The sequence below is a fragment of the Tripterygium wilfordii genome, chromosome 22 (genome assembly GCF_013401445.1).
Source record: "Tripterygium wilfordii isolate XIE 37 chromosome 22, ASM1340144v1, whole genome shotgun sequence".
NCBI lineage: Eukaryota > Viridiplantae > Streptophyta > Magnoliopsida > Celastrales > Celastraceae > Tripterygium > Tripterygium wilfordii.
Window position 1 is genome coordinate 10,875,322 of NC_052253.1, and position 52,288 is coordinate 10,927,609.

The following is a 52,288-nucleotide window of genomic DNA, read 5'->3' on the forward strand; positions in this document are numbered from 1 at the left end:
ATTTTGGAGTGTTCGGCCAGTGTAGATTTTGCTCACTACAATAATATGTTTTGTTCAATATTATCTTAGTAATCAAAAGACACAGTTCACGAGGTAAATCAATGGCTTTACAAAGCATAAATGGCTCCAAGATCACCCTTTTATGTAGACAATTGGTCACCAACAAAGATCAATAAATCAGAACTTGAGAGACAGAGAGAGCCTAGTTTAAGCTGGCCAAAAGGTTTAGTGATTCCTTCTCATAAGGAAACCCAGCACTCTTGGAGTCATCTGCTGACCATATAAATATCCCATTAAGTTTGTTCAATTCTTTAAGCATATTGCAGGCATCAAAAAACCCTTTTTCTGGAGATAAGCCCCCACTTCCATCAGTTCCCAAGCTCACCAACACTTTACCACCTCCATAATTGGAGCTCTGTGTCTCAAAATATTTCATGAACTGAGGAACTGTTGTCCCTTTATCATAGGCATAAAACTGGAAGTTTACATAGTCGATTAGATGACTGTACTTTCTCCACAGAGTCGAGTAATGTAGCTGCACAGTACTATTTTCATATGGTGCTATTGATGCAAATGAGACGACGCGTCCTTGTTTGAGGTGGAAGAGAAGCTGCCCAATACATTCAGCAAATGTATCTTCATCTGCATTGAAGTGTTCGTAGTCGATGTCGATTCCATCCAAATCATACTCTTCTACAATCTTTGTTATGGATTTGATGGCATTTCTAACCCAAGACTTGACTGATATGGGCTGAAAATAAACTGGTTTGTCTTTGGATATTGTGTCTCCTCCAAGACTCATGGCTATCTTGACATTAGGATGGCGAGCTTTGATGAAAGAAACATGAGAAGGGGAGAGGTTTTCTGTGTCCCAATACACTTTGAAATTGCCATCCGTTGGAGATACAGAGGAAGATGAGGTTGTGTAGTCAATGGCAAAGGATAGAATGAAGTGAACTTCAACTTCAGGATTAATCGGTATGTCTGAGAACGTAACGCCCTTGTCTTCAGCTCCGATGTACTCTCTAAAGAGCTTCAGGTTTGCTGAGGCTGATTGAACTGATAAAGAAGTTATGAGGAGGGCTAGAAGGAGAAGGGTTTTGGAGGAATCCATGGTTACAGAACTTGAACTGCAAGTAATGGTCTGTGCAATGGTATTTATAAATGAATCATAGTTGTTATTCATAAAATAAAACAAAAAAGAATCATAGTTGTTGGTACTCTTTGTTTTTATTAGCAAATCACAGTTGTTGATGGAATAATTATGGTGGTAGGTGTCTAAGGAACAAGAAACAACAAGAGAAGCCCTGCCGGGAATTCGATGCTTTCCGCAAGCTAGTTGCTCATCAGAAGTTTGTATAATTATCATTGAGAGAATCGACATTTTCAGATTGCTTCCAGAATCTTATTAAGCCAAAAGGACGACAATTATCAAAGATGATTAACCCAGTAGCAAATGCTTAAAAATGGGTCAAAATTCAATAAAAAAAATGTTATTCTCTTCAAAGAAATGAAAACAAAACAAAACAATTTATGGTCAGAGTGACCAACAGAAGTAGCGCAGATGTCAACACTTGGGAAGATCAGCTGGTGGTGGAAGCAACTTCTGGTTGGGAAGATTTCCATCCAGAACAACCCAAGCCATCTTCAAACCCCAGCTAGTGTGGACTTCAAGATGGCAATGCATGAACCATACTCCTGTTTTTTCACCAACAATATCAGGAAAAGTTTCTTGCAATACACACAAATTGACAGAATCCTTAAAAAAATTTAAATTGTTACTTGAGCATAACAGTTTACACAAAGTGATACCAACCTGGATTGTCCGCTAGAAACCGAATGGCCACCCAACCACCGGAAGGCACACCAACAGTGTTCCTTTCCACTGGATCAACAAGATTGAAGTTTGCAGGGTCCTTTTTCGGATCAAAATTCCCAAAACCTTGACCAACGACGAAGAAATTGAATCCGTGGAGATGAAGAGGATGGCTCTCAGCACCAAGTATGCTAGTATCCTGCATAATTAACTCCACACTAGTGTTAAAAGGAATCACTAGTAGCTTTGTTCCATTTCCTACCATTGTATTATTTGGTGGTGTTCCGGTGTAGTTAAATGGCACGGGGCGAGTAGGAAAATTAGAGGAGTATACACTATTTGATAGCCCAAAATGGTGAGCTTGAAGCAGAGCAGTACTTGGCATTGCAAAAGAAACATTGTTAACTGAAGCTGCAAACATTGTTCCATTAGGTCCTTGGCAGGTTTGGTTACTTGGGCAGGGATTAGTTCCAAGGCTTACAGTGAAGAAAAACTGCTTATCTACCTTTTGGGGCACATTGGCAGGATATTGTGAACTCGCTAAGCTTCGAAGTCTGTTAGTGAAGTTTGTAGCAAAGGAAGTGTCATTTAGAGGAGGCAAAACAGGTTTAAAGAGTGGAAGTTTTTTGATAGAGAAGCTGGAGTGAAGGGTATGAGATGGGGCTTCATATTCTACAATGCCAGCAACAGTTGAATTGTCAAAAGTGCCAAGTCCTGTCGCATATGGTCTTGCTTCCATGAAGAAGGTGGCATTGGGGAAGTGAGGTTTGGTCTTAAGAAGCACATTTGTGGTCTGTCCAGGAGCAATTAGAAGTATTTCAGTTTCAAAAGGTTTGACATAAACAGCATCCGCATCAACGACTGTTAGGGTGTGGTTAGCTATGCTGAAGAAAAGCTCGTCGTTGAGTGCAGCGTTGATCAGGCGAAGAAGATAAGTCTTCCCTGGCTTCACCTTCAGCTTAAATGTGTCTGCCAAAGACATACATAACATAATTATACTCTGTCTTTGTTGCTCTTTCTTAGAACAATTTATACAAATGATTTGATACCTTTGGCAGAACAATTGTACAATGGCCCTGGAAGTCCATTGATGGTATAGGCATCAGAGACATTTGGGCCTCCACCAGTTTGGAGAGCCTGATTGACGACTGCCTCTGTATCTGCATTGAACCACTCTCCTGCAATTGTAAACATAACCAATTAAGTTAAAACAGTTTTGAATTTCAATAGCAAGTTAATGGTTAGCTTTATATAAATTTGTACCAAAGATGATGGGGACTTCTTTATAAGGTTTTTCAAACGGATAAGGAACTCCGCGCTTAGGAAGAATAATGATAGGACCATAGACAGTTGATCTTAGCCATGAAATGTGAGCATGCCACCAGAGAGTGCCTCTTTGGCCAACAATGGTGTAGTTGTACACATAGCTCTGCCCTGTTTGTATAGGGCATTGAGTTATATATGCTGGTCCATCAGCCCACCCGCTTTGAAGCTGTCGAATGCCATGCCTGTTTCATAGACACCATCAAAGTTTAGCCAAAAATTCCTCCTTCCAATTTGAATATCTAAAAATTGTTTTTCAAGTGAATGTGCAAGTATACCAATGGATGGAGATATTGTTCTGAACATGATTAATCACTCTGATAAGGAGTTGATCACCCTCTCTAGCTACAATGCGGGGACCTGGAAACTGCCCGTTCACCGTCACCATGCTCTTAGTGTGACAAAGCCGCGTCACATTTTGCAACAAGATCTGCAAAATTTCACAGAAACCTTAATAAACAAACAAAACAACAGAATGCATTAAAGAAAACGCAACGTAGTCTAACTGTATAATGACACTGCATGACAGTATGTGACATACATCAAACTTGTAGTGTCTGGTCATGGCAAGAGCAGGCTGAGGAAAGAGACATAATGTGACAAATGAGAAGAGAATCAGTCCCATAAACACTGGAGATTGAAAATGCAAAGCACCCATTTTTCTTTTCTGTCTCTCTGCCTTCTTTTTGTTTTCAGAGAAGACCAAGAGATATTGCAAGTTAAAATGGGTGAAGCTGAGAGTACTTTCTTGTGTTCATAAAAGGTTGAGACTCAATTGGTATATATAAGGAGAGGTGGGTTGATTAGGTGACAGAAGTTGTCTAGTTCAAACTGAGTTTCAATAGTCATTTTTAAAACCAGTTGTTAGAACAACCATAGAGTGATGTCAAAGACAGTTTCCTTTGACCTCCTTTCTTCTCAAGTCAAGACACTTGAAATTAGATTTACCAAACAATCACTTGTCCGTTAAATCGAATTAAGAAACCGATTAGAACTAACTAACATAAATCAGAACCCCAGTAATTATCTTCAATAGTGGTGTTTTAAGTCTTTTTGAAAGTAGTTTTCATCACAGTTAACTTGAGATTATGGACCAAAATCAAAGTAGAAAAAAGAAGCTGATATGCATTTTCAAAGTTTTTCTGTGTTTGGTAGTAAAGCAATTCAGAGAGGTGTCTATCATTATCAAGAAGTCATTTTTAGAGTTAGATGATGTGTAGTGTCATGTTAGTGTGATAGTTTCTCTTCATTTCCCTGAAGATGAGATCTGATATTAATAGTTAAAGAAACCTCAATTGACGCAATTTTGTCTCAAGCAAACAAGCTGTCCACAAAAGCTTACTTACAAAGGAAATACTAAAACATCAACTACAAGACATGTTGAATTCACTATAGAAGAATACACATACATATATATATATATATATATATATATATATAATATCTTGTGTTTAAGGGTGAGATTAACACAGATGCTTTACTTCACCCTTGGTAAGAGAAAAATCAATGCTGATAAAGTAAATTGAGCATAATTAGTGAGATGTCAAGGAATAACATATAGGACAACATGAGTATTAAGAATATTTTTCCTTTTGAGCATGCGAAGGAAAGAATTTATGAGTTACCTAATATGCTATAAATGAAACAATGATCATATACACTTGGGATTGTCTCCATCTCTGTGTTTCCTTTTAAGGAAAAAAATGGCAACTAAGAAGTCTAAAGGGTTTATCTTCACATGCTGTGCGTTCTTGCTTGCCATAATTGCAGGAGGTGAAAGTCTCAGCCTTGCAGAAAATAAGGTAACCATGATTTTCTGTATTAGGCTTGTAATTGAGGGACCTTCCCAGATCTCACCCCCATCACACTCCTTTCGTAGCCGTAGATTTGAAAACTGATCATTAGGGGTGTTAGAGCTTGTCAAATCACGTACCCAATTTCTCCTATTTTAACAAAAAAACTTATTTTGGAGAATTTATATTCTAACATCATTCCAGCCTCATATCCTATTTTCGGTATCATTTGGAGTACCCGTTGGAGCACTTATATTGAAAAAGTGGTCCCTTCATCCATTTTAAAAGACTCGTTGGACATACTCTTAAGACATCAATACCCTTGTAAAGCACAAGGGTGGGTGGAATCCCATTCATTTTTTTGGTATGGGATTTGGAAAATGCCTTGTAATTGATCTTCTCGATCAATTTAGGAATTTATATGTTTTGGGGTGATGTTCTTCAAGAGATTGAAGCCAAATTCATTATTTTGTTCTTTTTCCCTGAACTCTCCTCTTCCATTTTCTGGGACAAGGAGACCTTTCAGATTGGGCCGTGCATTCCAGCTCTTTGCAGGCCCATTAATAAGAACTAGATCATAGAAAGAGCACACCGTCCAGGCCCAATTTATGTTGGACCAGCTTGCACCTCCATGGCTTCATGTAGTAACTAATAAGTTGGTAACCCGAAACCGCTTGAAGGCCCAAGAAAGTAAGCAAATGAATTACGGCCCACACCGAAGCCCATTTCTCATACCTAATTTACTTTCTTTTTTGAAATTTTTTTTTTCTGCAGAGAAATTGTAGCTACGCGGTCACCATAGAAACAACATGCACCAAAGGGGCAGATACCTCGAACCATGTCAGTCTCAGATTTGGAGACAAAAAATCTAACGACATTGTGGTGCACCACCTTGACTCAAAGCATGTAAGAAAACTAGACCCACTGCAGCCGGTGGTCCTAGACGATGTGTCTAGAAAGCCATTTCAAGCCTGTAATGTTGATCAATTCCAAGTGACTGGTCCATGTGTGGATTCACAAGTTTGCTACCTATACCTGAAGTTGGCCGGAAATGATGACTGGAGACCGGGTTTCGCGCAGGTTCGGGTATTAGAAGGACCTCGTCTCAGCTCGAATTATTTCTATTTTCGCCGGTACTTGCCCAGGCATGTTTGGCATGGACATGATGTGTGTGATAGAGAGCTCACCCCTTTTGGAGTCCAGCATAAGAGAAAGGTCTTTGTAAAGAAACCATCTACACATTTTTAAAAATTAAGATCCATGTGGAAATCTTCATTGAATCTTGACTAAGTAAACTCTCTCTGTATCTGAATTCAATATTGTTTGATTAATGTATACAAGTTAATGTAGGGTTGGTCTGTGTGTGTTTTTAGCTACTCTAAAAGTTCTCTTTGTAAAACTGGAACCGAGTCGTAGTATTCAAGCTAAATTCCTGGCAAAGACGCTTCAGTGGTTTGGTTAGTGTGGCACTTCCACAGTAGAAAACACCTGCAGAACACAAAAACAATTAGGCTTATTGTATACACTCTTATCAACATATTATTCATGGCTATTACAGTTTTATCACAATTAGGCTTAGTTACCGATCCGAGAAGACTGATGTGTCGTTGCCAAATTAGAGAACACCTTCTTCCAGTTTGGTCTTGCAAAATGTGTTCTTATCTGTCAGCATTACACATTACATTAGAAGATAATAACATGTTAAGAGTTTCAAATTTATGTTTGTTTGAACTCGGATTATAATGTTACCCTGCTATCTGACACAATGTCAACCCCATTCTTAGCATGTTGTAGTTTCTGCACCATGGCGATGAGCGCAGACCGAGCATCTCCTTCTTCATATACACTAGTTAAGTAGTTGTGCATTTCTATGATATGCTGGGACATTTATAATCCAACAAACGTAGTGCTTAGTTTGATAACAATGTTATTAGTTATATTTCCAGTCTTAAAATTGCTTACATTGTGATCGTACTCCGCGATTTCATCCATGACACCCTTGAACCATTCAAAGGAGCCTTGTTCCCTGGTTACCCAATAAAAGTATGCTCTTTCAGGACCCTTTGTGGGTTGCTCTGCTAACTGGCCCTGTCACAAAAACTCTGTTACTAAAACCATTAATTAAATTTGGTGCGCTTGAATGGCTTACCGTACTGGATTCGTTTGGTTTGATGTAGTTAAGAAGATCTTTTATGATGCTGATGAATGGAGTTGCTCCAATGCCTAGACCAACCAGCAGTAATATGTCAAACTTCTTGAAATTCTGAGCTGGAGCTCCGTATGGTCCCTTGACGAGGATCTTTGGAAATCTACAGCATTTCAATTAATAAAGCGATCAGATTTTACTTTACTCCATGTTGTTATGAATTCTGAGAAGCAGATGGACATGTAGATTTCACTTACTCTGCTTGTATTTTATCGAAATTTGGGCTCGAAATTGCTTTCGTTTCGAGTCTCACTAGATTTCCCCTTCTGGGTTTAGCTGCTGGAGGCTCACAAACCTGCAATTTTCTTTAATGGTTAGAAGAAAGTTTAGCAGAAAAGTTGAATTCAACAAATGAATAAGAACGACATAGGCCTAATGCATGATTTTTTCACCTTTTCAAATAAATTCTTGAGTTCTGTAGTCCAGTCTCCCAAGGTTCGTATATGGACACTCAAGTAATCATCTCCTGGTGCAGAAGTAATCGAGAACGGATGCCTATATTCAACAGAACAAATTAGAGTTCTTGAATTTGGATTTTTTTTTACAGTGTCAAGTTATTCATAGAGAACTCTTGTTCATTACCATTCAAAAGTTGACAAATCCGGGCACTTGACGAAAAGATACATGCCACTTTTATACTTGAATCCTGGAGGCTTGGTCATGTAAAGTGCAAGAACATTTCCAGTATATATTACTGCCTGAAATGTTCAAAGAAAATGATAAGTTTCCATACCTTGATTTAGGGATTGAATAGGAATGCAAGGAAAGTTAATACAGACCCTAATGACATTAACGCCATGCGAGTGTTCTTGAATCTTTGTGAGGATTAATCTTTCTGTAGCATAACATGTTACTGGTACTGCAAGGTACATCCATGTCTGCACAAAAAAAGAGAGTCAAAATGATATTTATTTTGTATTATACATAAAAATTACTGTAAATTGGCCCTTACCGTCTTCGTATACCATGGCTTCTCAATAATTAAGTAGTAGCCATGCATTAATAGCAGGAGATAGGCCACAGCAAGCAAATGATGCGCATACCAGAAGGAGTTAAACCCTGCCAAATTGTGAAAAATCCCTGGTAACTTGACTATGTTCCTTCTGAAATAGCTCGTCGCCAGCGTGAACGAAAAGGCCATTATAATGATCATAAAAATCCCAGTTGCACCTGGAACGGATTCTATAAAGGATATATATGTTGGCGGCTTGTAATGGAATGCGGGACCAACAAGTTCCATGAATTTATCTCTTGGGTATGAACTCATTCTCTGAAAATTACAAAGCATATGCGCTGCTGTGTGAATAACAGTTTCGATCACAATTCCTAGTGCAATCACCTTGTGGAAGTTTATATGGTCATCAAAAGGTACGAAGTTATTGAGAAATGTTGATCTAAGCATTGTTAGAGTTTTTCTACACACAGGTACTAAAATGAGAGCCATATTGAGCTTAAGCGCCTCAGCAGAACCTTTGGCAAGGCAGACACAGGAACCAGAGATTTGGAATGTCACCGATTTCTCAAACTCCTTAAACTTCCAAATGAAAAGGACCGCGTTTATCACTAACCACAATGCAACAACCCAAATTCTTCTCCAGTTCTCATGCAGTAATTCTATGGTTAAGGAAAAGAATCTGCTAACAGGAGTTCTGTATCTTTTCGGAATCATAGCTCTTGTGAGAGTATGTGTCTTGGTATTGAGCTTTTTACCATCTTCATTACCCACCATTCCTCTCATTAGAGCTTCAAGGTGGCACATCTGTCACAAAACATACAATATTAGAACAACAGAATAAAATTTGAAGCCGAAGTTGAAAAATTAATCGATCTCGAATGAAACTCCGACCTCTATATATCCATTGTGATCAGGGTCAAGCTCTTCCATGATTAAAGACGCGTATGTCTCCGCTTGCTGTTTCAGATTTGAGAGCTTGTTTGCAGATGCACTCAACAGTATAACCTTTTTTAATGCATTCCAAGTTATGAGAAATTGGTTTTGTCACCATAAAGAGAAAAGAAATAGTTTACAATGTCTGAATCCTCACCTCTTTCACTTCATCCTCTGACAACTTCCCATCCCCATTTTTGTCACACCTGAAAGGACAACAAATTCACCAATTCTTGAATCTTTGATTCATGAATGTGCACGTAAAAGAGAGCAGAAAAAATAAGGTTTCTTACATGTCGAAAAAAATTTGAAGTCGAGAATCAAGATCTCTTTTAGTCATATCTTCCCAAAACATTTTGACTTGATCCTTGTTTATACCTTGTGTCGCGTCTATTCCCTTCCGCCTAGCAATGGCATCAAAAATTTCCCCTGCAAATTCCTTGGAATCTCCCATTCCTAAAAAAAAAAGAAGAAAACCAAAACGTTTCAAAATGTAACTAGGCCATGAAAGAATGCAAACAACATGCATTATCTATAAGAAAAGTACAATGAAAGCATGATATTCACCAATGCAGACCCCGAATTTGTCCCTATAGAGCCTCCCATCAATTGCATATTGAAAAAACCGCCTCTCGATGGATCTCCACGCGTCCATTTCCTTCCCTGTGACTGTCCTATCGAGGAACCGCAAACTTTGAAGCCCCTTCGCAGCACAAGACGCCGTCCTATCCATCTTTGGTCGTGGAGGAAGAGGTCCACTTCTCTTCCTTACATTACTAATTGTCCTCCTGAAAGATGTCTCATTAGCGGTTTTGGATGCAATGCTGCTGCTTGAATCATCATCAATATTTACATCAACCATTTTGTCAATCTGAATGCTTTCTAGCATCCATTTATTTGAATCATCGCTGGTAGCCGACCCCATTAGAGAATCAATGTGATTCAATTTTTGTTGAAGGAATTTTCACATAGCAGATTTGGGGAGAAAGAGAGATTGTGAAATGGTCAAACTTGTGTGGAATCAGGAGGGAAGAATAATGAAGGAGAAAGATCATCTTATTAAGAGTTTGTTTCTCAACCATTGTTTTTTTTTCCTTGATTTAACCAATTAATTCTTACTTTTCTGTCCAAATAATCTTCAATTTTCGTTTCCAAATACCAATATAAATAAGTTCGAGAGCTCTTAGAGTAAGATTGATTATCAATAAATAAAAATTGATGCAAGAAAACCGACCATGTAAAGAGAAAGATTGATAATTTGGCACAGCAACATAAATACTAAAAATGTTTGAATAATTCTTACTACTGTAGGCTTAAATAAATGAAGCTTATATCAATAGCTAAAGTATTTATTTACCAACATTACTTTTAAATAAATGGATGTGTTAGACGTACGTGATCCATTCGTCTACTATGAATGACCGTACAAAACACTGAAATTGTCAATCTCCTCAAGACACTCATAGTAAACAAATGATCACGTACGTGTAACACATTCAATAAATAGTTAGGTTTTATCTAATTAAGAGTGTGTTTGGATTGAGGGATTTGGAGGGAAGGGAAAGGAAGGGAAATAGAGTTTCCTTCCAATTCCCTTGTTTGGATAGTTTATTAAAAATGAAGGGGAGGGATTTGAGGGGATTTGGGAGGAAGATTTCATTAAATTTTTGTTAAAATTCTCTCTCTCCAAAATGGAGTCATTTGGAGGGAAATGATTACTAATTAAGTCATTTGTAAGTTAAATATCTATTTTACCCTTGTACATAATATTTTAACATAAAAATAAGGATAAATTAGTAAATTAAACAAATTTTTTTTCCTTCTTTTTTTTATCTATCCAAACATGGGAGAGGGAAAAATAGTCTCCCTTCCCCTCTCTTCCCTTCCCTCCCCCTCCCCTCCCCCTCCCCTCCCTTCTCTTCCCTTCCCCCCAAATCCCTCAATCCAAACACACTCTAAGTGTATTAACTGTAGTCATCCATGTTCTTTGGACAAGGGAATTTCAAGATGAGTAACTGGCCCATGTCTGAAGGGAGCAGATAACTAGTGGTCACTGGTCAACCTCATCCGGTAAGATTGCATTTCAACCCTGTTGGAAAATGAAATTAAAGACAACTAAAAAATTATGAAAAAAGGATTTTTTTTTTTTAAAAAGTATTTCAATTACATTACCTTTGACCCATATACCTTAACAAGCGAGTAGTCTTTGAGAATCCAAATGGCGTGACTTCATGATTGCTCGTTGACAATCTCAATGTCATTTCGTCCCCACACTTCCCTCAAACGCTCACGTGCATATAACGCATTCAATAAATCGTTATGTTTTATCTTTCTGATTTTATTAACTGCATCACAAAAACAAAGTCATTTGCGGCCATCCATATTCTTTGGCGAATGGCACTCCAGTAGGGTCACCATTCCACATTGCTAATTGGAAGTGCTGGCAGAAATTGAATATTATCCAGGTTAACAAATGAGATACAAGGAACGTACATACTTAAACAACAATAAATTAATTATGAGTTGTGAAACTAACTAAATATGCCGTACGAATCATAACATGCTTTGGTGAAAGTTTAATTTATACGATCACACCATCTACGATAGCGGGATCTATTTTTTACCATTCACGCCATCAAATATGACGTCAAAAATAGGTAAAAGGATAATCACGCCTACACTGTCGGCGTGATTAACCATTTTTGCTCATTCACACCATCTTTGATGGCATGAATGAGCAAAATACACTAACAAAACGTTGATAAAATTGAAATCCACAAGACAAATAATTATAATCCAACAGCAACGGAAAATGAAAATAAACCATCAATGGCAACAATATATGTAATAGAGTGACCATTTGAGCCAATATAAACAGTTAAAATGAATACATAAAATGTCATATGGTCTTGTGCCTACTCCATGCAGCGGGAGTAGTGGATGGACCGATCTCATCCTGCGTCAACTGAGATGGATGCATAGTAAAGTTAGTTGCACGGGGAATGTGACTACGTCGGTATGATGGACCTACAGGATATCTACGACCATGCTGGGGCGTAGCTTCAACATCAAGGCCTATAATCTCTTCAAATTGGTGTTCCTCACCAACCTTGTCTAAAATGTCACGGCAATTTCCCAACCAATTATTTGCAATGGCTGTAGTAGAGTCATTAATTGCAGCAACAACTTTTTTTGCTCCCTCTAATGCCAAATAAACATGCATAAATATATATTAAATTATAAGTTCTATTATGTTCCATAAAAAAAAATGAAGTAATTGTTTTCGTATTTACCACTCGTCGTAATCGACTCCCCCGTGGTGCATACTCCAAAGCTGTTTGTGTCCTAACTGTCGATGGAGCACTAATAACCCGTCAAGTGATAGAGTTATTCTAGTGCATATACTCGTCAACGCTCATGTGAGGAATCGCTCTTGCGCGATTTGAGATAGTCTATCATCCCAATATGTCAACCATGTCACGTTCTTCGCCACCCAATCCACATTATCACGCCCTCTCCTAGTCAAATCATGTAATTCTGAGTTCGTATCCACTGGAGTTGGTATATGTTGGGATATACCAAATTGTCTCATAACACAATCTGGGAATTGGAACTCCACAATCTCAAAACAAATCAATGGATTACAGCTCTCCAGATTCTACTACCGTCAATACATACTACTGGTGCATCCGTCAATCTCCCAGCTGTATATGACATCCACTGTACCTGATTCGGTTCTTGCTGATCTAGCTTATCTCTAGCAAATGTAAGAACTTGTCTTGGATTCCTTCTATATGTGCATCGTCCACGCCAACTATAAAGATAAAACATACAAATAAAGTTAGTATTATTTAATTTATAGTCATGAATTAATACATATATTTATTCTCATGCTTATTACCTGCACCAAGTGGGCGGGGTTACTCATCCAGACCAAATGCAGATGAAGCCCCTGTATGCAACTGTGGTCGACATACGTGCAACCTCTCCCAGGACCACAACTAAAATGGACAAACATATATAAGTTTAGATAAATATGCAGTGCATGCTTATAAAGTTCAATTATTGTAATATTATAATTATGGTAGCAATAACTAACATTATCTATATTTGTACCTGAGTAATAGGTTACAACCACCTCTTGTACGAGTAGTACTCATATATCCTCGAAACAAGTTGTGATATAAGCATGCAAGTATTGCTCCGCCCCAACTGTACGAGCTAGTCTCCTGAAGGTTAGATAAAAGTGGTAGGTAAATGAATGGAATGCTATCACCTATAGTCAATGGGAATAGAATGCACCCAAACATGGCTAATATATAAGCTCTGGCATATTGTTGCAAAACCACCTCAGGAGCATCTTCTGCTGGAGGATTGTCTTCACCAAAGTTCACCGATAAACAGGATAAGGACAAAGAAGGCCTCATCCATCTCTTCAATATTCGCAACTCTACCAAGTAATTGCATCATCACATCATCCCAATCATAAATACTACCTCCAGTGACAGCTGGTCCATCGATCCTCAAACCCAATAAAACCGCAACATCCTCCAGTGTTATAGTCATCTCTCCAACATAGAAGTGAAAGGTATGCGTCTCACGTCTCCACCTCTCAACTAGTGCAGTTAGTACAAGGCTTCAAATGTCCCAAATAATTTCTCGATAACTTTTTGTTTAGCTCTCCATGCTTTCTTGTACGACACCAGGTACTGCAGCTGAGAACTAGCAAATGCCTGAATAGCTGTAATATTTAGCTTCAAATCAGCTCTAACAATAGGTAGCACTTCCTCTGCGATAAATTCTAAATCCAATTGACGATGCCCTTGGTGCAAAGACGTATTTGTACATGTATGTCGACCTTTAATTAATGTTATCTTCCACATATTGAGCTTTTCCTTCTTCATAGCTCGAAGATACCAATTGCAAACTGGCTCTTTCACACATTTCAATTGTATAGCATCTGAATTTGAGCGTTGTGTCTTGTACTGACAATTATTCTGAATGTGCCACATCTTCACAGCCCGCAATAACTGTTTCTTGTTATCAAGTACTTCATTTACTGCCATTGTATCAAATGTTTTATTCTCGTGCATATCCCAATCTCAACATACAACATAATCTGATTGGCTAACATCGTCAAATTCTGGTACCCGATCACGTAAATTTAGGTACATATGTTCATCCACGATGGTTGACTCAATATTTACCCCAGCGTTACCATCATCCTCCTCGTCGTCACTATTATCAAACTCCATTTCTTGCTCTTCTTCTACGAACTCAGAATCATTATTAGCAATTGCTCCCTCGAAGTGACTATCGTCTTCATTACTACACATTTCTGGGATTAGATTCACGGATGTTGATACTTGCTGATATGAACTACCAACATCTGTTTCAGGACCATGGCTCCATAAAATTGATGTATTACTATTTTCCTCATTATCAAATTGATCATGAAATCCAAAGTTTGTATTTTGATACCAATGTGACATCATTAGATTCTCCAATCTACATCATACCATAAGACAACCATATTATTTCCTCCATATTAGTAACACCTAAGACATCATTTGTTTACATGCTAATCTGAACATATACACTTACCACCAATTTTCATTGCTAACCATAAACATATAAACAATATGTAATCACTAAAATTACAAACAATACTATATCAATTAAACTACAAACAATCTCAAATAACAACACAAATACCATATTTTTCCTACAATAAAAGCAAACAAATTTAACAAACAATCTCAAATAACCTCATAAATACCATTTTTTTCTCTACATAAAAAATTTAAATAACATATGGTTTACCATCTATTTTAAACATTAAAAGCAAACAAATTTAACAAATAATACCATAAAACAACACCATATCCCTTTTGTGCAATCAATTAAACTGCAATAAAATAAAAAAATGAACCCACAATGTCTCTCTCTCCTCTTGCTACACGAGACTAGAAGGGAGTGATGTGGATGGGAAAGTCACAGATCGGTGACGCTGAAGACCGGTCGTGGTTGCTTCACCGGCGGGAGGGGCTTCAGTCGATGGATGGCGGTTGGTGTGTGCGTCGGTGTGGGTGGGGGAGAGAGTGGAGAGATAAGGTTGTTTGTGTTTTTATGGCTCGCGTTTGTTGATAGGAACATGTGACTAAGTCATGCCGTTAATAACGGCGTGACTTAATTTATTTTTTTTTAATTTAAAGTCACGACAAACTAGTTGGCGTGATTGTCATTTTTTAGATAGTCACGTCAACTAGGTTGGCGTGACTTTTTTTTTCCTTATATTCACTCCACAATGGGTGGCGTGAATGGTAAAAAATAGATCCCGTCATCGTAGATGGCATGATCGTATAAATTTTGTAAAAAACACATCACTCTAAATGACATGTAGTACTAGATTGAGAAATATTTTTGTCCGAGCGTTATATTGGGATATAATTTGTGTCGGATTGTTGGATTGACAAAAAAACTCTGGATGCCTCTATGACAGAAAGGGACTCAGAGGCTATATATTAGCTAGGATTTGACTAAACAGAACACGTGAACTCCAATCACTATACAACCTAAAAAGCTAACACTTCTTGATACGAGGTTGCAGGCTTGCAGCGGAGCGGCCAGTTGTTGTTCTAAACCCAGTTGTAGTGCTAAATGACGTACTGGATCAACACTTTGCCAAAAGGTTGCGGCTAGACATTAAGCAGCAACTTGGGCCCCCAATCCTTTACTTTCGAAGCCCAATTATAAAGAAAAAGGGCTCAAAAGGCCAGAACTTCGAAAAGGTTTCGGCCTTTATTCAGTTGCCAAAGAATAAGGTTCCAACAAAAAGCCTTCGGGATTTGGGCTTACTAAAGGAACCCCAAGCTTTAGACCCTGTTTGGACTTCATAAGGGCTTACTAAAGGAACCTCAGAAATTGGACTCTCCGTCCCTCCCTCTCCTAATTCCTAAATGGGTTCATGGGCTGGGCTCTAGAGTTGAGAGTTGAAGTGACAAACTACTACAAACGTACACAGTGGAGAATCTTGGCCCATCCAGGACAAGTATGTGCCAGATGTCCCATAATGGCATAATGTATTGTGAGCTCCAAAGTACAAAGTACAAACTACTTAAGAAGAAGTGTGGTAAGGATCCAACGGCCGGAACTGAACTTGTTAAAAAAAATTCAGAACCAAAAAACATGACTCGGAACGATTCCCAACATCCCGACTCACTGAGTCACCATCATCTCCTTCTCAACCCTTCTTTTCCATCCTCCCTCTCCCTCCATCTCTGTCTATCTCTACACGCTGGACATACGTTTTCTTCTCTTTCTATCTCCCTGTGCCCTTTTCCGTCTTTTTGTTCTCTCAACCTCTTCTCTCATCAGACGGACTACATAATTCCACGTCACCATCGTCTTCTTCACCACCCCTGTCAACTTCTTCTCTCATTACAGCCCCCTCTCACTTTCTTTCCTTGTTATATACAATAAGCGTCTCTCTCCTAGGGTTTCATAGATTCTAGGAAACAACGCGTCCTCTTGCTCCTCGCCATCGATGCCTTCGCCAAGTAATCTTCCATGCGTCGATTTCCGTGCTTCAATTTGATTAATATATTCGGAGAAGTCCAGTGAGGTATTCTCCGTTTAATCAATCGCATTTTTTTTTTGTTTTTCATATTGTAATTTTTGTTTGAAGTACACTGGATTTGGATTCTATGAGACGTTGTATTGGCGATTTTTGGTATTATTACTCGATAATTTTTTGAGAATCTAAATTTTCGTTCCTGCTAGGGTTTTCATTCCTTATTTGGTACGGAAGTTACTATTGGAGCTGTAGTTGTGATTGTCGTTGTGTGGAGGGTGATTTAGTTTGCTTATGAGTCATGGCAATTGAGAAGAATAATTTCAAGGTTTCAAGATTTGATTCGGAGTTCTCTGCTGGTAGTAGAGAGTCCATTTCCAGTGATGAGGATGAACTTCAAGGTCGAAGTTCTGCTATTGAATCAGATGACGACGATGATGATTTTGACGATGCTGATTCTGGGGCAGGGTCGGATGACTTTGATTTGTTAGAATTGGGTGAGACCGGGGCAGAATTTTGCCAAATTGGGAATTTGACTTGCAGTGTGCCCTTTGACCTGTATGATCTTCTGGGCCTGGAGGACATTTTGTCTGTTGATGTTTGGAATGAGTGCTTGAGTGAGGAGGAAAGATTTAGCCTTACCAAGTACTTACCTGACCTGGATCAGGAGATGTATATGTGTACCCTGAAGGAGCTTTTTACGGGTGGCAATTTTCACTTTGGAAGTCCTGTTAAGAAGTTGTTTGATATGTTGAAGGGAGGACTGTGCGAGCCAAGGGTCACCCTTTATAGGGAGGGTTTTAATTTCTTTCAGAAACGGCAACACTACCATCTTTTGAGGAACCATCAGAATAACATGGTTAGTTACTTGTGTCAGATGAGAGATGCCTGGCTTACTTGCAAGGGGTATAGTATTGATGAGAAGGTCCGTGTTTTGAATATTATGAGGAGTCAAAAGAGTTTGATGTATGAGAAAATGGAGTTTCTGGAGGCTGATTCTTCTGGAAAAGAGGAATCTGGTGCTGTGTTGTGGAGCAAGAGGGTTAAAGACAGGAGAGGTGGGCAGAAGTTGGGTCATCATCCTTCGTATGAGGGTTCAAATCTGGAATTCCCCTTGCGAGGACAGCCAGTGGCTCTTGAAGCCTCAAAACATGGAAAGCAGAATCCAAAAGGTACACCGAAGTTGGCCAGGTCAAAGACGACTTCAAGAAAGGAGCTCATGGACCACTATCCTCGTATTATCCCTGGATTGGATATTAATTCTGGGCCATATGGCTCAGCAGCTACCATTCCTGGACAGAATAAAGCATTAGGGTATAATTCAGGGTCAGCCCCTAGGATGAGGGAGCAGCTGGGGATTGATGATGATGCTCAAGACCCTTTGGGTGGAGGGAATGTCACACGAGATCGAGATGTTGCACGTGGTAGTTTGATAGATAGTTCAAAGTTTATGAGAGTGGGAAAGAAGCGTGATCTATTGAGAAGTGATGAATTAGCCACTGACAGCTTCATGGCTCTCCCTTTCTCTTCCAGGAATGATTCACATGCCCATGGTAGGAACAAGAATGCAAACCATCAGTCCGAGATGACATTGTTCTCAGGAAAGCAACCCCATATGAGATATTCTTATGATCTTGCCAAAAAGGCAAAGTATCCTGAGAAAGTTCAGCAATTTGCTGTTGGTGATCAAATGAGGAGTCTGAAAGGCCGATCTCCGCATCTTGCCGAACATTTTTTGCATGACCAAAACCAAGGAGAAACGTGTTCTGCTGATTCCTCATTCAAACTGGATGATTGGAATGTTAAAAGCAAGAAAGGGAAGATGGGAAGGGAGTCTCCTGATCTCAACTTTAAATCTTATTCTGAGTTCAGAGCAAAATCAGTTGAGGAGAAGATGAGAGGAAACCTTGTACAGAATGGCGGACCAGCATTGAGAGGTAACAGAATGTTTGTGGGTGAAGAGACAGAATCAGAGTCATCTGAGCAATTGAATGACGTTGATGATGATTTCATTAATCCTATGATGGGGAGCAGTTACCCTATGGAATGTTCTTTATCATCTATGTCAAAGTCTGTCTTTGATTCTAAAAAGGGTAAATTAACTAAAGCCAACTTGCAGGAGAATGCACAGCCTCTTGATGGGGCCACTCGCTTCACCAAAAAGAAGGTTGGCTTCAGTGAGCTTGGGCATATGTCGGGAACCAAAAACTACTTTTCAAAAGCAAAACAGAAGGGTAAGATTCGTGATAGCAGCACCAAGCATAATTCTGCTGCTAGAGTTCTGGAAGGCAACTTGGCTTCTAGCTTGGATAAATCCACGGATGATTTTGGTAGGAAATACAAGCACAAAGTGGGCAAGAATGGCCAGGTACGAGGGGATTCTGGTGCTGGTTTACACATGTCATCATTAAAGCCGTCTCCTCCGGAGAGAAGATCGAAAGGGGAGTTCTTTCATGGTCCTGTTGAGGAGGAGGATGATTCACTTGAACAGTTATTGACAGATGATAGAAAACTGAATAGAATGGGGAAGAAAGAGCATAGCATTCAAAGTCACGCAGATGATCGATTAGCAAAATCCGAGGCCTCATTACTGGGGTGCAACTCAGTGACCAAAAAACGAAAAGCAAAGGGGGAAATGGCAGAACTGGATGGAAGAGGCGGCGTTGGTAATATGCAGGCTAATCTTCATCCTCAATTTGATAACTTCACTTTGATGAAGAAAAAGGGGAAAAGGAAATCAGAGATTGAACTTGGTGCAATGGATATGACACCTTCTGAGGCCCCTCCTACAGAAATGGGAATGATGGAAGTTGAACTGGAAACCAAACCTCAGAAAAAACCTTATACTCCAATTACGCCCACATTTCATTCTGGCTTCTCATTCTCCATTATACATCTTCTTTCGGCAATCCGCTTGGCAATGATTACCCCACTTCCAGAAGATTCGTTAGAGGTTGGAAAAGTTGGGGATGAGCAGAACAGAAAACATGAAAGCAGTTCGAATGGGATTATTTCTCAAGAGAACCTGATTGTCGGTAAGTCAGACAGTACTGGGCAATCAAATGCCCCTTCTCTTATTATTCATGAGATTGAAAACCGTGTAAGATTAAACCCAGGAGATCCTTGTATTCTTGAAACACAAGAGCCTCTTCAGGATTTAGTTAGAGGAGTTCTGAAGATATTTTCATCCAAAACAGCACCCTTAGGAGCAAAGGGTTGGAAGGCACTTGTAGTCTATGAGAAATCTACAAAAAGTTGGTCTTGGATTGGTCCAGTTTTGCATAGTTCTTCTGATCATGACTCTGTTGAAGAGGTAACCTCTCCTGAAGCTTGGGGTCTTCCTCACAAAATGCTTGTAAAGTTGGTTGATACATCTGCTAATTGGCTCAAAAGCGGTCAAGAGACCCTTCAACAAATTGGGAGTCTTCCTGCTCCTCCATTATCATTAATGCAGTGTAACCTGGATGAGCAAGAAAGGTTTAGGGATGTAAGAGCTCAGAAGAGTCAAAACACAATCAGCCCAAGTTCTGAAGAAGTGAGGGCTTATTTCCGTAAAGAGGAATTTCTAAGGTACTCAATTCCTGACAGGGCTTTTTCTTACACTGCTGCTGATGGTAAGAAGTCTATTGTTGCTCCATTGAGAAGATGTGGTGGTAAGCCAACTTCAAAAGCCCGAGATCATTTTATGCTGAAACGAGATCGGCCACCACATGTTACCATTCTTTGTCTTGTGAGAGATGCGGCTGCCAGATTGCCTGGAAGTATTGGTACTAGGGCAGATGTTTGTACCTTGATAAGAGATTCTCAGTATATTGTTGAAGATGTTTCTGATGCACAAGTGAATCAAGTTGTTAGTGGGGCCTTGGATCGTTTGCATTATGAACGTGATCCTTGTGTGCAATATGATTCGGAAAGGAAATTATGGGTTTATTTGCACAGAGAAAGAGAAGAAGAAGATTTCGAAGATGATGGTACATCATCAACAAAGAAATGGAAGAGACAGAAAAAGGATCCTGCTGACCAACATGATCAGACAACAGTAACAGTTGCTTATCATGGTGCTGGTGATCAATCAGGATTCGACATGGGTTTTGATCACAATGTTGAGCCGTGCATCGATGATGATAAAGGAGTAGATGCTTTTAATGATGTGAGACAAATTGTTGAGGACAATGTTGATACTGGTCAAGGGTCTCAGCCAGGTAACCTGCATCAAGGCCAGCCAATAATCTGGGAGGGAATAAACTTAAATCCAACTCGTGAGGACAAATTACTATGTCAAGAAAATTCTACAAATGAAGATTTTGATGATGAAACTTTTGGAAGAGAAAGGCCAGTTGAACTTTTAAGTACCAGCTTATTGTGAGGATTCAGGTAGTTCTCGATTTTATACTTTTCTGCTTTTACATGTGGGTATTCTTTTTCTGCTTTTTTCTATAAGTTTTTTTTCTCTCCTTATTTTAAGAAAATTATAACATTTTATTGAGTGTTTACATGTGTCCCGATTCCTGTTGTTTTTCGTCTTTTTTCCTTTGTTATTTTTTTGAAGGCTATATTTTCAATGAAACAAATACATGACAGAGTCGGAACACTGTAGGAGGTTTCTGGAATTTTAAAGACAGCTGCATGAGCTTTTTCTTTGTCAAGCTTTTTGTAAGTTCAAATATTTTAGGTGCAAATGTTTTTATTCTGGGTGTTTAGCCTGGAACATAAGAATGCTTTACGTCTACACAGGAGTTGCAAGAACTATCCTTCATTGCCTGCAGGCCTCTTTGCAACCTCCTTGGACTCGAGCATTTCCACTTGCTGACTTGCCCTGTTGCCCATTCCTCTGCTCTTTATTGTTTTGTTTAGTTCTGGATATGATTCTCACGACCTAACCTGAATTCCTTCCCATTTTCTGAGATGTGGAACTTGAAAAATATATGAACTTAACAGTACTTACTGTCTTAAACTATAAGATAGTGGTTATGCAAAGCATTGATTAGATTTAGGGTCTTTTAATGCCATATCCTGATCAGGTTGAAAGTCAGCCAAGTCAATCTCGAGGGTTGTTGTCTTGCTGATGCTTCTTTTGGCCCACATGTACCTTTTTGGTGCAAATTGGCATCCCGAGCTTGGTGAAGCTGAGTTGTTGGGATTAGGTTGCGTGAGGATGATACGATGGTTGATGGTCAGTCAAGAAGAAAGTTATCCATGTTGTTGATCAAACAAAATGGCTTATGCCAAGTTCTTAATCAGACACACTCGAAGGAAAAAAATAATGTACTCGTTACAGGATGGGGATATATTTGATTATAGGGATGATAGGGATATAGTTAATTTAGTCATTAGATGATGGAAGTCATTCCATTGTGTTCAACAGCGCATTTGATTGAGCACCAACAAACTCCAGGATGATAGTGAAGATATAGTTAAACTTCCAACCATAATGTGGTTTTCAACCTAACATGTGTTTTATGAAATGTCTCTTAAAATATCATGTTTGCGAATGTCGTGTTTTTGTGTTTTTTTTTGTTCTTTCTTGGTGCAAATGTCTCTTGATGAAACCTGATGATTTTTGTTGAGTTGGATGTGTGGCAAAACATGAAGGGATAAGCAACTGGTATTTAGTGATATTTACGCATTTCCTTCACCATTTCTTGTACGCCTGTGATATGTGGAGATTTTCTGACGAGAACGGAATACTTCTATGTTGCAGGCGCAATGTCCAGCTACGTCAGAAAGCAGGAATTATTCTTCTTCAAGTTGTGTGCCACACAGAAAGGTTACTTGTACATTTGACTGAGTATAGGATGATATTAAAGGCCAAAATTTTGTGAGTCTAGCCAAATTGATGCTTCAAATTAGACAATAATTATTGACAATTATTTACTCAGTATTCACATATCTGATTGCTCCTGAGTCCTACTATATATGTATCTCTATATATATCACAGTAACGAAAGTTTGAAAACTACACAGAAGAGAAGATACAGTTGTATCCTTGCCTTGCCCGGTCAATTAGCTCCGAGGGTTGCCGGCAACCACCAACCCCCTTTATGGGACCCCACTTTTCATTCCAGAGACTAAGTAATACAAAAAAGTCTTAATGTCTGAAGCAGAGTCGCACAAGCAATCAAGCAAGAAAATCAACGCAAAACTGCCAGAATCCTCAATTTACGGTATCATTGCCTATTCAAATAGAAGGGCAAGTTATCCACTTTTGTCTTCAACAGAAACTTGAAAAGATCTTTGTCTTCTTTGGTACGTATAACGACAGCCATGGCAGACAAACAGTCATTCCTTTCCTCGACTCGAGAGTTTTGTACTTTTTACTATATATAAGAACCTTGCACATTCTAGCAATCAGAGCCAACCCAATAGATCAAGTAGCCCTCCACTAGCAATGGAGTTTTCCACGCTATTCATAGCCCTTCTGATCCTTCAAGCTCTTCTCCCATTCCATAGTTCAACTGACGCAGCTCCTACAAGCTCAAACCTCTTCAGAGAATACATAGGAGCAGAGTTCAACAACGTTAAGTTCACCGATGTCCCTATTAACCCAAATGTTGAATTCCACTTCATTCTCTCCTTTGCCATTGACTATGACACCTCCAGCTCTCCCTCTCCCACCAACGGAAAATTCAACGTGTTCTGGGACTCCGATAATCTGAGCCCCTCTCAAGTTTCTTGTATCAAGAGTCGCCATTCGAATGTCAAAGTGGCCTTAAGTTTAGGAGGGGATAGTGTGGCGGGTGGCTTTGCTTACTTCAAACCATCCTCAACAGATTCTTGGGTATCTAACGCTGTTTCTTCACTCACGCATATCATCAAACAGTTTAAGCTCGATGGAATTGACATCGATTACGAGCACTTCAATTCCACTCCAGGCGTCTTTTCTGAGTGTATTGGAAGGCTTATAACAACCCTCAAGAAAAATAAAGTAATCAAATTTGCTTCAATTGCTCCATTCGATGATGATGAAGTTCAGAGCCATTACCAAGCTTTGTGGAAGAGTTACGGGCACCTTATCGATTATGTGAACTTCCAATTTTATGCCTATGATGAAGGAACCACAGTATCTCAGTTTATGAGCTACTTCAAGACACAGACCTGTAACTATGAAGGCAGTAAGGTGTTAGTGAGCATTAGCAGTGATGGGAATGGTGGTGGTTTGTCACCATCTAATGGCTTCTTCACTGCCTGCAGAAGGCTCAAGAGTCAGAACCAACTTCATGGTATCTTTGTGTGGTCCGCTGATGACTCTAAGGATAATGGATTCCAGTATGAGAAGCAATCACAAGCACTACTAGCAGCAGTTCGTGGATAGCGTCTTTACAGATTCATTGAAGAATGCCTTCTGTTTGATTATTACGAAATGAAGAGTGTTGTATTATTTGTACCTTTTGAAATTTGAACTGTTCTTCTTCTTCCTCCTGTAATTTTTCTGTTCAGTTAAGATGTCATTCTCATTCTATGCTGTTGTTCTTCTTCCTCCTGTAATTTTTTTGTTCAGTTAAGATGTCATTCTCATTCTATGTTGTTGGACGGCCCATATGTTTGACTTTGATAATATTAAAACCATTTGTGTGCTATTTGAATTTAAATGAATATTGCATTGCCTTGTTACTTACCTGATGTGATCACGCGTGCTAAGTGAGGTTTATACCTAATCTAAGTGAATTTGACACTATTATGTATTTGAGTATGATGCTGGAAATTCAGTCTTGAAAACGACTTGATATGGCTCAATTAAGGTTTGAATCTATAGTTATCCAGAATTTAACCGATTTGAGTCCAAATGACTTAAAACTAGTGAGCATGAAATTAATCTATTATAAACCATTGAATCCGCAACGACGACAAACATTAGTCCTAAACTCAGAAACAAGAACCTCAATCGGAACATAATAGTAAGCCACTTACATTTGCAAGATGTCAAAAATAACATAGTATGCAAAGATGAATAAAATTAACAAAACAATTTAAAGACGAGCAAAAGTATTTTGCAGAAAAGATATACCTGAAAAGGAGCCTGATTACTATTGACCAAGAAAGTTTGTCGCAATAGCCAACAACCAACAGCCATCTAATGTCAGCCATCAAGTACTAAATTTGCAGGCAACAACCAACAACCCTAATTTTGTAGAACAAATCCAAAATTGTTTACACCGAGTACCCGTTTACCACTTAACATTTTAATTTTTTTTAAATTTTCTCTAAACTTTTAATAACATACTTAATATATATTTAAGAAGATTATATAGCAACACAAAGACAATTGACAGAGTGGTAAAATACTTAAGGTATTTTCTTGTACAAGTGAGGGTTCCAACCCTCGCACCAGCATTCTACTATTATTACTTTTAAGATTTAAGCATATAGAGTCGGTTCGGGTACCCTAAACCCAGTATTAAAAACTAAACCCGACATCACTAGCATTCTACTATTATTATTTTTAAGATTTAAGCATATAGGGTCGGTTCGGATATCTGTCAGGTGTCCTAACCGTTTATTATACAGTTTGGGTACCGTAAATCCAGCACCAAAAATCAAACCCGGCCCAAAATTATGACGGGTTTGAAAATTAAAACCAAAACCGTTTTCAAACCCTATAGAATCGATTTTTGGATTTTAAATGGATCGGATACCCTGTGGATAGTGCTCGGGTCGGTTTTCTTTTACCATCCCTAGTCTTTGCAATCTTTCCTGAATATCGTATAGGTCATGTTTGGTGTTTATCTCAAGTTGAAGCATATCCAAGATAAATTACTAAGCTGATCCTCTTATGAACAAATAATACCACATCGATTGGGTTGGGTAAGTCCCAACCGAGTAGTTTATATGGACAAAACTCACTCCTACATGTTATCTAGGCTTTTTAATGGGTTTAAGTAACTTGGGCCAAGGCTCAGTTGCTGGGCCTATGAGGAACAAATCCGTGAGAATAATCCGATATATCAGAACCCAAAAGCAGACAATATAGTTAACATGTGGATTTTTGATAGATCCAAACAAGGCATGCGTCCAACATAATTGTGGAGAGATTTTGAAGTCCAACGGGTTCAATCTTAAGGGACCAAATTTGTAGACAACTTTCAATATCCTACGGCTCAGTTTAGCTAGTATGTTCAAGGGACAAGCTTGAAGATTGATCTTGATCTAAAGGTTGAGCTTGTGACGGCCTTTTTAGTTGAAAAGATTTCTCAAAGATTCGAGGAGAGCATTGACACAAAAGAGGGGTCTTCTCTCACATTCAACTTGGAGAAGCTTTGTGAAAAATCAAGAGAAAATCCTTTCAACTTCATCATCAAGCACTCAAACTATTTTTTGCTAGTGTTAATTCAAGCTTCTACCTGAGATTCAACTATTGGAGGGGGCAATGGGCATAGGTTCTTTTGGACTGTAGGACCCCCAGTTGATAGTAGACTGGGCTCAAACAAATCAAATCAACTCAGACTGGGTAGCTAGGCCGACACACCGCCTAGGCCCATGGACTAAATTTAATGACTGGCCTAGATAGATGATGGGCCTTTTCTAAGTCTAAAATGGGCTATCGGTGACTGCAATGCTCACACCTCACAGGCTCTTTTAGGCAGTTGGACGGACCCAGCTGGATTCCGGGCTTAAACGGAAACAATTCGTGATTAAGTAGCTGGGCTTATTCAGCCTGGGCCCATGGACTAAATTAAACGACTGGCTTTATATAATAATTATTAATCCATGTAATAACTCAAATAAATAAATAAAAAAACAGAGCATATCTTCCTTTTTGGAATTAACTGCCCCGCCTTGTGATTATTATATAAAGTAAGCAAAGAAAATGAAACCTCATTACCACTGTAATAATGCTATGACAGGTCGTACGATGAAGTAGTGAAGAGGAATATTGACACTGGCAAAAAAGCTAGATTTCCAATTGCCAACAAAAAACTAGTTACTGTAAGGGGTACAAGTAAAAAACGACTGTAATAGATTTAAGGATATATGTGTTACATTAATAAAGGTTTTTACCGTCGCCAGCAGACGCAGACAACGTTCGAGGAACTTCCCAGAGTCATGCCCGGGGAGTGTGAGGATTTTTTTTAATATTTATTTAAATCAATAAAAGCAATAAAATTAATTATGTGACCTTTAAAATTTAAATTGTTCAGCACATACACTGTCGACACTCTCAAAATCTGTCCGAGTGATCTTTCTGGAACAAATTTGAAATTTAAGTTAATTAAATTAAAACATTTAAAAAATCATTCAGTGACGAAAAGTTTATATTTACCCGTCAAGCTTCTATCAAATGAAACGCGAAGTTGCAAACATTTGTCCCAAAATCTCCCTCGAATATTATTACCTCCCTAGTTATAGTTCAACTTGACTATTAGTGTTTTTCAACTCATTGAGGATCAATAATCGAACAAAAATTGGATTCTCATTTGTGTGCAGCGACTAGAAGCAGCAAATTGAGCTTACTTTCGGTGACAAAAGTAGACATTGATCGGCTTATAATTATTCTAGGGTGAGTTGTTCTTGATTTCTTCATTCACATAGGGGTAGAAAGTGAGTGATTGGAGTCTTCACACATGAAAAAGACTACAATATGCTTATCTTGGGGTGAGCACTTGGCCTCATGTATCCATCACTATTTGTCAACTTCCCACCAAAAGTTAGAGATAGGATAACTACTAACATCCTCAATGCTCTGTATATCGTATTGAAATGACCATTGATGTGGGAATTCTATTGATTGGAGTTCATTATGTTATAATCATAGACTCCTAGTTACGAAAATATGATGACATTAATAATGTTATTGATGATAACATGTTGAGAGGGGTAGGTATTGCAAGCATTCTGAAAAAAAAAATTCGGGTTTTGTTTAATGTCCTGTTGCTGAGATGTTTAGCACTTCTATTCTGTTAGGGTCTGTTTGGTAGAGCGGTTGTCGGTTGGATTAATTTTCAATGCTAGCGGAAAAACTGTGGGAAAAAAAAAACAGAGCTTAAAACTGTTAAATATGTTGTGAGGTGTTTAGTGAACTAAAAGATGACGCTAGTGGAAAATTTGTTGAGTAAAAGTATTATCTTAAATTTAATAATAACTTTTTATAATTTTTCAATCATTTTGTTATTAAAATTAAACTAATAAATATAATTTATTATTAAAAATAATTATAAATTGTTTTTATATCAAAACTAAAAATGTTAATTAGTAAAAGAAATAAAATAATAAAATATAATGTTGTAAATATTAATAAAAAAATTTTAAAAAAATTGTTAAGTAAAATAATAATGTAAATATTTTTTAAAATAAAATTAATAAAGAAATTTTAAGCCAAACAAATGTTAAGTAAAAAATAATACAGTATCAATTGTTTTTCAGGTAATGTTAATATGCATGTGGATCCAACCCTTATTAAAAAAGTAACAAATTGCAATCATTACTGTGAGACCCACAAAAAAATTTTAAAAAAATAAAACCATAAACGCCATCCTAGAAGCTCCTATCCGGAGTTTATGGGATGTCAACAGATCCGTTGGCATGATGTCAACGGATTCGTTGTCCACTGCAACTAATAAGGTGACAGCGGATCTATTGTCCACTGTACCTAACGAGGTACAGCGGAACCTAACGAGGTACAGCGGAAGCCGAAAGCGGCACCTTCAGCTGATCTGTTTTGGGTTTCGTCGTACCGAATAGGCGGTTAATAATTTCATGATGGAGGGGGAAAAAAGAGAGAGAAGAAGTAACCAAAACAAGGGAAGCCCGGGGCCTGCTGTAATAAAATTACAGCAGGTCCCGCTGTAATGTATTTTTAAGGTAATAAAAAATTTTATTTTTATTTTTAAAAATCATAAATATGTAGTATTTTTCATAACGAATCCAACGATATATTTTTTATTTGAAACAAAAATCAAATTCATCGGGATCAAAACATTGAATATTTTGAGTTTATATCCGATGGTGTAGAATTGTCGTGCCTTTTTCATGTTGAATTTGATTTTTGTTTCTAACAAAAAATATATCGTTGTGTTCGTTACGATGAACACTACATATTTATGAATTTTAAAAATAAAAATAAAAATTTTTAATGTTAAAAAAGCTTATTACAGTGGGGCCTGCTGTAATTTTATTACAGCAGGCCCCGGGCTTCCCCAAAACAAGAGAGCAAATAGGTATGCTAATGATAAAACACTTTTGGCCCTTTTTTGTTTCAACACCACCATTAATGTTATAGTATTGGATGGGACGGAAATGGAACTAGATTTGACATTATATATATATATATATATATATATATAAAATATACATCAGATTTGACATTATATAGAACTACTTGCACATATTTCTTACATTTCTCTGCTTTATTATTTACTCTCGTGATGATTAGTTAACATGGTCACCACATACAGGCCAGATCTAGAAAATGATTTGAGGATAGATTTGGTTAGTGACGGTGTTCAAGAATTTATAGGAAGAGGGTGGGCTTATTTTGGCATTTGGGTAACCAAGTCTCTAAGACTCCAAATATTCATAAGAAAACTACTAAATAAAGAATTTACAAAAAAAAAAAAAAAACAACCTACTACTGAGGCTTGTGTTAAAAGTAAATGGGTTACTTTGGGGTTTTGGTATTTAGTAGCATACTTAATAATTTTTTGTCAAAAACTGGGAGTGGGCTCGACCTGGGTCTTCATTGGATCCGCCACTGACCAGTTGTAAGAGTTGTAGATCGATCCGTTAACCCTGCCTGACCCGAGTCTTATAAGGTTGGCCTGAACCTTTTTTATTGATATGGGCTCGAACTGGTCCGATAAATACTTAAAAGGATTGTGTCTCTGATATTTCTTTTATCATAGTTCAAAAATATTATTTAAAATAAAAACATCTCTTGTTAGTTTTATATTTTCAGACTTACTTTACATAAACATCTCTAAACCAAGTCAAGCTGGTCCCGGACCTATAACTCGAGAATGGCCCGATAACCCCCTTCTAAATTTGTGGAGTGGTCTTGTTAAGAGTTTCTGGGTGATTCGATAATCCTAAACAGGGCTAATTGATAGGGTTTAAAGACCTTTAAAAAAATTCGGATTGAAGCTAACCCGAACCAATAACCAAGGACCGACCCGGTGTACAGCCCTACCACACAATGAATAAAAAAGTGTTGTGGGAATCAAAGACTCCCTTTATGATCCAAAATAAGAGGAATATAAAAGGCTTTGTATGCGTACTCTGTTTAACCATAAATGGAAATTAAAGCCTTATAGTGCTCAATTTGCTTTCACCTTTTCTTTTTTTTTTGAAGTTTATTATTATTGCTGCTTCACATCCACGGGCTTGAAACTGATTGCACATTAACCACATGGTTCCCAAAATCACTCAATTGTAGTGGCGAAAACTGTGCCTTGTTGACCACATTTTTTGCAAACCCACAAGGCCTATATGCACATAATGTGTTGGGTCGCACCCTATTTCATTGTCAAAAGCTTTAACTTTTCATCCCAAGAAGATTACAAAACCCCCCACCTTCCTCTCACTATTTTTCCAATTAGATTCTTCTCCTCCCACACAAGAAAAAAAGGTCATGATTGCTTCCTATGTAGGATTATAGGGTCACATTTTCTCCTATATATATATATATATATAGCTAGAAAAGTTGGAAATTCAAGATGACGTTTTTGTACTTTAATATGGAATACAAAGCATAAAAATTGATAGACTTGGCTTCACAGTTAGGCTCACAATTTATTAAACCCATTATAGGTTTGATGTAATTGTAAGTTTTGAGTTACCAATTCAAAGAATTGAAAACAGGGGAATTAGGGTCTCTGTTTATCTCCGATCAGTTCTCTTTCTTTCTTTCTTTCTTTCTTTCTTTTTATGCCATTTACATCAACTATTAAATCAATCATCTCTGAAATTAGCTTCCGATAAAACAATTAAATCACTGTCATCAATTACATCAACTACAAGAAAAACAACAATAGAAACAGAACACTGTTACTCTGAAAACAGAGTACATCAAGTTGGGTAACAGAGCACTATTGATAACATAACGAAGTAGTGCTTTTCTTTTCCTTCCCTTGTGTGTCGAATTGTGGGTGGGAATCATTGTTGTCAAAGCTTAACATTGTATATTTGTATGTGCGTCTTGGTCCCGATTGGTTCCAACTATGTTCAACTTGGTTATTGACCAAACAACAACCGAAACGTTGAGGTTTGTGTATAGTTAGTTACTTTTGCGCATAAATGTGTGCACCATATATCAAGAGTAAAAAACTGATATGGGTCTTGCATAATCTAACCGAGTGGTTTAAAAGAAAAGTCTATCTTCTTTCACATTTTAGCTAGACACGTTTTAAATAAAAAATTTTGAGAGTAAAATCAATATATCTACAAAGAACCGGAGTCCAAAGATGACAATATCTAAGTTTAGTGCATCCACTGAGCCACTCTGATAAGGCACATTTTTTTGGTCTAAGTATCAATGTACCATTGATGATAGCCCATGAAGAATAAATACATGTGGCCCATGGCCCAGAGCAACAAATGCATGTATCGACTTAGAATTTAAACATTACAAGTCATAATACCCATCAATTTGGTTTCTCGACTGATAAAAAGATACCATTTTATTTTGAAATGATAGAGCATATGTGACTGAGGTCCCCCTGTTCGTGGTATAATTCACACATGACATGACACATGCATGGTGCCCATCTGTGTTTTGATATCTCTAATCATGGTGGATTTGAGCGCACTCAGTCTATCAAGCATGTTTTCATGCAAGCAAGAAACTCTCTAGCTAGACGATCAAACGTCAAGGTCAAACAAGTCGGTAAGTATCATGTATAAATTCTCCAAACATAATTCAAAAGTATGTACGTATATGTTATATGTATACAAAATATGTGTGTGGTCTTCACATGGGGGGGGCTCTGTTTAGTGTAAAAAACAGAGCAAGTGGTAGGGCATACTTTTACTCTATTGTCAGATGCAAGTTGAAGTTGGGAATGATCTTTGATATCAATGGGGAGTAGAGCAGCACTTTTGAAATAGTAAAATATTGTGTAACGATCCTACTCTGCCAAAATATGCAACTTATACATACCAATTGGGTCTCAAAATGATTGACCCATTAAACAAGCATTTTCTCAGTGCAAGCCTTGTCTCCTAAGCTAATTAGGCTCCAATAAAAAGCTAATTTTAATCACTAAATTGTGGAGCTTTTATGTATACTAATTGCTTAATTCTTCTCGACCCAACTCAACTATTCCAGTTGTACACATATAAATCAAAACTAATGAATATTATTGATAGGTTTTGTGGAGTTTGATCATGGGACATGTGAGGCAATTTCGATGTTGTAGCACGTGTTTATATGTGCTTGTTTGGTGCATAATTTTGCACCAGTATTAATGCTACCTAGTAGCTTTAATGCTGGTGATGCACCAAACAGTAATTTTGTGGTCCAAATTCCCAGACAATTTTGGTGTCCCAAAATTGTTGTTTTGCAATTGTTCAAGATTGAATAATTTTGAGATAATTTTATGGATATTTGATATAAATTTACTTCTTTAACCCTATTTGACTATTAATTTCAATATATTATAAGTTAAAAACATATATCCCTACACGTAAATTGCCACAATAATTTCAACAGCAAAAACGCTACCAACCAAATATTACCAGCATTTTAGGCACCATATCTGTAACCATTTTTAATCAGCATTTAAACGATCAGATTTAATGTTAACATTAATATTACTCTTAAAATTGTCCACCAAACGGACCATATATCTCTTTCTTGAAATAGGAAAAACTGTGGTGCATCTCGTGGACGTAGCCTATATTAATCGTTAATCGTGTAATTGCAATGTGATTAATGTATTACTACTCATTGATGAATAGAGAGGAAACAGGAAGGAGATAATCACCAAATTGTAGGTTTGGAGTTTTGGAGTGCAGAGGGGTCTCTGTCTGTCTTTTCCAATTAACTCAAGACCAAAGTTAAAGGGATGAACACAACGCCAAGGTCAACGCTTTTCTTTGAAATTACGTCATTGTCCACGTCATCTCCTCCTTCCTTCGCTGCTATAAGTAGTCCACACTCAACTCCTACGCTCTTCACTCAAAAACATTTTCACTTAAAATCTCCTAAAACCCTCTTTAAACCTCTTTGACTCCACGCGCCATGTATGGTAACAACTTCCCACGCGCCGACCTCGTCGACTTCACCGCGCCATCACAGTTTCCTCTTTCGCAACCACTTCCCACTCCGTTACTGGTTCCCGAGTACTCCGAGTTCGACCCACTGAGCGAGTCAGTGGCTCTCAAGGCGTTTAACTCGGAGATAGCTGGTAATACTAGTGGTAGTAGTAGCAGTACTCCTGGGTCTAGCGCCAGCTGCTACAACTCGCCGAGTTCGCTGGCGAATTACGGGACTCAGAGTCCGGGTTACATGCAGAGGAGTATCAGCAGCCATTCCCTCCAAAAGAATGGATTTCGTTGTCATTTCGAGTTCCTGGAAACAGAGGCCGGTCCAGTCAGGAGGGTTTTTAGTACTGGTGATTTGGAGGTGAAATTACTTAAATGCCCACATACAGTATTAATTTGTGATTAATTGAGTTAATTTTTTTTATATATTAAATTATACAGCATGGGCGGAGGTCAGAGAGTCCACTGACGAGCGAGAGTAATGCGATTATAGAATCAATGAGTAAGGCATATCCTTACAGTCCAGAGGAGAAGAAGGAGAGGATAGAGAGGTATAGAACCAAGAGGACCCAGAGAAACTTCAACAAGAAAATTAAGGTCTAAATCCAATCTTAGTTACACTCTAAATTGAGTACTAATTTTAGCAGATATAATTGCGCTACATTCTTAACATACTAAGGTGGCCGCGATTTATCATGTTTATGAACCATAGCCTGGTCGTACAGTGCTCAAGACCGGGAGTTCAAACCAATAAGGATATTCTTTATGAAATTCTAGTTTTGTGGGCTTATCCCACTTTTGGGTCTTTACTCGCATGGGCTTCGAATTTTGTCCATGCTTCATGATTTCTCGGTTAAAAAAAGAAAGAAAGATTTGTCATCTCATGACTATGGTACTATTAAATGGTTTTTTGTATCACATTTGCAATTACATCTTCTTCAATTGATTGATGATGAGAAAGAAGTGTCAAGTCCAATGTCATTTACCCAAGCATTGGTCACATAATTAACGCTTCAGCTTACTATCAGGTGCTAATGATCTCTTCTTCTCCCCTCTTAAAATACAGTACGAATGCAGGAAAACATTAGCAGATAGCAGGCCGCGCATCCGGGGACGATTTGCTAGGAACGAAGAAATTGAAAAGAACCCACAACTTCTTCAATGGAGCCACAACAGTGTTAGTACTGGAGAGGAAGAAGAAGACGAGGATTATGATAATTGGGTCAATTTTATTGATGCATTCTCGGCCAACTCAATCCCTTCAGATGACCTTATGTGAAACATTAAATAAATGAATTATTTGTTCAATTTGTTTCTCACTACTAATCATCATCTTGTGTAATTCAAGTGTGTTTTATAAGCATCTACCTAGTATTGTATTGTAAATATGGTTCCTTTTATTATTATTATGTCAATACCAGACATTTTTACAGACCAGGCAGCTCTGTTTCTTTCTTACATTTCTGATTCTTTATATCAAATTGGGTCCTACTCCAGTCCTACATGATTTCATTGCATGGTTTCTTGATTAAGAGAGTATAAGAAATTATAATTAATTAATTAATTATGATTTGTGAAAGAGAATATAGCTTGATTTTATGTTATTTTTCAGTGCTTGCTTGCATGAATGTGGAACAGAGCATTCCTTTTGAACGATAAAAAATTACAATAACGCATTGAGTAGTTAACGAATTTGCAATACACCATTCACTTGGCTACTGAGAAATAGAAAATATTGAAGGACATCCATCAGATGGCAGTATAGGACAGACAAAAGTCTGCTGGTATTGGTATACATAGCTCCAAGTGCACAGACCATTACAGAGAAAACAAAGAAGCTTTGGTTGGATGGGATGGTGTAGTTGACTGTAGTAGCTCATTTGCAAATGTGGGAGGAGTCAATTTCAACTCTCATGCCCAACATTTTAGACGTTATTTCCCGCACGAGTTTCGGCTAGGTCTTACCTGTTTTCAACGTGGAGCGGGTTGAGTTGGTGATCCGAGTTTAGAGCTGCCCAATTATCCAATGGACATGTTGGATTATTGTCAGCGTGGAGCGGGTTGGATTGAGACCCGAGTTTATAACTGGTCTAGCTATTCGATGAATATATTGGATTGGAGAATGCTTGATAATCAAAGAAAAAGTAAATAAGGTCAATATATGGGCCAAAACCATTTACAAGTGAAACTACATTACGAGGTTTACGAGAGCCCCAATCAACAGATACTAGACCAAGGAGAGTCTAAGTTGAGCATGCCCATGGCCTAAGATCCAGCCAACACTAGACTCACTAGAGTCTAAGTTAAGCTCAATAAACCCAAGGCCCGAGTCAATTGACAGCTAGACCCATGAGAGTTTAAAGCCCAATCTACAAGGAGGCCTATGAGAGTCAGCTCCAACAGGTCCATAAAAGCCCATCTATTCCTCAAAAGCTCAAAGCTCAAGCTGCTAGAAAGCTCCCACAAAGGCCTTTGGTCCCAATCAAAGCTCAAGGCTCATCCGTATTGTCGACACATGTCAACCATTTGACTCAGGACACTATAAATACATGAAATCTCAATCTCATTAACTCTATCACCATCTAAAAACATTTTACTTCTCTCACTACAAATTACCCTACCGATAACTGATTTGACTATCGGAACTTCCTTGACCTGCATCACACCGATGCCTAAGCTTAATGCTCTACATTTAGTGTGATATTGCAGGGTTGTCAAAAGTCTAGATCGACTTATCATAATTTTCTATCAATGAGACTATATCACTTGATGGAGTCTTTAAAAGTGTTTCCTTTGACAGTGACAATTCTTTATCAGAAGTAATTACCGAAGTTAATTAACCATCTTTTCGCTAATCATTGCATAACTCATGCATGTTACTCAATCATGAACTAAAATGTTATCATATTAGGAGAGACAATGCGTAAAACAGCAAGTACAATCTGAATCTAAACTTTTCCTTCTCCCTTTTTTTTATGAAAAAAAATGACTTTTAACGGAAAACCCATAGAGGTGGGATTAACTTATTAAGGACGGCTCCCTTTGATTTCTTCTTGGTCGGCGGTGTGTTTCCCACCAAGTTGTAAAAAGGCCTTTTTATAGAAGAAAGAAGGTTTAAATTAAATTGATGACCTTTAATGTCCTACTCAGTTAGGTTCTTGTAAATGCTTAAATCGACTTCAATATGATTAATTTTCACTTTTACTTCTTTGGACATGTTCGTCTCTCTGGTTGTAGGCGCTTCTAAGATAGAAAATTATGCTGCAAGTTGGTTACGACCTTTACATTATCGAAAAATATTGTGTATTGTAATGATAGGGATAATAACAACTTGTAATTCACCATTACCTTAGTTGAGATGTTTGAGACATATACTCGATTTGGGGTAGCAAAATACAAGATGATTAAAACATATACTCAATTTAGTATCAGAGTTGAAATCTTCCACCCCGCTTATTTACCCAAAAAAACACATTTACCTTATTCTACTGGGAGTTGAGATTAGCTATAGTTAGGACCCCAGACAAGATGCCATGATAGACAAACCCCCCATGCCACCCCTAGTAGTTTGGAAAAAGGAGTTTTCAATGATAATGATGGCAGCAGTTGATTAAGCAGATGAACAGTCGCAGCAACTTTGAGACCATTTTAATACCAATATACCAACACAATCCCACTTCCGCATACAAAAACTGAACTACAATATTCAGCAGCACATGAGCAGCAATAATATGTAGGGGCCGCCTATGAACTAAAACACAGACTCCATGACACGAAAAAAGAAAATAGACCTCTTATGTTGTTATTATTATTATTTCTTTGAAAAAAATAATTATTAACCGGAAAGCTCAAGAATGGTTTCTCCAATTTAGGGAAATATATAAATCTTTACTTACCACTTGCCACAACTACAAGCAGCCATGAAACGTAGCGGGCTTCAACTTGAAGACACCACCGGCTCTTGGTTCTGATAATCGTGCCACGGACCCATTGAACTGGGCCTGAAAAATAAGAGGCTTTATAGGAAATTATTGTAAACACCCAACTATAGTACATGTTCTGCGGCCTATAAAACAAAGGCAAATAAATATTTAAAAATATATAATTGAAAAAAAGAAAATACATAGATCCTCAATCACATTGGCTTGATTCTGCGTTTAGATTTTCGACCTCGCTTCTTGAATGATATAGGACTCAGCAAGGGCTTGAAGGGGAATAAAGAAGGTTGCCTCGGCAACCTCCTCTGCCTTGCCATGGACATCCCTGTATTCAATAAACAAGAGCAGGCAGTGACTTAAAAGAACGGGGAGAATTCCTGAGCTAGATGTGGCAACGTGAGAAACAAAAGAACAGCAACATATACCATAAATAAAACAGAGGACCAGAGGTTGATACAATTACTCTTTGAAGCCAAAACTAAGATGCATAACTTGTACCTGATAAAGATGGAGACGAAGTCAAATGAGATTTCACAGTATTGGCTTCTGCTCTGTGTTCTTGCCTTGCCTCCGGCACATGTACCAAGGAGTCATGATTTCCAACTCGGGAGTTGGTTACAGGTTCCCCAACATCATGGCTTTCAAGAAGTCCAATAGTATCAGAGAGTGCAAGAGTAGCATCTTGTCCTCTTCCTAGAAGATTTTCCTGTAAGGGCACGTCATTCAAGACTGACATATCGTCTTGTTCCTTGAAATTATTCTCCAGCATAACTTCATCCACTGCATTATTTCCAGTACCTAAACCTATGTTATAACTTAATAAACTTCTGAACTCGTCATTCAAGGCACAAGATGTAACTTCGCATTTATGCACATCCTTCTTGATCACAACATCATCACTTTTCGTACCTGAAACTACATTAGATCCATGCAAACTCTTGAACTCTTCATTCAATCCGAAAGCTGAATCTTCACCACTTCTATCAACACTCTCCATTCTATCTTTATGAATCACAATATCTTGTGTACTGAATATCACATCAGGACTTTGTAAAATCCTTGACTCTTCAATCGTGGCAGCAGGAAAATTAACCTTTTCAATTAGCATTGAGACATCTAATGTATCCTGCGCATCAACATCCAATTCAGTATCTATGGCTGAAGTTCGACAACTCAAATTGTCCTCTTGGAGCACAGGGTTTACTTCACAATTTGATGCACACTCTCGCAATTCAAGATAACTTGTTTTGGAGCTGTTTGAAGTTTTTGATTCTTCCTCAGCTTGGTAGGTACATCTTACAATTTCCCTTGAAGAGGTAAAAGCTTTTGCATTATCGTTGAGCAAACATAACTGTTGAGAACTATCAGTACCCAAGCTCTGGTACCAAGGAGTGTTATAAGATGAAGATGCAGCCACACCAGGGGGAACAAGCCCCTCAGGCTGTTCCAACACATTCTTAGTTACATCAGGTACCTTTACTACCTCAGAAGCAGCCAACAAGTTCTTTTCATTCTCTGCTGACTGAGTGACAGCTTTTGCTCCAGGCATAAAATCCTGTACTTGAAAACCCTGTGATGGCATGCTGTCAACAATTGAAGCAAAATCAATAGCTTTCACAGTTTTGTTTAGGCCATCAGCAGCAGAAAAGGACTTTTCCATATTATCCAGCAGCAAATCCCCTTCCCCACTAGAAATGGGATCCCATCTAAGCCAGTCCTCAGACCAGCATTTCTTAGACTCCAATTGTTGCCCAGATGATATGTATTCGACTCTGATGGCCTCTTTGAAAAAGTGTTTCCTCCTTAAAGCCTTGGTTACAAGAGTCCTGCAGATAGACAAGAGAGCAGGTAGCTTGAAGAACGTCCGAAATTACCAAAGTATACTAGTGGGACTCAAAAGGGAATTAGTCCAACGTCATACCTACAATTATTCGAAATTGCGGCTTTGGCTCGCTCCATAGAGAGTCCAAGCAAAGATGACAAATTGGCAGCATCATGTGGCCCTCTGAGTTCATTGACGGAAGGTGCACCACTTGACAATATGATATTCTTTCCTCGAGTCCAATCCACCAGTAACTGAAAGTTCAAACAGTGGGTTACATGTATGATTACTTTAGGGCACACAATGAGATTGGCCTGCAGATAATAAAGAATTTAAAACTATTGTGCAGGGATCTGCAAGATACCCCTTCAGACACAATGGAACTTCTCATTGAATTCTAAAAGGCAAACCTGAAGTTATTGCAATTGCAGAAAACATGGAAATCAAACCTCTTAAAAGCAGGTTTAGAAAAACGACAGAGATCATTTGTTACGACAATTAATTGGAGAAAAAGTAGTAAGCAAAATAACCACCACAACAAAGCTACTTCTGTAAATGAGGTTGTACATCTGGTTTAAGGTGGTGACACTACAAGTACTTTCTATTGAAAATGAAAAAATAAGCAGCCTTTTGTTTTTGTAATGCAGGGCCATTAACAACTATTAAAGTTAAGGGATTTCTAGCCTGGATGCTTTGAGTTAACCATAACGATGCTTTCAGAAAACATATATGCTAATATATAAGTGCGAATTAAAGTACTTAGTAGTTCAAACCAAACTTCCATGGTGAGGAAAATCATTAGTCATCCAGGCTTTCTGATTGAAAGATTTCTCCACTGCGTCCAAATTTAAGAGCTTATGGTAGGTAAATAGTGCAAACTAGTAAAAGAAATTGAATGTAACAACAAAGCATCTGAAGTTTCTCCTTTCCCCCATATAGTATAATACATGATCGTGAACGTAATTGTATCACCTAGGTTGATTACCTTGGTGCTAAGAGAAACTGGAGATGAAAATGAGATATGGTCGATAACAAAATTGATGGTCTAAATCTGACAATTAGTGATAGTTCAATGCAGATACAATTTCCAAGCTACGGCCTACGGGGTTTAACGAATAGGTAATATTTTGCATAAATAATTATTGAACTTTGAGGAATGCATATGCTAATATGTAGGCCCCTTGTGTTACTATGTATCTTGACCAGGACATTAGTAGAAGCACCAATCTACATGCTCCAAAGTAAATTAGAACAACGTTTCAAGAAAGAATAGTGAACATGACTCGGGCACCTTGAGAATTGAAGAAGAGTATCAATCAGAATAAGGCAGTCAAAAATGTAAGGGGACCCTAAGAAACTCTGAAGCATCAGAACACCTATAAGAGAAATGAACCAATGAAGGAAACCGCTGGAAGAGCATGTAACCTATTATTCTTAACCTCCGCTAATGACAAAATGATTTCCATATTTTGCCCACATGTTTTCCATTGGATAAGCTTCCAAACATTGAAAAAGCTTAATCTATAGAACAAAAGCAAGCCATGAAAAAGAACTCAGCTGAAGAACCATCTATGCTTGATTAAACCCTCTTGACATCTAAAATGATGAAACATTTCCTGGCGTACATAGAAAGGAATATACTATATTACATGCAAACATGGAGCATGAAATACAGAATATGAAGCTTACTTTAACAATTCTGAACTGAACTTCCATAGCCATGTCTATCAAGAAAAGAAAAAAGATCAAATTTCCCCCCTCTTCAAGATCCCTCAACTCCACACCAGCTAACATATCGAATCATAAGAAAATATTAGGGAACATACCCAAAAAAATCCTTAGTATAAGTTAAACCTAGTACTAGATTATTATAAATGTGTCCATCTTTTGTCTTCCACATACTAAAAAACCATCATACTAGGCAAATTCATAAGCAAATGAAAGTTTTCATCACACTGAATACATGAGTATAATAGGGTGCTCAACGAAGTTGCAATGTTCGAATAAATGTTCTCTACATGTGTTGTCCACATTGTGCTCCACACACTCTGAGTACTATGGGTATGAAGTGCTACATGTACAAATTTGAATCCTGGAGAAAACTATTGACATGAATTGAATTCATGACACCTAGAACAACCTCTCTTCTGCATCAAGGCTCACTCTCTATTTCTATGCACAGACAGAAGACCATTGAAGATCCCACCTAAAATTCTCGAAAAGCAAATAAGTGATTGTTAATGATGTTGGCTTACAGCTTGCCACTATAGCTTTTATACAAGCATATCTATGTATTATTAGGGTGCCTACGTATACTGAAACGGAATTCAGAACCAACAATGATCAGTTGAAGCATCATAATTTGATTCTAGAAAATTTAATGAATATATGTCCTTTTCACAAATTACCTACTCTGCAAATTCATGAGCTGAAATTTACCTCGAGGAAGAACTACACATGCCAAGGCTTCTCAAACACCACAATATCTTTTCATTGACAAACAGACAATAGAACTAAAATTCCTTCTTTTTTTTGCTTTAAAAAAAAAACTTTTGAACTAAAGCAATTCAATAGTACAAATAGCATGAAAAAAAATCACCATACTGAGGCACAAATTTAACTTTATTCCTATCTATCAATAGCGCATGCTTTGCATGTCTCAAGTCATGGCTCACCTTAGCACTCGATATCATTTGTCTCCTCTTTTTAACATCCATGATAAGATCCGAGTAAGTTATCTCAAAATAAACTCCACGCTGCAGACCAATATCACAGAAAGTCAACAATACAACCACAAATCATGAAGAAAATAACTACGAAAAAAAGCACAAGAAGAAGAAAGAAGTCAAACCTCCATAGCAGCCTTAACCATGGGCTGCTTCATCCTATAGGGCAGTTTGTCAGAGAAATCAATTGCAATTATATCGACCTATAAAAGTGCACTTAATTAGTCTCCAAATCACAATTCAAGACTAAAGGCATCATAATTCAAATCTCAGAAATCAAAACAAGTGTCAGAAAATTTCAGCTATTCAGTTTCTTTCAATCAGAAATATTTCAATGATTTTCCTCTTCAGAAAATTGGATTGTTTATTTTGAAATCCTCTTCTTTGTGAGCAGCCAAAGAAACAATCCAATTTCGAGGCAACTCGAAAATCAAAAGGCAGAAACAGTTACCTTACCAGCCAAGATCAAACTTTCTAATGCCAAGTAACCAAACAGAAACTAAAGAATAAGAAACGCACGCTGAAGCAGTAAAATAAAAGTCTGTCACTCTCCCCGATCACAAAAGATAGTCAAACAAAAATGCAACCACAGCTGCAAAATCAAATTTCCTTGGAAGCGAGTACAAACCTCAGATTTCTCACACGCATAGTCGAAGGCGCTCTGGTTCAAGGGTCTCACAGCAACCAAGTCGTATGTCTTCAAAATAGGGTTCCCGCTATTGAGAACTTGAGCCTGAGCGACGCTGTCGGCGTAAACGGTGATACGCGTGTACTGGCGGAAGGGAGAGGTACGAGGCACACCTAAAAGGTCGCGGTGGAGCTGCACGGAGGAGGCTAAATACGGAGCCACCTTGACGAGAGAAGCGACATTCAGAAGCTGGATTGTACATTGATCCCGCTTGGACATTACGCCCCTCATCGTTCGGTTGTGGGCAATCCCGGTGTAACCAAGTTCCATGGCTTTGATTACCAGCCTAATGCGCGTCGTTTTGGAATTAGGGTTTGATTCTTGGTAAGGTACGTTCAAGTCGAAAAACCCCATTGTAGAGAGGGAGGGAGAAGGAGCGAGTTGGTGAATCAATATCGTTGTTTGGGTGTTTCAAGGGTTTTAGCAAAACCGCGAAAGGCGAAACTTCGTGGTCCTGCTACGCGTTTGGAGTTTGGACTACAAAATCATATTGGGCCGGTTAAGAATGTTTAGGACACAAGCTGGGCTACTGAGGGCAGCCTCCTCAACGACTCAAGGCCCAAGGGTTCGACTTCCCAGGTATATTGGTTTTTAACTCAAAAAACCACAAATGAATATTTCATCATCATGGGATCTATTGACCAGGAAGCACGGACACGGACACGGACACGGGACACGGACACGATGCGACACGGACACGTTGACATTGGAGTTTCGAAATTTTCAAAACACGGACACGGCGAGGACATGGATATATAAATATATATAAAATATATATGTCATATATTAGAAATAAACATTCACAAATACTTGTCTATTGTACCAATATTACAATAAACTTCAAAAACAAAAATCAATGAAGATCCACAAAATTTGTTGCGTTTTGCTTCATCTTCATCATCTTTGCATCAGTGAACAAAGGAATAAATATCAAGGGCATTCCTGAAGTGAAGAATGAAATACAATTATCATCATTACTAGTATTGTATTTCATCATCATTACTAGTATAAATAAAATTACTATCAGGAGCATTAGTAGAATAGCAGTATGGCACTAACATCCATCAAATTCGTGGCAAGTATTGGTAACAATAGAATTATAAATTAAAGGAGTAAAGGACCCATAGTCTCATAGATAGGAGTACCCATACACACACGGCACACCATGATTACTCTATAACTGAAACCATACACACACTGGCCACAAAAGAACAAAACAAAGTACCTAAATAACTGATAATAAGGCAAAGTTGGAGCCTCAGAATGATCTTGCAAATCAGCCGAACGTCAGAGTCAGAGCTAGGTAGGAACTAGGAAGGAAGTTGGAGGAGGGAGACTCGCCCTGTCACCCACGAAGATCTTTAACAGACGGAAAAATTTAATCGTCTAGGGCACTGCTGCTCAAGACTGGACATTAGACAACAAGACATGGGCCAGGTATGTGCTATGTAGACATGGGCCAGGTATGCACTGTGTAGATTATAAACATGGGCCAGGTCTGTAGACCAACATAAGTTACTTAATCAATATGAGAAATGGGCCAGATCTGTAGACAAATTAAGACCCATTTTTTCTTTTTTCAACTTAAACAGTGCCCAAGCAGTGTCCACTTTCAAAAAATTAAAAAAAAAATAGGACACAGCACGGACACGTGTCCGTGCCATGTCCGACACCGGGACGTTTTCATTTTAGAAGTGTCCGTGCTTCCTAGTCTATTGATAATAGAGGGGAAAGAAAATAGTTGGTGAATATTGCAAAGAATATTAAATAGAAATAAATAATAGTTTTTTTTGAAGGGTTGAAACCGCATCATTTTAGCAAATGTTAAACCTAACGCCACAAAAACAGTATAGTATATTAATAAAAATATTTGACAACACCGGATTATACCTATCTACACTGGTTATACCCGGATAGAATGAACCCTTTAATAATTGGTGAATATTATAATCGTAAAGAATATTAATTAGAAGTAAATAAAATCACAAAAGAAAACTTTTTAAACATATATTTTCTTTAAAAAGGTTAAATATTATGAGTCCTTTACAATGAAAATAAGAGGAAAAAAATGGATATTTGAATAAATCCTCAAAATTTTGTTTAGTTATAATCTATCGTCTTTGATCCACTAGTTTTTAATTCGCTTGACAAGTTAAGCAGTGTTTCATTGAGAGTGTATGGACTTAGCAATTACTTGAGTGATAATCTAGGTGGTGAATATTTCAGAGACAAATTATATAGATTCGGGATATCTTTAATTACCCGTTGGGTAATCCAATTAAATTAATTGACTTGCCTGCTCTTCCAATTTAATGGCTAGTCCATGAGGCAAAACACATTCCCCATCGTATTGTGTTGGCCCCAACAAAACTACACCATCGTGGTTGCTCTGACTCTAGGGGAGGGATTCGAATACTATTGACTTGTAAATTAACTTGCTAATGGCACTCTGCTTCACCTGCATCAAATATTTTAATTTATTAATTGCTTTGTCTCTGTCACAATGTGAAATCCTGGCTACCCAAATCAAGAAAACAAAATTGTTGTTTGACGTTATCAGTTGGATCTTCTTTTCACTATTCTGTTAGTATATACGCTATTGATAAAATTGTCTATTAAACAGACCCTATATATACTTTATCAAATGTACATTTTAATGTTCAACAACTGCTAGAATACTATTTAGACTGAAGGAACAACAAGTGGAGCATGTCAATCAAAGAAAAATAGAAGGGGGAATCGCCTCAAACGTTTGTGAATTGCCATCCCGACGATATAAGCTCGAATCGGTAGTATCTACTAGGCATCCATGTTAGCAATGAATCGATAGTATCTACTAGGCGTCCATGTTAGCAACTAGGATAGCCGAGACATTAGTAACTTCGATCCGTATGATTTATGTTAATTATATCCTTATGTGTAAGAAAACTGCCTTTTCGAAATAGACTATGATAAAAGCCTTTTAAAATGATTAAAGAAAAAAAAAAGGCTTCGAAATTGATAAACATAGTGCATACAGAGCTCTCACATAAGAAGAGCTGAACACACATGCAAGTATACAGGGGATATATTTCAAATATACAGTAGAAGAACTAGTTGTGAATGGCTAGCAAAGCCTGTGATTGCTTCTCGTAGCGGAAGCCATTAGCCTTAGAGTCATCAGCAGACCACACAAAGATACCATGAAGTTGCTGCTCACCCTTAAGCCTATGGCAAGCAGTGAAGAAGCCATCAGATGGTGATAACCCACCACTTCCATCACTGATAAAGCTCACCAAGACCTTACCACCATTATAGTTGGAGCTCTGTGTCTTGAAATAGTTCATGAACTGATCCACTGTGGTTCCTTGATCGTAAGCGTAAAATTGGAAGTTAACGTAATCGATAAGGTGTCCATAACTCTTCCACAAAGCTTGGTAATGGCTTTGAACTTGGTCGTCATCAAATGGAGCAATTGAAGCAAATGAGATTACCCCATTGTTCTTGAGGGTTGTTATAAGCCTCCCGATGCATTCAGCGAAGGTATCGGGATCAGCTTTGAAGTGTTCGTAGTCGATATCGATTCCGTCAAGATTGTTCTGTTTGATGATATCTGTGAGTGAAGAAACAGCATTTGAGACCCAAGAATCTACAGAGGAAGGATTGAAGTAAGCATAGCCATTAGCCACACTATCCCCTCCGAGGCTTAAGCCCACTTTGACATTTGAGTGCTGATTTTTGATAGAAGAAACTTGAGAGGGGCTCAGATTATCAGAGTCCCAGAACACATTGAACTTCCCATTAGTGGGAGAGGGAGAGCTTGAGGTGTCATAGTCAATGGCAAAGGAGAGAATGAAATGGAAATCCACATTTGGGTTAATGGGGACATCGGTGAACTTGACATTGTTGAACTCTGCTCCTATGTATTCTCTGAAGAGGTTTGAGCTTGAAGGAGCTGCTTCCATAGAACTTTGTGATGGGAAAACAGCTTGAAGGATGAGAAGGGCTATGAAAAGCTTGGTAATTTCCATTCCTAGAGGGGGTATGTTGGCTCTGGTTGCAATGAATATGCTTTGGCTCCTTAAATAGTGTAGAAATTGAAGACCACGATTGTGTGCCGTGCCCGTATTTATGTCTCAATTGTCTTATAAGCCAAAAAAGCTTTCATGGTTTTATACAAGGCAAACTGGAATCCTTTGTCCGGCCAAGGCAAGGCAACATGTTTGTCATTTGACCAGTCGACTGTATATTTTCTGCATGCCCGTGTGAACGATTGCATGATGTAGAATACCTTTTAATATGATCGAAAAGTTACGAATTCAGAATTGCACGAAATTTAACAGGCTAACTCATTTAAACGTGGTTCATCAAGTTTAGTGACTTTGCGACTAGCCCCATGCTATTTTGATCAAATTCGCTGTTTAAACCGTCGAATTAGCATTTTAATATTTTTGGACAAATTTCGTAATTTCTACAATTTCCTTTGTTTCAATTTTCCTACTTATTGAGAGTTGTAATCTCCTAAGGGATCACTCCACGATTTTATCAAATATTTGAAATTGCTTCTCTTTGGTTGATTCCAATTTAATCGTATGTTTTTAAGCTTAAACGTGGGTTTAGCCTTAATATAAGATAGCATTCTTCTTACAGCTATGATCGTTGCGGTAAGTAAAGAAAACCTATCACAGAGAGCAAGTGATGAATAAAAATACGTAAGGTGCAGATAAGAGTATTATGGGACTCTTTTGCCAACTAATATAAAAAATACATGAGTAGTTAAGCTGTAATTCAATAACCCAATTCATCGCCAAAATTACAGACACTCCATATGTTGGGATTTTAGTATGGAGTCTGTTTTAAGCATAGTGACTCGGCTTGATGATTCAACTCAAGAAGATTGTTGCGGATCCTGATGGTGGATTTTTTGGGGCCTTTAATGTATTTTTCGGCCCAATTGATTAATTAAATAGAACACATGAAAAGACCATACTCGTTGAGACCCAAAAGGACAACATAAAAGACATAATAAAAACAAGAATACTAATTGATAGAGTCAAAGAAGCCAATTCAACTAACACTCTTACACTCCCCCTGAATTTGCTTCTTTGACATCGCACATTGCGGTGTCAAATATAATCAATGCCTAATATATGAGAAGATGCAGTCAAACAGGCAATCATAGCGTAACATCAATAAGCTCACTCAAGAAATAATAGAGGCCATGAAAAGAAGGCATGACTATGTCTAGCAAGAAGCAAACTAACTAAAGGAACAGAAATACAATATTTTGCAAATTTTTTTCCCCTTTTCTCCACATTTTATGAACCCCAGAAGGCCACAGTGACAATCGAAATTAACTTACCTGAATTCAAAAAAAAATAGAGGTAATGCCCATGCAAACTAACTAGAAAGCAACCTGTCACTTATTATTTTATTTTTTTTCAGGTTTGCAAGCCACCTTATCGGATGGAACTAGCAATCAATGGAAGACTTTGCTGGAAATTTATCACCTGCTCCAACGGGGAAAAGTGTGTCGGAATATGTAGGCTTAGTTTCCCAACTTGTGTACTTCCCATATGAACTTGGTAATGATTGAATTCGTTTGGAAAAACTGAAAGATAAGATCCTTTCAAAAAAATCGTAAATTGTAGGAGAATAAACGCATGAATCCATCGGATGTTTTAGGGGGTTTCCTCAAGAAATCCAAAAGTAATTAGGATTCGAGGCGAAGATTGCACAAAATTGATACCAGATAATAATTAGTGAGCATATTAATCAAATCCAATAAGACACAAGAGAACATGAACAGCAACAAAAAAAAACATAGCGAGAAGTGTCTACTTACAAGGGGAATGCAGCTGCGATAAACCTCTCGCATTTTTTCAGATGAACATTATTTGCACCCCATTTTTTTATTAAACACACTCTACACCCCAATACATAACAGAAGAGGAGTCTCTGAAGCATTTCATCAAACACCTTGCCTACAACTCAAATTTGTACTAAATTGGCCTAAATTCTCCAATGCTTTAGGCACAAAATCATGAACCCAGATGTGAAGATGGAAGCCACATGATGTAGTGCTCATATACACCAACCAAGTCTAACTCACTACCTCATGACCATGTATGCCACACCCATATCCCAGTAATCATTTTCACAACCCAGATACCCACACCCAAGTAAAACATAGGACCACACATCTACACCCAATGATACCCTTAAAACCAGAAATGTTTTAAGAAAAAAATCATCTCACCTTTCCACACATCATTCACCTCTCCAACCATGTTCAGATGATACATTTAACCCAATAAATACTTACCCCACTCGGCCACTCTAATCAGAAGACTTGTTGAAGTCAGAGTTGGTTGCTGAATTCTTTGGAAATCGATGAGGAGTGAATCTCTATCTTCAGGTTAGGGAAGAAGGAGGAGGGAAGAGGTGGTTGCTGTGGCCATCGAAGGCTGTGGGTGGGCCTCCGTCTCCAACTTGGTGACGAAGAAGGAGAGGAGAAGAATTTGGGTTGAGAATGATAGGGACAGTGGGGTGTTGAGATAGGAGGGTTTTTGCAACATTATTGGGCTGTAATTAATAAAGTATGGGATTCAAATAATGTTCATCATTTTTTCATGTCATACTAGTCCGTTGATTCTGTTGGTTGAATTGCACTGTATCTAGTCTTGATTATATGTAATGTGCTTTTACCTTTATGTCATTAATTTATCTTGGGTTATTCTGTAGTCAATAGATATATCTCTAGTTAGGTTTTCAGAGAGGTAATGCTATGAGAAATTGAAAGGTATTGAATGAGAATAAGTAGTGTTGGAAACGGTATCAACACACACAGAGAATAAGCGAAAATAACAATCAAAAGAACGAGACACAAGATTTATAAGATTCGGTCAATAGTGTCTACGTCATTGGAGTTGAAGAACAAGACACCAAGATTTATAATATTCGGCCAATAGTGTCTACGTCCTTGGAATTACAGAGAGTTTTCATTATTTCAGAGAAAGAATACAAGATGATAGCTGTAGGGTTACAATCACAATTATATACTCTAACTCTACTTAATTAGCTGAGCCGAAAAATACAATAAAGGCCCCAAAAATCCCCTCTTAGGATCCGCAACAAATATTCTCGGGCGGGTCACCGCGTAAAAAACAGGCTCCATACTAAAATCCCACCAACAAGTAGTTCATGCCTCAGATGTGTTCCTCTGTTCTTGTCTGTTGCTGAGTTTGTGTAGTTATATAACTATCAGATTCAACACAAGAAGAGAGATCAAGATCCAAAGAATTTCAATCTGTAACCTTAGAAGGGGATACACATAAACTAGATGGGTAGCCGGTACGTATTCAGTCCAGATACTAAAGCAGAGTACGTGATCCATTGGGCTCAGTTAAGTTGACAATCTAGGGCCATTTTCACTGAATATAAATAATTGGAAATGGAACAATTAAATCTATAAATATTTTGACGTGAAAGGGTTGCCTAGAAGATGACATTTCTTAGTGGCAAAGTAAATTTTTTGAACTTATAATCCAATTTCTGATCCTCCTTTTAATCTCCATCTATATAGTTTTGGATATTTAGGGAGTCTTATATCTATTTTTTTTAATAATTAATAGATATCACGATCGAGTGTCGACACATGGACCATGGATGGGTTAGATAGTGCACATGTAATTAAATTCATTTTGACTAATTATCTGTACGAAAAATTGTAAACTTTTACTAGTGGAATTTTACTTTACTAGAAATTCGAAACAAAATCATCCTTTTTATCATCCCGTACCAGTAATTTTCGTGTTTATCCAAAAATAAATAATTTTCGTTGATTTATGAAGCTGGAACCTACGAAACTAGACATAAAGCGGAGCAACTCATATGAAAAGCCAGGGACAACACAAATTTATTTTCTGTCTTCTTAGAGTGTTGTTATTTTTTAATGAATACTCCCTTGGTCTCAAATTCTGTGTCATCAATCCAACTTTTTAACAAGACATGATTTAATGTTATTCAATTATACAAAATAACTATGTCATGTCAAATTTGATCTTATTGACTTAAACTAACTTCTTTTTTCTCTTGAAATCTTGTGTTTTAAAGTAATAAAGCTAATTTTAGAATACATTAACACAATTAGTAATTAATGAAGAAAAGTGACAGTAGTTTTTGGACAGTTCAAAATAGAAAACTGGACAACTAAAATGGTATGGATGGAGTATAACAGTAGATTTGTGTGAGGGACAGACTAGACCATTTTGGCGCTAACTTGTACGACACAAAAATGTTGTCTTGTCTGATTATCAGTTTATCACCAGAACTAATTGTTAACCAACGATTCATTTACGCTATGTTTGGTTAGTCATGGGAACGAGAATGGGTACAGAAATAGGAATTTGAACAAGAATGAGAATTCATTGGATTCTGATATTTGGCTGGTAAGGAATTCATTAAGGAATAGGAATGAAAATAATTGACAAAATACTATAATATCCCTAACGGTTCGTTGTGTCTTAATGATAACTTTTTGCATTAATTTTAGTTGGGTATGACTACAAACAATATTTAAAAAACAATATTTAACTACAAACAACAGGACCACTGGAGGCCTCATGTTAACTTTTTGAAAAAAAAAACATATATATGAAGATGTTTCCGTCTTTTGAGTTTCAGGTGGAACCGCTGAAGTCTTGGCAACGGTTCCACCTTTGCCACTGTGCCGTTTGGTGCAGCGTTGGACGTCAACGGATCCGCCTTGGTCGACACTACACCAAACAGTCGGAATATATTGATGGGTAATAGCGTGAAAGAATTGGTTCCATTGGAGGCTTATTGTCATTTTACAAATCAACAAGTTCCTTTCCGCCCCGGAATTGGAAGTTCTGGGGTTCAAGGGTGGAAGGTGCAATTCCGGATAGCAACGGAATTTACCGTTCCATTCCCACAAGAAAAACACAACCAAACACAGGAACATTGTTTTCTCCGGAATTCACTGTTCCGATTCCAGTGGAAATGGTGCAACCAAACATAGTGTCAGAGAAACATATTCAAATGGCGCTTTTATCGATGAGCTTGATGATCAAATAAAAAAAAAAGAAAAAAAGCGCCTTACTGGAGGGAAGAATTCCCCAAAACCAGACAATAAGGTACAATTCAGTTAATTAAGGAACAAATTCATTACAATAGAATCAAATTAATTATACAGTACAACAGCCCCATTCCTACCTTCAAATTCCATCCTCCATCATCAATTGCAATTAGAACAAAAAAATAATAATAATAAAATTTTGAAAATTCAAACAATCATACAGAGAGAACTAAGAGACCCATAAACTACAAAATCTTCCAAATCTGACATTCTTTGATCGTCAACTTTACAAGGAGCTTCGATTAAGGCCGAGAATCCGAGTTATAGCCACTCGAAACCGCCGGGGTCGTTGAGGTTGAGCTATCAAAGCCACTGTCTTCTCTCTGCTTCTCATTGCGTCGATCGTTAGACGTTGAAGCGATTGATGCTACTGACTTTACAATACTCTTGAATATCCCGGCTATAATTTTGCCTCTCTTTGGTGGTAAGTCTTGCATCTTGACTGTTTTAAGGTCTACAGACGACCTTTTCTTGAACTGGGTAATGATTTCTTTGGAAACAGAGCAGGAAAACAGAGGAAGCAAAGCAGAGGAAACAGAGGATCAAGGCCTTTTTGCTTTTGAGAATAATTGGCAGAGAGGAAGAAATGACTGGTGTGTTTTGGGAAGTTGTGAGCGTTTGAGAAATTTGCTTGGGGTGAAGTGGCTGGTGGAATGTGATATATATATATATATAGTGCTTTCTGAAAAGATTTGTGGATCAAACTCACTCAGTTGCTTCGCAGGCAAGATTGATTGAGTCAGACTGTTTGGTTAACTCGGTAGAAGAGAGTTACAATCAGGTAGTCCCCAGTCCAGGTGAGATTGTCTACTACCAAATTTTGGCCACTCAAGTCTAAACAAGTCAAGTAGTTCAGTCTCTTCAGGTGTCAAGTGGGTGAAGATGATGTTCGTCTCTTCATTTGAGGTGGGTCTTTGTAGACCTTTGTGGCACAAATACGGAATAGATTTACGGGCCCACAATCGAGGTTCCTGGGTAGTTGGGTTTGGACGTAGCTGAGCTGGACCACCTATTGGTGTTCAATGGTGTTATGAATAAGACAGTGTAGTAACCGGATTTCGTCCGATCCGAAAAAGAAAAAATAGGAAAAGAACACAAAAAATGCAAAAGCTCATTTCTTTGACCTATAAGCATATAGATATTCATAATCCCTTTCTTGGATCCTTAAATACTCAAATCTTG

General features: G+C 37.9%; 9 protein-coding genes across 10 annotated transcripts; 4 read left to right on the top strand and 5 right to left on the bottom strand.

Moving 5' to 3' along the window:
- Nucleotides 1-202: 202 nt before the first annotated feature.
- On the bottom strand, nt 203-1,114 carry LOC119992062 (chitinase 2-like). Its single transcript, XM_038838673.1, has one exon. The coding sequence runs from the start codon at nt 1,112-1,114 to the stop codon at nt 203-205; it is 912 nt and encodes a 303-aa protein (XP_038694601.1).
- Nucleotides 1,115-1,300: 186 nt separating this feature from the next.
- Nucleotides 1,301-3,879, bottom strand: LOC119992060 (laccase-17-like). The gene is made up of 6 exons (XM_038838671.1): nt 3,681-3,879; nt 3,418-3,569; nt 3,080-3,324; nt 2,866-2,994; nt 1,817-2,785; nt 1,301-1,698 (listed from the first exon to the last, which is right to left on the bottom strand). The coding sequence occupies exons 1-6, from the start codon at nt 3,795-3,797 to the stop codon at nt 1,568-1,570; spliced, it is 1,743 nt and encodes a 580-aa protein (XP_038694599.1). The 5' UTR covers nt 3,798-3,879; the 3' UTR covers nt 1,301-1,567.
- A 932-nt stretch (nt 3,880-4,811) lies between these two features.
- On the top strand, nt 4,812-6,314 carry LOC119992063 (embryo-specific protein ATS3A-like). Its single transcript, XM_038838674.1, has 2 exons — nt 4,812-4,941; nt 5,707-6,314. The coding sequence occupies exons 1-2, from the start codon at nt 4,843-4,845 to the stop codon at nt 6,178-6,180; spliced, it is 573 nt and encodes a 190-aa protein (XP_038694602.1). The 5' UTR covers nt 4,812-4,842; the 3' UTR covers nt 6,181-6,314.
- LOC119992059 (putative respiratory burst oxidase homolog protein H) lies at nt 6,197-9,951 on the bottom strand. The gene is made up of 14 exons (XM_038838670.1): nt 9,594-9,951; nt 9,320-9,482; nt 9,184-9,232; nt 8,985-9,098; nt 8,091-8,897; nt 7,918-8,016; nt 7,721-7,836; nt 7,531-7,633; nt 7,336-7,433; nt 7,082-7,241; nt 6,895-7,014; nt 6,682-6,810; nt 6,516-6,594; nt 6,197-6,420 (listed from the first exon to the last, which is right to left on the bottom strand). Exons 1-14 carry the CDS (start codon nt 9,949-9,951, stop codon nt 6,311-6,313), a joined length of 2,505 nt encoding a protein of 834 aa, XP_038694598.1. The 3' UTR covers nt 6,197-6,310.
- Nucleotides 9,952-16,163: 6,212 nt separating this feature from the next.
- Nucleotides 16,164-22,503, top strand: LOC119992058. Its single transcript, XM_038838668.1, has 3 exons — nt 16,164-16,650; nt 16,809-20,973; nt 22,301-22,503. Exon 2 carries the CDS (start codon nt 16,901-16,903, stop codon nt 20,963-20,965), a length of 4,065 nt encoding a protein of 1,354 aa, XP_038694596.1. The 5' UTR covers nt 16,164-16,650; nt 16,809-16,900; the 3' UTR covers nt 20,966-20,973; nt 22,301-22,503.
- A 272-nt stretch (nt 22,504-22,775) lies between these two features.
- On the top strand, nt 22,776-24,176 carry LOC119992061 (chitinase 2-like). Its single transcript, XM_038838672.1, has one exon. The coding sequence runs from the start codon at nt 22,988-22,990 to the stop codon at nt 23,909-23,911; it is 924 nt and encodes a 307-aa protein (XP_038694600.1). The 5' UTR covers nt 22,776-22,987; the 3' UTR covers nt 23,912-24,176.
- An 8,535-nt stretch (nt 24,177-32,711) lies between these two features.
- LOC119992125 (zinc finger protein CONSTANS-LIKE 4) lies at nt 32,712-34,230 on the top strand. The gene is made up of 3 exons (XM_038838769.1): nt 32,712-33,154; nt 33,235-33,390; nt 33,860-34,230. The coding sequence occupies exons 1-3, from the start codon at nt 32,771-32,773 to the stop codon at nt 34,070-34,072; spliced, it is 753 nt and encodes a 250-aa protein (XP_038694697.1). The 5' UTR covers nt 32,712-32,770; the 3' UTR covers nt 34,073-34,230.
- A 2,191-nt stretch (nt 34,231-36,421) lies between these two features.
- Nucleotides 36,422-42,581, bottom strand: LOC119992296. Of its 2 annotated transcripts, XM_038839004.1 has the most exons (7): nt 41,908-42,581; nt 41,405-41,482; nt 41,229-41,309; nt 38,653-38,807; nt 37,230-38,557; nt 36,917-37,056; nt 36,422-36,794 (listed from the first exon to the last, which is right to left on the bottom strand). In XM_038839004.1, exons 1-6 carry the CDS (start codon nt 42,319-42,321, stop codon nt 36,929-36,931), a joined length of 2,184 nt encoding a protein of 727 aa, XP_038694932.1. In that variant the 5' UTR covers nt 42,322-42,581; the 3' UTR covers nt 36,422-36,794; nt 36,917-36,928. The 2 variants fall into 2 exon arrangements, with proteins under 2 accessions (XP_038694932.1, XP_038694930.1); XM_038839002.1 differs by having other exon boundaries at nt 36,422-37,056; nt 41,908-42,577.
- Nucleotides 42,582-44,964: 2,383 nt separating this feature from the next.
- Nucleotides 44,965-45,977, bottom strand: LOC119991934 (chitinase 2-like). The gene has a single exon (XM_038838491.1). It carries the CDS (start codon nt 45,975-45,977, stop codon nt 45,060-45,062), a length of 918 nt encoding a protein of 305 aa, XP_038694419.1. The 3' UTR covers nt 44,965-45,059.
- Nucleotides 45,978-52,288: the final 6,311 nt, after the last annotated feature.

Coding starts and splice junctions, on each gene's coding strand:
- LOC119992062 (XM_038838673.1), bottom strand. CDS start 1,114: ATGGATTCCTCCAAAACCCTTCTCCTTCTAGCCCTCCTCATAACTTCT.
- LOC119992060 (XM_038838671.1), bottom strand. CDS start 3,797: ATGGGTGCTTTGCATTTTCAATCTCCAGTGTTTATGGGACTGATTCTC. Junction 3,570..3,680: donor CCAGACACTACAAGTTTGAT/GTATGTCACATA, acceptor GAAATTTTGCAG/ATCTTGTTGCAAAATGTGAC. Junction 2,786..2,865: donor GTACAATTGTTCTGCCAAAG/GTATCAAATCAT, acceptor TGTCTTTGGCAG/ACACATTTAAGCTGAAGGTG.
- LOC119992063 (XM_038838674.1), top strand. CDS start 4,843: ATGGCAACTAAGAAGTCTAAAGGGTTTATCTTCACATGCTGTGCGTTC. Junction 4,942..5,706: donor TCAGCCTTGCAGAAAATAAG/GTAACCATGATT, acceptor TTTTTTCTGCAG/AGAAATTGTAGCTACGCGGT.
- LOC119992059 (XM_038838670.1), bottom strand. CDS start 9,951: ATGGGGTCGGCTACCAGCGATGATTCAAATAAATGGATGCTAGAAAGC. Junction 9,483..9,593: donor CAAATTCGGGGTCTGCATTG/GTGAATATCATG, acceptor TTTTTTTTTTAG/GAATGGGAGATTCCAAGGAA. Junction 7,634..7,720: donor GATTTGTCAACTTTTGAATG/GTAATGAACAAG, acceptor TGTTGAATATAG/GCATCCGTTCTCGATTACTT.
- LOC119992058 (XM_038838668.1), top strand. CDS start 16,901: ATGGCAATTGAGAAGAATAATTTCAAGGTTTCAAGATTTGATTCGGAG.
- LOC119992061 (XM_038838672.1), top strand. CDS start 22,988: ATGGAGTTTTCCACGCTATTCATAGCCCTTCTGATCCTTCAAGCTCTT.
- LOC119992125 (XM_038838769.1), top strand. CDS start 32,771: ATGTATGGTAACAACTTCCCACGCGCCGACCTCGTCGACTTCACCGCG. Junction 33,155..33,234: donor TTAGTACTGGTGATTTGGAG/GTGAAATTACTT, acceptor TAAATTATACAG/CATGGGCGGAGGTCAGAGAG. Junction 33,391..33,859: donor ACTTCAACAAGAAAATTAAG/GTCTAAATCCAA, acceptor CTTAAAATACAG/TACGAATGCAGGAAAACATT.
- LOC119992296 (XM_038839004.1), bottom strand. CDS start 42,321: ATGGGGTTTTTCGACTTGAACGTACCTTACCAAGAATCAAACCCTAAT. Junction 41,310..41,404: donor TGGTTAAGGCTGCTATGGAG/GTTTGACTTCTT, acceptor ATTGGTCTGCAG/CGTGGAGTTTATTTTGAGAT. Junction 38,558..38,652: donor GCAATTTCGAATAATTGTAG/GTATGACGTTGG, acceptor GTCTATCTGCAG/GACTCTTGTAACCAAGGCTT.
- LOC119991934 (XM_038838491.1), bottom strand. CDS start 45,977: ATGGAAATTACCAAGCTTTTCATAGCCCTTCTCATCCTTCAAGCTGTT.